Raw genomic sequence first — 72,089 nt, 5'->3', positions numbered from 1 at the left:
GGGAACTTACCTGAACATAATAAAGGCCATATATGAGAAACCCACAGCCAACATCGTTCTCAATGGTGAAAAACTGAAACCATTTCATCTAAGATCAGGAACAAGACAAGGATGTCCACTCTCACCACTGTTATTCACATAGTTTTGGAAGTTTTAGCTACAGCAATCAGAGAAGCAAAAGAAAGAAAGGAATCCATATCAGAAAAGAAGAAGTAAAGCTGTCACTGTTTGCAGATGACATGATACTATACATAGAGAATCCTAAAGATATTACCAGAAAACTACTAGAGCTAATGAATGAATTTGGTAAAGTAGCAGGATACAAAATTAATGCACAGAAATCTCTTGCATTCCTATATACTAATGATGAAAAATCTGAAAGAGAAATTAAGGAAACACTCCCATTTACCATTGCAACAAAAAGAATAAAATACCTAGGAATGAACCTACCTACGGAGACAAAAGACCTGTATGCAGAAATCTATAAGACACTGATGAAAGCAATCAAAATTGATACAAACAGATGGAGAGCTATACCATGTTCTTGGATTGGAAGAATCAACATTGTGAAAATGACTATACTACACAAAGCAATCTACAGATTTAATGCAATCCCTATCAAATTAACAATGGCATTTTTCACAGAACTAGAACAAAAAATTTCACAATTTTTATGGAAACACAAAAGACCCCGAATAGCCAAAGCAATCTTGAGAAAGAAAACCGGAGCTGGAGGAATAAGGCTCCCTGACTTCGGACTATACTACAAAGCTACCATAATCAAGACAGTATGGTACTGGCACAAAAACAGAAATATAGATCAGTGGAACAGGATAGAAAGCCAAGAGATAAACCCATGCACATATGGTCACCTTATCTTTGATAAAGGAAGCAAGAATATACAATGGAGAAAAGGCAGTCTCTTCAATAAGAGGTGCTGGGAAAATTGGACAGGTACATGTAAAAGAATGAAATTAGAACACTCCCTAACACCATACACAAAAATAAACTCAAAATGGATTAAAGACCTAAATATAAGGCCAGACACTATAAAACTCTTAGAGGAAAACATAGGCCGAACACTGTATGACATAAATCACAGCAAGATCGTTTTTGACCCACATCCTAGAGAAATGGAAATAAAAACAAAACTAAACAAATGGAACCTAATGAAACTTAAAAGCTTTTGCACAGCAAAGGAAAACATAAGAGAAGACAACCCTCAGAATGGGAGAAATTATTTGCTAAAAAAGCAACTGACAAAGGATTAATCTCCACAATTTACAAACAGCTCATGTAGCTCAATATCAAAAAACAAACAGCCCAATCCATAAATGGGCAGGAGACCTAAATAGACATTTCTCCAAAGAAGATATACAGATTGCTAACAAACACATGAAACGATGCTCAACATCACTAATCATTAGAGAAATGCAAATCAAAGCTACAATGAAGTATCACCTCACACCAGCCAGAATGGCCACCATTAAAAAATTTACAAACAGTAAATGCTGGAAGGGGTGTGGAGAAAAGGGAACCCTCTTGCACTGTTGGTGGGAATGTAAATTGATGCAGCCACTATGGAGAATAGTATGGAGGTTCCTGAAAAAACTAAAAATAGAACTACCATACGACCCAGCAATCCCACTACTGGGCATATACCCTGAGAAAACCATAATTCCAAAAGAGTCATGTACCACAATGTTCATTGCAGCTCTATTTACAATAACCAGGACATGGAAGCAACCTAAGTGTTCATCAACAGATGAATGGATAAAGAAGATGTGGCACATATATACAATGGAATATTACTCAGCCATGAAAAGAAACAAAATTGAGTTATTTGTAGTGAGGTGGATGGACCTAGAGTCTGTCATACAGAGTGAAGTAAGTCAGAAAGAGAAAAACAAATACTGTATGCTAACACATACATATGGAGTGTAAAAAACAAAAAAGTTTATGAAGAACCTAGAGGCAGGACAGGAATAAAGATGCAGACATAGAGAATGGACTTGAGGACACGGGGAGGGGTACGGGTAAGCTGGCACGAAGTGAGAGAGTGGCATGGACTTATATATACTACCAAATGTAAAATAGATAGCTAGTGGGAAGCAGCCTTATAACACAGGGAGATCAGCTCAGTGCTTTGTGACCACCTAGAGGGGTGAGATGGGAGGGTGGGAGGGAGACGCAAGAGGGAGGAGATATGGGGATGTTTGTATATGTATAGCTGATTCACTTTGTTATAAAGCAGAAACTAACACACCATTGTAAAGCAATTATACTCCAATAAAGATGGTAAAAAAAAAAAAAGGAAAGAAAGCACATAAAACGGGTGTCTCTGCTGTCCTTTTAGCCCCAGAAAGACTATGGGAGCACAAAGCTACAGTGATAGCTCTGCCAGGCAGGATGCTGGAGAGAGGGTCAGGAGAGCTGCCTGGGTCCCAGGACTGGAAGCATCACTGATGAGAGGACCTTGGCTGAGTCACTTCCCCTTTGCCAGCCTAGACTGATTACTAGATACTGGTGATTAGACAAGATACCAGTAGATACTGATCACCAGAATAAAATTGAGGAACCTACCCAGACATTCTGGAGTGTTGTGGAAACCTATGAGTCCTAAGCTGGGCAAGCACTCTGGGTTCTCAGCTGGGAAAATCTGTTAAGGCCAAGGAATTATTTTAACAGAAAGTAATTTGCAGTAATAACAGAACAGAACACATTAGTTGCTCAAATGGCAGTTATTTATGAAATGTCAACAAACACTTGTAAAACACAAATGACACCTGGATGGACATGGATACTGCCCTCTACAAAACTAGGGAAACTCAATGTGAATTGTGCCTGCTAGTGTGCTATGAGCTTTCCATGCACTGCCTCCTTTAATACTTAAAGTAAGCCTATGAGGCAGCATTTAGTATTTCAGTTTTTCAGATGAGTATTTTTACATTTCATTAATTCAATCTTAACTATGTAAATAGCAGAGCCCAGAATTCACATCTGGCCTTTCTATTTCCCCAGTCTGTGCTCTTTCCTCTCCAGTACATTGGTATGGGGCGAATCAAGTTCCTGGTATGTCCAGTCCTAGGCCTTTTATCCCAATGACAAGCATGGCATGTCTGTTACCAACACCACCAAGCAATCAAGAATATGACTGAGTGCGTGCTTGTGGTATATGACACAGCATGCAGATGGAACAACGTGAGCAAAAACATGGAATTCAAGGGACTGTTTGGTTTGAGAATTGGAACTGGACTGGACACTGCAGAAAGGAGTTCTTCAGACTAGAATGGTCTCATCAGTCAGAAACCCAACTGTATATTTCAGGCAACAGTATAGCACAACTGGAAGCCAAATGAGTTATAAAAATTATGTGAGACTTAATGTTCTTCACTATCAGTTTCACATTCATAAATTAGTTCAAATTTTAAAACCAAATTTTAACAGAACTGGAACGAAGTATTGAGGTCCTTATATCTGCCTAGAGCAGATGGGCAAAATTTGGAGGAAATAGCATTCTCTTTGTTGTTACCTCTAGCTCAAATTGCAGGTTGAATTTTGTCATCAGAATTGTGGACCATGTCCTCCTTGTTCCTCATCAACCTCCCCTGGGTTAATAATGGACTGGGAGATGAAAGCCTCATCCGTGGTAGGGTGCGGGGTGTGCTTGTTTCTGCAGCTGTCCAAAGTAAGTCCTGCTGTTATTTCTCTGTGTGTGTGTGAATGTGTCTACGTTTGTGTGCTTCTGCCTAGAGCAGTACTGTGTCTTTTTCTTTGTTGTTGCCAGTTTCTCAAAGTTCCTCCTTTGTTCTCTAATTCAGGTCTTTGCCAAAGATGTTAATTCAAAATTTAAGTGAGTAGAGATATAATACTTGGCCTGGCTTCCTTGGCAGTTCTGTGTAATATGTCCTTGATGTCAATCTTTGCTGACTGAGGAGTGGACCCACAAAATGTTGATAGACCTTATAGTGACAAGCTAGGGCATCTGCCAGATGACACGTAACATTCTAGAGATATAAGTCCAAGAATAAAAGGGAGCTTTATGGTCAAGAGAGTGGAGTTTCCAGACAGCCAATATTTGAATTCTGACTCTTTATTTAAGAAAAATGGAGCATTTGTTTGTTTGTTTTTCCTAATGCAGAGTATCCTCCATTATTCATTCATTTATTTCTTTATTCATTCTTATATTATTCCCAACTCTGAGAGTATCTAGTGTTCAGTACTTTTCACTGGAGGTTCTGCTGACATTTTGCTGATGTGTTTAAGTTGCTACAACAGCCCTTCTATATTGGTATCATTTTTCTTTAATAAATGCAAGGAAAGAGTCCAAAATATAAAATGGTCAGTGAGAGAAAGAGACCTTTTCATTTCCTCATTTCTTTTCCGAACTCATTCCTACAAACAAACAATGTCTCAGAACGATCCTGGCAGTCAGAGACATCGTTTGCAGACATTAAGCTCCAGACCCACCACCTGTCCCTGCTGTGACTCATAATATAAACATAGACCCTCTGTATAGCGTGTTTCCTAGAACTTTAACATATAACTCACAGCTGGTGTCTCCCCTTATGAGAGGCCCCTGTGTATGAGAGGCCCTTTCATGGAGTGGGCCAGAGAGTTCATGGTCCAGCAAAGTCTTGCATGAATTTCCAATCTTAAGAGACTTCACAAACTTATGCTTTTCTCCAAGTGCATTAGTACAATCTGAAGCACCATCACTCCCAGATCCCTACAATGTCCTATAGGACATCCCCATCATCCATTTCAAGCTTCTGCCACAAAGATCCCACCCCTTCTCCTCACCTACATCCAGAAGAAGTCATGCTTTCTTTTCTCTTAGACTTGTGTATTCTGTTGAGGAGTCCTCAGGCCTCAGTCATCCATATCTGTGAATTTGATGCCACTTGACACAATGACAGAATGGTCAAATTCAATTGCCTCTCATCCAGGTTTGATAGTGTGTATTTTTGTTTACTTTTAAAATAGTCTTTAGACAGAAATAAAAGTTATATAAATTTCTTAATCATATTGTCCCTAGGAAGACTGTAGCTCATTGAGAATGAAGATACTGTAACCTAGGGTAGTCATCAGTTACATCCATTAAACTATAACTTGCTTAATAAATAATGAACTGCAACCTGCCTTCTTCACTGATCAAGCTGCCTTTAATTGTTTTTACAAAAACTTGCATGTCCGCCAAGCGTCACATAGCCTAAACAATAAAATATTTGCCCAAGTTGTTTTTCAGGAACTTGAAGTCAGCTGTGTCCAGTTCGAGCTCGGGTCAGTTAAGACTGGTTGGGACTACCAACCCTCCAACTGGCCATGCGCGAATGTCCATTCAGTGACCTCTTGACATCAGAAGGCCAAAAACTCCACCCTCAGAACATGCTAATGCCACAATTTTCTGAAAATGTGTCCCATGAAGAAGCCTGTAGCTTAGTTGTGCCTGTGCAGAAGGACGATTACCTCACCTTTTTCTTATCTTCAGTCTCATTTCCCCATACTCCCCCAGCTTTACCCCATAAACATCCCAAGCCCCTCACCTTTGGGGAGTGGATTTGAGATTTGTTCTCCTGTCTCCTCTCTTGGCTGCCTCATCAATAAACTTTTTTGCTGCAGACCTCAGTGTCTCAGCCTTTGGCTTGCTGCACAACAGGCAAAGGAACCTGGTTTGGTAACAAGATGAGTCCCCAGGTTTGTGAATTCTAGAAATATAGAGAATGGGCAACAAGAACAGAAGACCCAATACAGAATTTGGCAGGCTGACCATGAGATGGACCTGCTGAAAGAATTATATTTGTTATTCTGTATCTGTGTTGACCATCTAGCCCAGGGATTGGCAAGTTTTTTTTTTTCAGTAAAGGACCACATAGTAAATATTTTGGCCTTTGGGGCCAAATGCAGTGCTAATGCATTGTGGGTGTGTTCCAGTAAAACTTTATTTGATTTGGCCCACAGGCCACAGTTTACAAACCCCTTATCTAGCAGATGGTATAGTCCGTACCTGCTTGTACCTGAATATCCAAGAAATCAATATGCAAATCATAAGTGTTGGTTAAGAGGTAGTGCTTCTATTCTTCAATTCAGTGCCTATCAGCTCACTGATTCATGTTATAAATGGATGCTTACCATTGGTAAACATTTCTATTGGAGTTGATGCTGAGCTCCATGGGTACTTGTAAATCGCTACAATATCCCATGGAAGCTGGAATCATTACCTCTTCACATGTGGAGAGAAAGGGTTCAGGATACTAAAAGGTAGCAGGGAAAAAAGAGTTTTTATTTCCTAACACTTGACACCAGTCTTATAAATAAATCTTCAGTGTAGTAACAACACTCAGAAGTAATATTCCAGACCAGCCACCTGTTTCTGCTGCTACTGCAAAATGCAAACATAAATAACCTTTAGATTCATTTTCTAGTTGGCAGTACTCTTGTCTCCTTTTAAACTATAAGTATGAGTAATATTATGGTAATGTTAGAATAGAACCTCAAATTTTGAATGTCGAATGAAGACTAAAATAAAATTAAGAGATAATAATGAGGAGTGTAATATAGAACATGATAAAGATAACTAACACTGCTGTATGTTATAACTGGAAGTTGTTGAGAGAGTAAATCCTAAGAGTTCTCAACACAAAGATAAAATAATTTTTCTATTTCTTTAATGTAGTATCTATATGAAATGACAGATGTTTACTAAACCTATTGTGGTAATCATTTCATGATGTATGTAAATCAAATCGTTATGTTGCACACCTTAAGCTTATACAGTGCTGTATGTCAATTACATCTGGAAAAAAAAAATTTTTTTTAATCTAAAAAAGGAGATAATAATGATAATTTTTTTCTTTTTTGTTCCTTCCATTTATTCCAAGATTTACCTAATCATGCTGCTATAATTTTTGCTCTTGAGTTAGGGAATCCTACCTTTGACATTTAAACCCACTGGCCACTTTATATATATATACTGTGTGGTTTTTGCTTGCCTTTCAGAGATTGATTTTACTTCTAAGTTAGAGGGAAGGGATATGCTTTAACATTCACTCAGAGAGATGTTATCCCCCTTTATTTTCTTAAGCAGATCTTATTTCGGTCTTCAGTATCCATTGATTAACTTTCAGTTTGATCGTGTTCCCCATATTGGGCCAGATGGGTACAAAGTTCTCTTACATCACTTTGTCTTAATTTTCCAGAGCTGGGCCTAAATTCTGTAGTGTGGAGTCTTATATAGTATGAGAATATTGTTAGGGGGAACCTTCTGGTCTCTGAAGCTCTTGTCCAAGAAGGTATCTGCTGAGATGTCTCTATCCTATCTGTTGCTTGGTTATCTGTTTATACCAGTGACCCCATAGATATTAGAATCAATCATCTGAAATATAATACATAGTTCTTTGCAACAAAGTTCAGCCTACTGTCTCTGTACCAGGCTTCCTCTGATTACCCTGTGGTCTTTCTCACTATAGTCCTGCATTTATCCACAAAGATGTTATATAGGCTGGCGGTTCACTATGGCCATCTTCCCTTGCAGACACCCTTTCCTTAAAGGCCAGAGATCCAGCATATCTTAGATATGTTTGGGTCATTTTACATCTCCTTTTCCTCTTCTTGAATCCTTCTTATGTTCTGCCATATCATGAGTTATACTTATGCCATCCATTCCTTGGTTTTCTTTAAAAAATATCTTTCTACATTTTCCCTAGGACTGCTGATGTCTGTTTTTTATCCCAAGCCTCCTAATGTGTCTCCTGGACACAGCTTAAATTTTGCTCAATAAATGTAAGTTCATTTCAGCTCTGCCACCATAGGATTACTGCCATTTCTCCTTGGTTGGAGGAGTAGTACACAAATTCTTCAGTAATACATGTAGTGTTTATCTCCATCTTTAGTCTCAGAGCTGGATAACAACCAACACTGCCAGTAGATTATTATTCTTAAACTCTCAGGTTGTATGCTTTTTTTCCAAGTTATCTTGGGATTTGGGTAAGTACCTCAATGTAGCTCTCATGTATTTATATTAATCTCTTTATTTTGGGTCTTCTTTTAAAAAAGAGATAATTGGGCTTCCTTGGTGGCGCAGTGGTTGGGAGTCTGCCTGCCGGTGCAGGGGACACGGGTTCGAGCCCTGGTCTGGGAGGATCCCACATGCCGCGGAGCAACTAGGCCCGTGAGCCACAACTACTGAGCCTGCGCGTCTGGAGCCTGTGCCCCGCAACAAGAGAGGCCGCGATAGTGAGAGGCCCGCGCGCCGCGATGAAGAGTGGCCCCTGCTCGCCGCAACTAGAGAAAGCCCTCACACAGAAACGAAGACCCAACACAGCCAAATAAATAAATAAATAAAATAAATTTAAAAAAGAGATAATCGATGACAAGTATATGACCAGTTCCATCAAACTGGTTGAAGAAATGGTCACATTTTTCCAGTCACTAGAGGCAGAGTTTGGGCAAGTATTATTCTAACAACCTGGTAGGTTTTCTTATTACAGGTCTCTGTTCAATCCCAAGTATCTCAGAGCATGCTCATTGCCATTGTTCATGCCAGTTTCCCTTTCAGAGACCCTTTCTCTCAGACAAAAGCAGGACATTTTGACAAGGCTTATTTAATGCAGCTGTTTTGCCAGAGTTGCTTCAAAATGTCAGTGCTGAATATCAAAGACTGTTTTTGATTAACAAGCTATGTACATAACAGCCATCCCTGACCCTCACCCTATCCGTGACCTTTTCTTCCAGAGAACAGACTGGCTTTTCTCTTAACATTTTCCACTTTCAACATCTATGGTCAGTAAGTCTCTGTGGGATCTGGGGCTATTTTTCAAACACTCTTTATCCAGTCAGCTTCTCAGTGGAAAGTCTTACATGATATTTCCCCCATCATTTGCATCTTGATGAGACCACTGGCATTTCTCCTGCATCTGATTTACATAGTCTAGGAGATTCACACTTTTCTCTTTTTTTGGACACATTATTATTATTCCTTAGATTTTACCTAATGTTTCTCTGTTCCAGGATTCCATCCATGATACCACATTACATTCAGATGACATAATTTCTTAGGCTTCTCTACACTGCAACAATGTCTCAAACTTTCCCTGTTTTTGATGACTTTAAGAGTTTTGAGGACTTCTAGAGAGACGTTTTGTAGAATATTTATGAATTGGGATTTCTTTTTTCCTTATGATTAAACTGCAGTTATGGGTTTTTGAGAAAAAGGTCACAAAGGTAAGGGGCCATTCTCATCAGAAAGCAAGAATTCATGCTACCAACATGACGTCAATGTGGCTATAAACCATGATCACCTGACTGAGGTAGTGTTTCTCAGATTTCTCTAATCTAAACTTACTCTTTTTCCTTCTTTCCATAAAGTACTCTTGGAAGGAAGTCACACTTAAGGGATGGAGAGTTATGCCCACTCCCCTTACCTTGAAAAGGAAGTAACTATATAAATTATTTGCAATTCTTCTGCAGAGGAAACATGGTTATTCTTCTCTATTTATTTATTTATTGAAGAAGTTATTTATATAAGTATGGGCTTATGATATAATTTTTATACTTTGTTATAATGCAACACTATGTTATTTATTTTATTCCTCAAATTGTTTTAGCCTTGGCCGTTGGGAGCTCTTTCAGTTGGCTTATGTGCCCTTTGGCATATTACCATAATTGTGTATGGCATTTTGTTTTATTCTGTTTAGTTTCATATTTTTATATAGACTTCTAGTTGTTCTAGCACCATTGATTGGAAAGACTATCCTTTCTCCATTTTAAAAATTAAATGTATTTAAACTAAAAAAAAAAAAAACAGAAACAGTTCACCCATTTCTCCTACCCCCACCCCTTGCCTCTGGAAATCACCAATCTGTTCTCTGTATCTGTGAGCGTGGAGACATATATATATAAAATAGTCCACATATAAGAGAGATTATATGGTATTTGTCTTTCTCTGTCTGACCTATTTCATTTAGCATAATGCCATCGAGGTCCATCCATGTTGTCAAAAATGGCAAAATTTCATTTTTTCATGGCTGAATAATATTTCATTGTATATATGTACATATATACTGTAATTTCCTTATCCATTCATCCACTGATGGACACTTATGTTGTTTCCATGTCTTGGCTATTGTAAATAATGCTGCAGTGAGCATGGGGATGCATATATAACTTTTCAAATTAGTGTTTTTGTTTTCTTTGGAAAAATATGCAGAAGTGGAATTGCTGGATCATACGGTAGTTCTGTTTTTAATTTTTGAGGAATCACCATACTGTTTTCCATAGCAGCTGAACCAATTTACATTCCCACCAACACTGTACAAGGGCTCCCTTTTCTCCACATCCTCACTAGCATTTACTAACTCTTGTCTTTTTGATGGTAGCCATTCTAACAGGTATGAGGTGATAATTCATTGTGGTTTTGATTTGTATTTTCCTAATTATTATTGATGTGGAGTACCTTTTTATGTGTCTGTTGACCATCTATGTCTTCTTTGAAAAAGTGTTTATTCAGATCTTCTGTCCATTATTTAATTGGATTGTTTGTCTTTTTGCTATTGAGTTGTGTTAGTTCTTTGTATATTTTGGTTATTAGCCTCTTATCTGTTATATGATTTGCAAATATTTTCTCCCATTTAGTAAGTTGCCTTTTCATTTTGTTGATGGTTTCCTTTGCTGTGCAGAAACATTTTAGTTTGGTGTAGTTCCACTTGTTTTTTGCTTCTGTTGCTTTTGCTTTTGATGAGAGATTCCAAATATCATTGACAAAACCTACGTCAAGAATCTTACCATCGATGTTTTCTTTTAAGAGCTTTATGATTTTGGGTCTTACGTTCAAGTCTTTAATCTATTTTGAGTTGATTTTTGTATATGGTGTAAGATAGAGGTCCAGTTTTATTCTTTTGCATGTGGCTGTCCAATTTTCCCAGCACCATTTATTGAAGAGACTGCACTTTCCTCATTGTATATTCTTGGCTCCTTTGTCATAAATTAGTTGGCATATATGTGTGGGTTTATTTCTGGGCTCTCTGTTCTGTTCCACTGATATGTGTGTCTGTTTTTATGCCAAACTTATACGGTGTAATTACTACAGCTTTGTAATATAGCTTGAAATCAGGGAGCATGATGCCTCTAGCTTTGCTCTTCTTTCTCCAGATGTTTTTGGCTGTTTGGGAATTTACACTTTCTTACTTATCTTCTGTCTTTTATTTTCTGAAGTAGTGTCAATTCCTGAAAATGGCTTTGAATACACTTTACATTGTCACCAAGGTGTGGCCTCACTCTTTTAACATTTCACATATAATTTCTCTGAAATTATACCCTCATCTATTGATATATTGCATAGAGCCAAAAAAAGAATTTAGAGCAAGTTAAATTTAATGGACATTATATAGCCTAGGCTTCCATTAATAAACCCTAATAATTTCTGATGAAAGTATATTTTCATTCTTTAATTTTTTATTACACAAAGTATACATTTTCATTATAGAAAATTTAGAAATACATAAAAGCAAAAAGGGAAAAATCACTTTTTGCCACTTCCTGATTTAAAACATTATTAACATTTTATGTATATGTTTCATTAATTTGAGGGTGTATGTATGCATTTACACATTTTTTTTTTACAAAAGAATTACAATTTTGTTGCAAGATATTTTCCCACTTTATCTTGGATATGTTATTTTCAATAAAAATAAAGCCTCTTTATTTTCTTTATATCTGGAATATTTTATTGTTTGAAGATAATAAACTCAAATATAATTATCCTTTCTCCCATTTGTAGAAATTTAGTCATTTCCAGTTTTTCACTGTGTTTTCCTCGTGTTTTACTCTTCTAATTTTTCAATATTATAAATATTGCTGCAATTAATTTTTGTACATACATGTTTGTATATTTAAAAGAGGACTTTTGTAAGCTAAATTCCTAAAAGTGGAATTTCTGAATATTGTAGTAGATAGTGCCAAATTATCTTATGAAAAAAATGCAGTAATTTGCACACCTTCCACACAGTATAAAAATGCCTCTTTTGCCACTTCTTACATAGTGCTGGCTGTTATTTACATTTTTCATCTTTGCCAGCGTGATAGGCACAAATGGTAATTTTATTTTCCTTTACAATTTTTGAGTTATTAATGTTATTGAGCATCTCTTTAAATTGATTTTTTTCTTGAAATCTCTTGTTCATTTCCTTTGAATAGCTCTCTGTTGGAAGATGTAAGAGATACTTATATATTAAATATATTAGCCCTCTGCCTGCAATATGTAATGCAAATGGTTTATTACTGTTTTTCATATACATTTCAATAGTGGTTTAGGCAATACAAAAAGCATTTATTTATTGACTATAAAACACATCTCATTGTAAAATATTTAACAGTATATTGACATACATTCAAAAGAAGTGTTACCAATCTATAGATTTTGTAGTGCCTTGACAATCCCTATATAAAAGTGAGACTAGATCCAAAACTGGAGGTGACCAGGATGAGGACTGCACTAAACTTCTGACAGTCTGTGGGTGAATATCAGCCCATTGAGCTTCAGAACCATATTTGATATTAATTCCCTGTTCAGTCACTTTCAAGCTGCGTGGTCTAAATCAAGGTACTTAACTTTTTAAGGCCTTAATGTCTTCACCTTCATAATGGAGATAATAACACATACCACAAAAATCGCTGTGAGAAGAAGTAAAATTTAGATGCGTCATACATGTTAGTTTCCTTTCCTCTGTGCCATCTTCTCTCCTTCCTAAGGCCATTTACCTGTCTGATGACCATGCTGACTAGAGACCATCCAATCTGTGTGGCTCACAGGATCAGGTTTCTTAGTCCAAGGGGCAGAGTTGCAAATCCACCTTTGATATCAAGAGATTCATTCATTCGACAAATATTTATTGAGCACCTACTATGTGCCAAGCATCATTCTAAGTGCAGGAGTCACAGCAGTGAATAAAATGGCAAAGCATCTGCCCTCTCAGAGCTATATTCTAACTGGGAAAAACATACAATAAACAAATACCTATTTAATAATATGTTAGAAAGTAAAGCACTTTAATGTAGTAGTTAAGAGAGCAAATTATGGTTTGTGGGTTCAAATTTTTCAGAGGGTTAAGCATAGCCCAAAAAAACATGACTCAATAAGCAAACAGAGTTGTTTGGGAAGTGTCTGGACAGCTGAAACTATTAAAGAATATCTATATACTTCTCTTATTTTTACACTTTCTATGAGTATTCATCCATTCATGCATTCAAAAATATCTATTTAGTGCATACCATGTAGTAGGCACTGTTTTAAGCACAGAAGATATACAGAAGGGATCAAGATATACATAGCCCTTACCCTTCTGTATGTTATTGTCTAGCTTTTGGGTTAGGGACATAAAGGAAAACAAGTTTAAATAGATAGAAAGCAGTAAGTTCTATGAAGAATATGAAACAGGAATACTATAAAACTCCTAGAAAAAAAAAATAGGCAGAACAATTTTTAACATAAATCACAGCAATATTTTTTTGGATCCATCTCCTAATGTAATGGAAACAAAAGCAAAACTAAACAGAAGAGACCTAATTTAGCTTAAAAGCTTTTGCACAGCAAAGGAAACCATAAACAAAAAAACAACCTACAGAATGGGAGAAAATATTTGCAAACTATGAAACCGACAGGGGACTAATTTCCAAAATATACAAACAGCCCATACAGCTCAATATCAAACAAACAAACAACCCACCCAATAAATAATTGGCTGAAGACCTAAATAGACATTTCTCCAAATAAGACATACAGATGGCCAAGAGGCACATGAAAAGATGCTCAACATCGCTAATTATTAGAGAAATGCAAATCAAATCTACAATAAGGTTTCAGCTCACACTGGTCAGAATGGCCATCATCAAAAAGTCTACAAATAATAAATGCTGGAGAGGGTGGGGAGAAAAAGGAACCCTCCTACAGTGTTGGTGGGAATGTAAATTGGTGCAGCCACTATGGAAAACAGTATGGAGGTTCCTTAAAAACTAAAAATAGAGTTAGCATATGATCCAGCAATCCCACTCCTGGACATATATCCGGAAAAGAAAAAATCTCTAATTCAAAAAGACACATGCACCCCAATGTTCATAGAAGCACTACTTACAATAGCCAAGACATGGAAGCAACCTAAATGTCCATGGACAGATGAATGGATAAAGAAGATGTGATATGTGCGTGTATATATGTATATAATGGAATATTACTCAGAGATAAAAAAGAGAGATACAAAGAATAAAATAATGCCATTTGCAGCAACATGGATGGACCTAGAGATTATCATACTACGTGAAGTAGGTCAAACAGAGAAAAACAAATATAATATGATATCACTTATATGTGGATTCTAAAAAAAAAAGATACAAAGGAACTTATTTACAAAACAGAAATAGACCCACAGACAGAGCAAACAAACTTATGGTTGCCAAAGGGGAAAGTGGGGGAGGGATAAATTAGGGATTTGGGATTAATAGATACACATTGCTATATATAAAATAAACAACAACTGTATAGCACAGGGAACTATATTCAATATCTTGTGATAACCTATAATGGAAAAGAATCTGAAATATATATATATATATATATATATATATCTGAATCACTTTGCTGTACACCTGAAACACTGTAAATCAACTATACTTAAAATTAAAAAAATTAAAAGAAGAATACAGAACAAGGCAAGGAGTAGAAAGTGACTTTAGATTCATTTAGATTAGATGGTCAGGAAAGCATTCTCTGAGAGGGTGACATTTAAACTAAGCCCTGAATGACAAGGAATCAGCCACGTAAAGATCTGGAAGAAGAGAGAAAACAAAAGGAACGAATATGCAAAAGTCACAAGACAGGAAAGGAAAGGCCTGTGTTTATAGAAAATAAAGGAAGGAAATATACCAAAATAGTAGTTTTTAGTGGGTGATAGGATGATTTTTTATGTATATTTTTTGGTCTAAACTTGAGAATGGTTTCTATAGTTTCACAGATGAGAGTAAATTACTTTCATAAGCTTCATAATCATTAAAATCCATAAAAATATTAATAGTAAGAAGACATGGAAAAAGTAATCTAGAAGAAAATACAAAGGCTTTGAAGGGAGACCTGGGTTGGAAACTCAACCATGTCAGTTACTTATTGTTGACCCAGGGCAAGATGCCTAAACTTTCTCTAAGCCTCAGTTTTCCAATCTAGAGAATGGAGATAATAGTTCCATGTATTGCACATGTAGGGACACTAGCACAGTGCTTTGACCAGAATCTTATTACTCACTAGTTGTGTGACCATCAATAAGTTTTCTCATCCCCTCCAAGACTTAGTTTCTTCATCTATAAAATTAGATATAATAATGTTGACCCTTCAGGACTGTCATAGGGGTTAAATGAGCTAATGTATACAAAATGACAGCATAATACCAGTGTAGACACACACTAAATGGTAGATAAAATTGATCGTCCATGAATAGGAGATAGTAATACTTTTTATTTTCTTTAAAACTTGATAGACTGCCTAAACTTTTAAAATAACCTCATATTTGTAATAAGATAAAAATTATCCTCTTGCATCATTAACACAGTTTCATTTTAGCTCTACACTTTTGTCCCACAGAAACACATAATTTACAAGAATGTTTATTACAGCATTGTGTGTAATTGCAAACTTTTATAAACAAACACCCATCAATATAGTAGAGTTCCATAAATTAAGTAAATGCTTGCCATGGAAACATGATGAATCAATTAAAAGGAGTGAGGTAGAACTATAATATGGACTAATATTGAAAATGGTCCAAGATACAAGTTAAAAAATGAGATTGCAAAACAACTGTGAGTAATATAAGCTCTTTTTTACCAAAGATAATTATTACATACAGTATATTAATTTTGGTACAGAAAAAATGTCTGGAAGAATAAACACTGATCTAACAGTCCTGATTGTTGCAGGATGGGATTACAGGGCTCTTTATATTTTTTTTATTGTATATTTCTAAAATGTCTAGATTTTTTAAAAGGCATTATAAAGTTGTCTTGTATATAGAAAAACAAAAGTAATTTAGAAAAAGAGCTGGTGACCAAAAGCTAGCAAGGGATCATTTGTATGTAAAGACTGAGAGTTACCCATTTGATTCTGCAACAATGAAGTCATTTATGAAGAGCAATTTCATAGGAAAGATAGTGCTACAAACCAGACTAGAAAAAGTGGAAGGGGAGAAAATGGAAATGGAGAACGTATACAATTCTTTGTAGTACTTTTTCTGGGAAGGGCAGGAAAGAGAGAGAGGGCGATAGCTAGAGCGGGGTGTAGGGGCAAAGCAGGGCTTTGTTTGGTTGATTTGTTTGTCTTTTTTCTGGGAACAATTTGAGTATATTTAAAATTTATTGGGAAAGGAGCTGGGTGAAAGGTTGAAACTACAGAAGAAATTGAGAATAATTGATGGAGTAAGTTCACAGAGGAAGCAGATCCAAAACAAAAGTGAAGGGCTTAGCACTAAACAAGAAAAGGATGAGATAGTGGGGAAGGTTTAGAGGTTTAAGAAGAGTGGAAAAAGTATTGACACTGTGAAAATGAATGAGAGACAAAAACAATGAAACACTGAAGAAACCCTGGGCATACCCGGACTTTGAGACCAAATCTTGATGTTACATAATTTTTCCCAGCAGCATTCAGAAACAATATTAAGAACAAAAGGATGGAAACTGGATTGTTCATCCATGGATGGGGGTTTTCCAGGTGGTTTCAACTTAGCACAAAGAGGCAAGGGAGTTAAAGAAATTTATTTGTCCAAAGAAAGGGGTAGCATGTGTATAGGGCTTGTGGCAGGATAGAACATGGTGCCTTTTAGATCCTTTAATGGTTTATGTGGCTAGTGTGCAGAGAGTAAAAAGTGTAATATGAGATAAGATTGGAGAAGGAGAGCATGAAGGGCCAAGAAAAATAATTTGGGTATTCTAAGTATGACAAGAATACACTGGAGTTTTTAAATGATTGCTCTATATGCAGAATGAATCAGGAGCAAGATTAGATGGAGACACTAAAATCAAGAACAAAGCAAGGATCCTCATTTTGCCACTTCTATTCAGCAGTGTACTGGATGTTCTTGCCAGGGAAATTAGGAAGAAAAAAAAAGTTGTCCAAATAAGAAAAGAAGTAAAACGATCTCTATTTCCAGATGACATGATCTTGTACATAGAAAATCCTCAGGAATCCACAAATAAACTATTAGAATTAGTAAACGAGTTCAGAAAGGTTTCCAGGCTAAAAGATCAATATGCAAAAATCATTTGTATTTTAATACACCAGCAATGAACAATCCAAAAATGAAATCAAGAAAACAATTTTATTTAAAATAGCATCAAAAAGAATACAATTCTTAGGAATAAATTTAATCAAGGAAAGGCAAGAATTATACACTGAAAACTACAAAACATTTTTGCAGGTAGATTTTTAAAGACCTAGACCTACCTAAATGGAAAGGCAGTTATGGTAATAGATTGGAAGATTTAATATTGTTAAGATAGCAGTACTTCTCAAACTGGTCAACACATTCAACACAATCCCTATCAATATCCAAGCTGGCTTCTTTTTTGCAGAAATACACAAGCTGAAACTAAAATTAATATCAAAATATAAGAGACAGAGAATAGCTAAAACAACCTTGAAAAAGAACAAAGTTGGAGGACTCACACAACCAAATTTCAAAACTTACTACAAAGCTACTGTAACTAAGACTGTGTAATACTGATATATAAGGACAGTCATAAATAAACTCATATATTGACATCAATTGACTGTCAACAAGGATACCAAGACCAATCAGTGGGAAGAGAATAGTCTTTTCAACAAACGGTTCTAGGACAAGTGCATAAACTCACGCCAAAGAATTAATTTGAACCCCTGCTTCACACCATATACGAAAGTTAACTCCAAATGGGTCAAACACCTAAATGTAAGAACTAAAACTACAAAACTCTTAGAAGAAAACATAGGGAGAAATCTTTGTGAACTTGAATTAGGCAATGGTTTCTTAGATATAACACCAAAACCACAAGCAAAAAAAGAGAAAATAGATAAATTTGACTTTATCAAGTTTAAAACTTTTAGTGCTTCAAGGGATTACCATCAAGAAAATGAAAAGACAGTCTATAGAATGGGAGAAAATATTTGCAAGTCACATAGCTGAAAAGAGTTTAATATCCAGAATGTATAAAGAATTCTTACAACTGGGGGTTTCCCTGGTGGCGCAGTGGTTGAGAATCTGCCTGCCAGTGCAGGGGACATGGGTTCGAGCCCTGGTCTGGGAAGATCCCACATGCCGCGGAGCAACTGGGCCCGTGAGCCACGACTACTGAGCCTGCGCGTCTGGAGCCTGTGCTCTGCAACAAGAGACGCCGCGATAGTGAGAGGCCCGCGCATCGCGATGAAGAGTGGCCCCCGCTTGCCACAACTAGAGAAAACCCTCGCACAGAAATGAAGACCCAACACAGCCATAAATTAATTAATTAATTAATTATTTTAAAAAAAGAATTCTTACAACTGAACAAGAAAAAACTCAATTTAAAATAGGTGAAGGCTGACATGCTCACTGACCATAATAATGCCCTGCTCAAATGGTTCATCTCTCCAATTAGAAGGCATTCCTAAGGGAGAAGCTATGAATGGCTTGACCCCACCTGCTACTCTGAAATTCCTCTGAACATGAGCTGTCTCCTAAAAGAACTATTGTATTTGTGTTAATAGCCTCTATTAGGCCTATGTTATTGCACCTTGAATAGATGCTGTACTCAATATGTACAGAAAAGTACTTTATATAAGTAAATTCAATTGAACACACAAGGTATTATTTATTGCTGAAATTCAGTGAGTTAAATATCAGGAAATCTGTGGAATAATGAGACACAGCAATAGATTAAAGGCAAAAGATATGGTCATCTCAACAGACTCAAAAAAGAGAAGAGACAAAATTTCAATAATAATCTTGATTATTTATTAATAGTAAACTAAAACACCCAATACTACTGATATAATACTATGATTTGTAATACTAATAAAACCTGACAGAATTTCAATTTTTAAAAGATGAGAAAAGGATTTGAATAGATATTTCCTCAAAGAAGATATACTAACAGCCAATAAGCATACGAAAAGATACTCAAAATCATTAGTCATTAGGAAAATGCGTATCAAAACCACAATGAGATACTACTCAGCACCCACTAGACTAGCTATAATCAAGCAATCCCACTATTGGGCATATACCCTGAGAAACCATAATTCAGAAAGAGTCATGTACCACAATGTTCATTGCAGCTCTATTTACAATAGCCAGGACATGGAAGCAACCTAAGTGTCCATCGACAGATGAATGGATAAAGAAGATGTGGCACATGTATACAGTGGAATATTACTCAGCCATTTAAAAAAAATGAAATTGAGTTATTTGTAGTGAGGTGGATGGACCTAGAGTCTGTCATACAGAGTGAAGTAAGTCAGAAAGAGAAAAACAAATACCGTATGCTAACACATATATATGGAATCTTAAAAAAAAATGGTCATGAAGAACCTAGGGGCAGGACAGGAATAAAGACGCAGACCTACTAGAGAATGGACTTGAGGACATGGGGAGGGGGAAGGGTAAGCTGGGACAAAGTGAGAGAGTGGCATGGACATATATACACTACCAAATGTAAAACCGATAGCTAGTGGGAAGCAGCCGCGTAGCACAGGGAGATCAGCTCGGTGCTGTGTGACCACCTAGAGGGGTGGGATAGAGAGGGTGAGAGGGAGGGAGACGCAAGAGGGAAGAGATATGGGGATATATGTATATGTATAGCTGATTTACTTTGTTATAAAGCAGAAACTAACACACCATTGTAAAGCAATTATACTCCAATAAAGATGTTAAAAAAAAAACTCGATTGTGCAATTTAAAATTTATTTTATGATGTGTGAATTATATCTCAGTAAAAAGGAGGGAAGGGAAGGAGGGAGGGTGGGAGTGAGGGAGGAAAGAAAAAAGAAGTGAATTTGGTTAGAACTAAGGATAGAGAAAAGTGAGCGTTTGTTCTCTGCGATTTCTCAGCTAATTGAAAAATTCCAGCTATGTACATTTTCCCCATTCATTTTAGACATCTTAGAACGGGAAATTACTGCTTGTTTGTTTCTAAAACCAGAAAAAGAAACATTAAATTTGCATTCTTAATTCTAAACTCTTCTCCATGTCCATTGTGTTATCAAAATAGTTAAGATTTGCATGTGACCACGTGTCTACTAGTATTTCCAAAACCTAAAAAGAATTTCTAAATTGTTTTATCAATTATTTTGGAAAAAACATATTTTTTTTCAAAAATTTTATTACAACATTTGCTCTTTTTTTCTCCGTTTACTCTGAGACTTTCCTTATTAATGGCATCAGTTTTCAAAAAATGAAAGTCAGTGTCTTTTGCTTATTTAATATGCAGAAAGTAAAGGCTAAATGTTAAGAATTGTATGAAATAGATAAATTCAGTGTTTCTATGTGGATGGTAACATAATTTGGCTGTGTTTCATATTCCTGGAAGTTCATGTAATAAATGGCATTTACTCTGAAATATATGGATAAAGAAAGTAATTTAGGAGGCCTTATAGTAGTTTAGCTAAGAAGAGATGTTAGTTTGGACTAGTGCGCTAGCAGTGGAGTTGGAGGGAGACAGAGATCTTGAAAATACATTTAGGAGATAGAATCAACAGGACTTGGGAGAAACTGGGGGTGAACGTGACAAAGAGATAGGAGTCACAGTTTCTGGTTTGTAAAAACGGGTGATGTTACCTACCATTCACTGAGATAAAGAAAGGTAAGGGAGGACCGTGTTGGAGGATGAGAGAGAGCAGAAATGATTAGATTAATCTTGGACATCGTGAGTTTGAGATGTTAAGGTGAGAAGCAGGTTGCTTAATACAGGTCTGAAACTCAGAGGAGATTTTGGACAAGAGATAAACTTGGGAATTATAAGCATATAAATAAAGCCTTTGGCTTTATAATATATGTATCCTTTCATCCAGCAATCCCACTTCCAGGAGTTCAACCTAAGAAAATAGTTCAGGATATGCATAAGGATAAAGCTCAGGAATGTTCATCTCTGTAAATCCCTAGTTTCAGTATTTGGGCAAGGACAAGAATTTAGAGAAGGAGTAATTGCCACACAGGAAGAGTGTCAAAGAAGGTTCAAAAGGAAAAAGAGTTTTAGGCAGTTGCAAACATTAGCAGAAACACAAACACATCATTACTATCAGCAACACCACCAATACCACCGACAACAGCAATGGTCAGATTCTCTTCTCCAAATCCTAGGATTTACATGTGTGATTTTGCTGGAGGGGCAAACATATTTTAGAATATCATTATGATACATGGTGTTCCAGAGGGTGTGTAAAAATTGTCATTCTCATACACCCTTGGTGTGACTATAAATTGCTTCAGACTTTTGAAGGCAAATTTCAAATGTGCTTGTTCTTTGAGACAGTAATTTCACTCTTAAGAATTTATAACACAAAGATAATGGGTGCACTTGGAATTCCCTGGCGGTCCAGTGGTTGGGACACTGTGCTTCCACTGCTGGGGGCCCGGGTTCGATCCCTGGTCTGGGAACTAGGATCCCACAAGCCTCGAGGTACAGCCAAAAAAAAAATGGGTGCACTTAAGTGACAACCATAAATCTGTTCTCTCTCTCTCTCTCTCTCTCTCTCTCTCTATATATATATATATATATATATATATATATGAGAAAAGTCCACTTCAGCGTGATTTGTAATAGTGAACCTAAAGGGCATTTATAGCTTATGGGTTAAATTAAAAATTGTACATTCTTACAATGGAGTCCTCTGCCTGGCTTAAAGGAAATTAGGTGGAGCTATATCAAATGTAATGGAAAGATGTCAAATATATATATATTTAAGTAAAAAGAACCCAACAAGTTGTTACACAATATACTCAATATGATCTCATTTTGTGCAAAAGAATGTGTGTGTGTGTGTGTGTGTGTGTGTGTGTGTGTGTGTGACAGAGAGAAAGACAGGGAGGGAGGGAGGGAGAGAGAGAGAGACTGGCATTTTGCAAAGAAATAACTGGAAGAATAGATACCAATAGCTACCTTGACAGAGGAAAGGAGATATACAGGGAAATTTCATTTCCTAATTTATGCAATTTGTATCCTTTGAATTTTTTTTTTTTTTTTGGCTGTGTTGGGTCTTCGTTTCTGTGTGAGGGCTTTCTCCAGTTGCAGCGAGTGGGGGCCACTCTTCATCGCGGTGCGCGGGCCTCTCACTATCGCCGCCTCTCTTGTTGCGGAGCACAGGCTCCAGACGCTCAGGCTCAGTAGTTGTGGCTCACGGGCCCAGTTGCTCAGCGGCATGTGGGATCCTCCCAGACCAGGGCTCGAACCCGTGTCCCCTGCATTGGCAGGCAGATTCTCAACCACTGCGCCACAAGGGAAGCCCCTATCCTTTGAATTTTTGCTGCAAGCATATATAATTTGTAATGAGAAAAAAAATCCTAAAATTAGAAGCTATCTTATTGAATAATGAGTGATTCACAAAATGATGTAGAAATAGGCACTTCCCTGGTGTCACAGTGGTTAAGAATCTGCCTGCCAATGCAGGGGACACAGGTTCTATCCCTGGTCTGGGAAGATCCCACATGCCACGGAGCAACTAAGCCCCTGCGCCACAACTACTGAGCCTGCGCTCTAGAGCACACAAGCCACAACTACTAAAGCCCGCACACCTAGAGCCCGTGCTCCGCAACAAGAGAAGCCACTGCAATGAGAAGCCCACGCGCCGCAACAAAGAGTAGCCCCCGCTTGCCACAACTAGAGAAAGCCCGCGCACAGCAATGAAGACGCAATGCAGCCAAAAATAAATTAATTCATTCATTTAAAAAATTATGTAGAAATATATTTATTGACCTGAAATATATTGAGTTTATTGCTAAGTGAAAAGTGCAGCCTGCAAACATTGTAAGCATGTGATAGATTTAGAAAAATACATGCAGAATAATAACTATGTTTTTAGTATTGTCTCACTTTTGCAATGAAATATATTTGTGTATCCCCAAAGAAAATTCTCTGAAGGAATGTTCTCAAAGCTATAAATAGAGAATATTTCCACAGATTTGACGGGTGAAGGAGATGTGAGACAATTTCATTATCTCTGTTATACATTTGTATTTTATTTGATCTTTATAAGGATATTTTACTTTTGAAATTGGAAGAATAGAGATTAAAGTTTAAAACTTGAAAAGTTTTATTTTAAAGTGATTTATAAAATAAAGTACAAATCTATTTATTGACACTGAAAGATATTCACAACACATGGTTAAATTTAAAATGGTGGTTACAAATTGTATGTACATATATATTTGTGCATAGAAAAATTCTAAACTCTACAAACGTACAAAACCACAAGTGAACACCTGAATTTAGGAGTCTAGGTAATATATATTTTCTTCTTTACGCTTTTCTGAATTCTACAGATTTTTCTTTACGGGCAAGTATAACTTTCATAATCAGAAAAAAGCTGCAAACGAGATCCTATTTTTATTTTAAATCCATGCATGTGTGTGTGTGTGCGTGAACACACACACACACACACACACAGCTTCTCTTCAGCTGAGAGTGGAAGATTCCATAGGACTGAGATGGCTTCCTGCCTGCTCTGAACAGGCCTTGGCTTTTGTTCCCCCCCTGATTTGTGTATGTTGTAGGAGGAGGAGGCTGATGAGGAAGAGAGGGGAGAAGGAAGAGGAGGGGGAGGAGAAGGAGGGGAAGGAAGGAGAGGAGGGGGAGAGAGAGGAGGAGAGAAAAGAGGAGGAAGGGAAGGAGGGGAGGAGGAGAAGCGCAAAGCACAGTAGGGGCCTTGCTGACTTGCTTGGAGAAAATCTCAGCAGAGACTGCCTGTTCCTGATGTGTTTCCTATGCCACGCAGACTTCTGGAAAGCTCTGTCTGGACGTTAGAGCAGTAGTCCCTCCTCCCTTTACTCCCTCCTTCCTACCTTGCCTCCCAGCATTCCTGCTCTGTGATGTTCAAGCTGCAGTTCTGACTTTGAACTCCAAGTGGCACTCAATTGTATTTTCTAAATATTTCCCAATTCACATGTATCATTAGTACAAGGGAAAAAAAGCAATGAAAGTCATTTTCTAAGCAGACTATGAGCCAATATGTACAGAAATTATCCATTTTTCTGTAAATAGATATAGTTAGAAAAAACTGGAAAGATAAACATTGCTCAGTTGATTGATAGGAGTTGAAAAGAAAAAAAAAACCAATGATACAGTGTCTAGCAGATATTCAGCACTTGGCTAAGGGTAATACCCTTCGCTATTGTTCTGAGTTCTTCCCATCCAAAGCAGCCAATCTGTTAATCAACAAAGCTTACTATGTCATGGTAAGCCTTCAAAAGGTAACAGCAAAAAAAAAGGTACAGCAAAAAGGAAAAGACCCACTATCATCTAGATTATGTAAAAATGTCAGTGTTATTTCTATAATTTAGGGTGTTGTCTAATGGAGTAGACTGGGCGAAAGTCCTTACCTCTTTCCTATTGAGTCAGGGTGACTTTTTGTTCCCTTTAGGAAATACACATGAACTGGATGTCAGTGTTGTCATTGAACCCTAGAATATTAAGACACTATAGGGCCGCAAAGCACAATCACGATCTGATGCACAGGATATTGGCATGAGACTCAGAGGATATAGCTAGGTGTGTGAGTCCTTGCGAACGTCACTACTACCTTACTACTAAAATTATTTCATGTTGAAATTTTTTCCTATAATTCATTCTACTACCCTCTCTTTACACAGCATCTTTTTGCAATTAAAAGGCATACTTCTGGTGCTTGAAAGAATAAAGTGACTTACACCACATTACAGAAAATCAATTGAGTCTACAAAGCAGCCGACTTGACAAGGATTCCCAACACCCAGGCAATAGCCTGCTTCTCAAGCATTATTTGTTAGCCATGTTAATGACTAGGTAACCATGACAACCATCAGGACTCTGACACCAAACCCACACTCTTCACCGTTAGTTTATGCTGCATCTTAATGTACTTGTCTAGGAAGTCCCCACCAGCAGGCTCTGGCAGACAGAACTGCACAAACAGCCTGGAAGAGGAGGGGAAAAAGGAAACTGCCTCCTCAAAAGAGGAGGAACAGCAAGAGCCCTCAAATACAGCCCAAAGAATACAAGCAGAGGAAAAGGATGACACACCCTTCCCCAGGCCACCCCACCTCCAGATACACAGATACACATGAAACGGCGTTGACTCACAGTCAAAATAGAAACGTGTGTGTATTTTCCTTCTTCTCTCCACATGCTCTCCAGATCATGCTGCCCCTCAAATATATTCACATCTGTAGTTCACACTCTCTTGCCCCCTCCACTACTAGTAGGGTAAAGCTCCACCAGATTTCTGACTCTCAGCAGATCTGTCCTCAAAAATTGTGAGTCCCTCTTCCTTTTTCCTTTGAATGTATGGCTCGGCTTCTGTCTTCACAGGCCCATTGAGGCTGGAAGGGAATGGGACCAAGGCCCTAAGTCAGACAGTGACTGTACCGTCCTCACATTCCCAGGGTGCTGGATGCCTCCTGATGAGCATCTTTCTGATCCCGGTGGATCACTCCAGGAGAGCAGGGAGGTGGCGGGATCCTCCCTTGGAAGAAGGCTGTTTCTAGGCAAGAATTAGAACTCAGAGGTTGTATTCAGTTCCAGCAGTTTTAGACATGGAGAGAGTCACAGAGTAAGGTTGTGGTAGATTCTTTTAAAGGAATTAATTTAGGCCTCCTGGCAAGGTGAAGGGAGCTGCCTCTGATGAGAGCCAGGCAAAGAGCTTCTGAGAAATGACCTCCTCTCCCTGAGACTAACTGGGGAGGAGGGTGGATGAGGTCTTTCCTTGAGGGCCCTGGGGGACAAAGAACCCCATGTCTAGCATAATCCACCCAAAACAAGAGTAAGGATTTATAGTGAAGCCCAGAAGGAGATAACTACATGTGACAAAGCAGTGGCTGGACACTTTTGATGAGTGCTACAACATTTCTTTTCCCACCCCATATACTGGCAGAAAAGAATCACGAGTCATTTTTTCAGTACAAAATGGGAAACACCAAATAAATTAGTCGTGAATAAAGTTTCTAGGAAAACTAGCAGTAGCTCCTCCACCCAAGGCTGAACTGGCAACCAAGACTCTGATAAGCAGCTCTGCATGCTAGGGTAATAATGGAAGTTTTAGAGGAGAAAAAAAAGAGATAGGTAATAATGGAGGCAGGTAATAATGGAGCCACCCCGTTGCCAGGTCAACAGACACTGAAGTTCTCTGGTCAGCCTCCCTTTAAGCCTCTTGCCCAAATCACCCATCGCTGTGAACTTAGACTGAGTGAAAGAGGAGACGACAACCCAGAGAGTTTGTGACTGTAGGACAGCTCCTCTTCCAACACTTTAAAATTATGGACTCCTTGCTGTTGGCAGAGTGAAGAGAGGGCCTTCTCTGAGTGAAAATCTGTCCATCACAATGGGCGGTTGGTCAGACATGATTCCCTATGACTTTTTCGTGTTGCAGCTGATTCTCTCTCTTCTGCTCATCACGTTAGCGTCCTGCACGGCCTTTCAAATCTGGAAACAACTTTGGACAACTTAACTCCAGCAGATGCAGCCTCTCTAAGATGAAAGACAAAGTCTGTTGGTGTCTGCAGCTCTCAGAAAAAAAGAACAAAGAACAGGCTGAAAGAGAAGATCATGTAGCCCATTACCATCACCTTTTGGTATTGAATAGCTGGCTCTGGCTTTGCTCAAAGAACCATGGATCTCCACGCCATGTGACATAAGAGCAGAAAACATAAAGATCAGCAAATTTCCTTGTCTCTGCCTCTGCATATTTTTGTCATTATCTCCTGAAGTTTCTCATTTTGTACAGGTTTTGTAAGTAACCTTTACTGTAAATACCCTATACTATGTGACAGGGATTGTGTTAAGTGCTCTACTTGCGTCATCTAATCCTCAGCACAAGTCTCTGAGATAGGTGCCACTTTTATACCTGTTTTACCGAAGAGAAAGTAGAGGCTGAAGGGGTTTGTCTGCGGAACCAGCTAATTATAAGTGGCAAGGCTGGGACTCAAACCCACACCATATGATCCCCAGACACTCACTCTCAACCACTGTTATGTTCCCTGGTGGGCAGAGTGTGTGACAGTCTTCTGTGGTCCTGGGTGTACAACTTTGTGAGATGGGATGATTTCTCCTGGTTACTCCAAATTTCCCCTAGCTTAACATGAACCCTTTATAGCCTGGTGGAGAGCCAAGACAACCAAGCCTCATAATATTTCATAAGTAGCCTGATGACATACTTGCATAGAGTAGAGGAATCCTTTACACATCAGAAAATAATGGTCTTCTTTTATTTTGTTTAGGATATTTTTCTTTGAAATACACTTCTTAGCAATTTCATGTAAGGGTGAAAGATAATAAAATGTGGTTTCCTTGGAATTTACTATGTAGGCAATCATGTCTTCTGCAAATAGCAAGTTTTCTTTCTTTCTGATCAGTATGCCTTTATTTCCTTTTCTTGCCTTATCACAATTATTAGACCTTCCAGCACTGTGTTGTATAAGAGTGGCAAGAGCAGAAATCTTTCCTTGCTCCTGATCTTAGGGGAAAAAGCATTCATTCATTCACGATTAAATACAGTGTTAGCTGTAATCCTTTGTAGATATTCTGTATCAAACCAAGGAATTTCCCTCTCTATTCCTAACTTGTTGAGAGTTTTTGTTATGAATAGGTGTTGAATTTTGTCAAATTCTTGATCTCTGTCTACTGATCTATTATTTTTCTCCTTTAGACTCTCCATATGGTGGATTATATTGGTTGGTTTTTGAATGTTGAACCAGACTTGCATCCCTGAAATAAACCACACTTGATCATGGTGTATATTTATTTTTATATATTGCTGGATTCTATTTGTTAATATTTTGGTAAAGGTTTTTGTCCTTATATTCATGAAGGATATTGGTCTCTTGGTTTTTTTCTCTTTGTACTGTCTTTGTACTGGTTCTGGTATCGGGATAACACTAGCTTCATGAAATGGATGTACTCCTTCCTCTTCTATTTTCCGGAATCAGTGTTAATTCTTCTTTAAACACTTGGCAGAATTCTTTTATGAAGCCATCTGGGAAATTAGTGTGATTCAGCCCAGTTTTGTTTTTAATGATTTTTGTTTCAGTATCCATCGCTGAGGTCCCTTCTTCCATTTTTTTCATCCTTCAAATGGGTGTTTTATTGTAATTTTACATTCACTCCAAAGCTTAAGGTGTTTCAATTAGTGGGACTGTACATCTGGTCCTTTCCTCTTCAGAACTACTGGGAGGTACATCCATAACCCCATGCCCTCCTAGAGGACCCACAGCAAGAGAAAGAGCTGGGAGTCTCTCTGAGATGCTGTAAGGGCTCAAGTCTTGTCTTGGCCCCTCTCTCATGCCTGCCTGGAGGGCGCTGGGCTTTGTACTCCCTGTCGCAGGCTAGTCCACACAGCGAAACAGACACTACAGAAAAGGCAATCAGTCTGAAACTTAGAAACGTGAGACTTGGGTGAAGAGGTGGTGCAGGGAACCAAACTCAGGAATGTAAAATTGCCATGGGACAACTTCCTCCTGCCCTTACTAAGCTGTATTCAGAATATAAAACATAGTGTTTGGTTGGGTATTGGTATTATAGTTGGAAAAAGTCAGGGGAAAAATCCAAGAGAAACTTAATTTATACTGGCAATCTTTATTGTTTTTTAAAAAATTATCCCTTTAAAAAAGAACATTGATTATCAATTTTTTCCTTTGTTATTGTTTCAAATCCCAAAAGTAATCATTGTGGTAAAAATTCAACAGTGTAAAAGCACTGAATGTAGTGGTGCTTAATGTAAAAGGTGAATTTCTCCCCTCTCCTTTTTGCTGCCCTTTCTCTTCTATTTTTCCAACCCTTCTCAGATTTCAACTTCGTGCTGAGCTTGCCCACATTCCCATTTCCTTGCTCTTCTTCCCCATCCCTTTGCATAAGAGTTCTAAACAATTTTCAAAGTAAGCCAAGGTTTTCAAAAAGCCAAGGCTACTTGTGTTTGCATAAAGCACTGACTAGCAACCTTTTATTACACACACTGCCTTGATGTATTACCCACCCTCTTCCCGTGCAAATGTCCCTCCCAGCAACAGCTGTACAGGCACCTACTTCCAGGATCTGGCTGAGCCACGCCATTTTCACGTTAACCTAACCACATAGAACTATTTCTGGTGAAATCTCTAATATCTTGATTAAAAAATATATATTCTTAGCACTTGTTGAGTTATGATTTGAGATGGACTATTGCTGTTTGGAAGACTGCTAATAATATGGTTTTGGCAGTGAACTCTGAGGAAGAAAACTTTTCTGACTTTACTCCCTCCCCATTAGCTGGTACTTAAAGCAGGATAGCTCTGGATGGTCAGTCATCTGAGGAAGGCATTCCTTTGTTCTTTTACTTCCTGGTTAAAGGAGTTGGAATATTTCTGTTAAGCAAACATGCCTCAGGCTTTGGAGTTGGTTACAGCCCTCCTGTTAGTCAAGTACACTAAGTAGCAAAGGTGAAGTGGTTCCACTTGTGGATTCTGGAGCCATACTTCCTGCCTGCCTGCCAGTCTGCCTGCCTAGCTTTTAAATCCCAGAACTACCATTTACTACCTGTGTGGTGTTGGATAAGGTAGCTAACCTCAGTGTGCATCAACTTGCTCATCAGTGAAATGGTGACGATTATGGCAGTATATACTTCCGCAGGGGTGTTGTAAGGATTACATGAGTTAATATATGGAAAGGACTTAGAACAGGGCCTGGCACACAGTAAGTCCCATACAAGTATTAGCTCTTAGAGTGATTACACAGAAAATATCTGGTAACTTATATTTGGCAGAAGGACCAAAGAATCTGTGTGGTCATGGCTTATATGGAATATAAAAGTGTGAGACAGTCATTCACTGAGCAAGAAAAAAATCAGAGACCATCATCCCCATACACTCAGGAAAAAGGGTAAAGGTTGTAGCAATTACTAATTTCTTTGGTGTCTCCTGATAATATTTCATTAACTCTTCCCACCCTTATTCCACTTGATCGTTTGCATGGCTATAGTGAAGACAGAATTCCTGGCAGTGGAAGTGATAAAAACAGGCCTAACAGAATATTTATGGTAACTTCTCTCTGAAGCCACTTGGGTTGGGAGTAGACTTCACTTCTATAGCCTGGAAGGATGCTATATTGAGAGTAAATAGGATTTGCTTGCCAACAGTGTCTCTCTTTCTTAATTTATATTACCCAAAGGCCCTAGAAGCCACAGATACCCTTTAAGGAAGAATCTTACAACCCATCTCCAACGCTTTCTCTTCAGTATGTTTTCCCATTAATTCAACATGCCTGCAGGTACTTCCTATCTTGCTTTAATCTTGATTCAGTGAGAATTCACAGGTAATTTTCCTCCCAATAGTACCGTCAATTCTCTGAGCTCATAACCATTTTAATCCACATTCCTCCGCCACTCACTAGCCCTGAATCAGTTTTCTCTGCTGCTGCTCCAAGGGGCTCCCAGACTCCACTACTGCTGCAGTTGCTGCCACTGGAGAAAATCCTGACGACAAGGTGCTCAGGGACTTCAGTTACACATTCATGAGCCCAACGTTCAGCTGGGCTCTCTGTCCCATCCTACAGCCATTTTAATTAGTCCTAGTCATTTCTCCATGCTGTGGTCTATGGAAGAACAGAGCACTTGGGGTTTTACAAATGAAAAACCTCTCCCTCTTATGACTGCATCGTGATGATTTGCATAAGTTGATCCAAGTGCTGTGCTACTGAATCAGATGCCCCCTCACTGATGTTAACAACATGCATTATTTTGCATGCATTCCTCTACCTTAGCTGTGTGGGAAATAATATTTTTGAGACATTAACCTATATTCTTGTGGCTCCTCTGGGCATTTCACTCTTTTGCCTTCCTGTCATTCATGCAGATATCCGTGAAAGTTTGTAGCAGGGTTTCCTGGTTTTTGTGTTTCTATAAAAACCTGAGCCCATTATTCTAGGAGCCTCTGAAGCAAAAAACAAGAATAATAGGGAGGAGGATTTTTCCCAGATTAGAGAAAGGGCCCTCCCCCAACCCAGTGGAGAGGAGAGAGAAGGAAAGGAAGTGATAAGAGCAGAGATTCCAGGAAGGAAATGAATGCAAGTTGTGTAGAGGTGCATGAGGCCCTGGGCAAACTTACAGAGTTCCTGTGCCTTGGTATGGAGAGGAAGCATCTGACAGAGGTTTTAGAGTTGAAGGGGCCATCAGACAGGAATGAGGGACTTTCAGCAGCAATCTCCAAGGATCGATGACCCAGACCTGTGTGACGTATGACTCAGGACCAGATGTCCACCTCCAACCAATATCTTTGCTCCCATCTCCTTTTTGCACTGGAATTTAAACACAACCCTGCAAAAAGGGAAGAATTCAAACTACATGGGAAATTAAATTTCTGCCATCCCATGGGAGTGATAGGCTCAAAATAGAAATTAGGTTGAATCAGTTTTTAAAAGTTTTGTTTCTTGCTAATTAAATTAGATTCTTAAAAAATAATGTTTGCAGACCTGAGTGTGCGAAAGGCTTGCACACCCAAGTTTGTGAACACTGCTTTTTCATAGAGCTTTCTCTCCGCTGCTAGTATTTTTAATATAATACTGGCAGCCATGTAAAATAGTGGCTTTCCAACTGTGTTCTACAGAGCTCTGGGTTTCAGGCAAGTTTCTTATGGACCTGGGTAGAGACTGAGGGGATAGCAAGTTGGCAGGAGTCTGGTCATCCCCCAGCACAGCATATTCCAGATTACTTTCCCTATTATCTATTTAGTATGAAGCTTATTATAACATTCCCTTTAAATAGAAGATTCAGCAGCTCAGAAAGTTGGAAAGTCACTTATGGAAAGTATAAAATAACTCATAGTTATACTATGAAATATATCTATACAGGCATAACAATGGTTTTTGTTTTCGTTTTGACTTGTTTTGTTTTGCCTGTATAACTTTGGAACCAGTTCTGAAAGCAATTCCCAATGTATTTTAAGCAAAGACAACAGAGGCATATGGCTTCTTTCAAAGGTAACTATTTTGAAGGTCAGTACTTGTTTGCATTTTAAGTTCTCATGTTTGTTAAAGAAGAAAGTCAGTCTCTTGGCCAGCGTCATATGCCACCTTTTCACTGTCAGTACAGTTCTGGTAAAACAGGATTAATATTTCTGTTCCTTAAAATGCAGGGGCAGAGCTATGAATAAGTTATGTTTTAGTAGGAGCTACTGGATGGAATATTCTTTGGCAGTTGAGTTTATTAGTTCCACTGCAATAATCTTTCCCATTTCACAATCAAATGACCATCCTGTAACAATATAGGAAATGGTTTTCTCTTTCCAAGTTTCAAGGAAGAATACTTGGAAATGAGTAATATTTTTCTCCATCACCTCTTACTCCCTTAATCCAATGCTAACATACTGGGTATTTCTTCCTTCCTAAGACTATGCAGAACTTTTCGGAGGGAAACTCCTTGGGCTCTGGGCTGTAGCAGGAGCCCTCCAGCAGAGGAATAACTGCCGGAGAAGAAACAATCTCTGTCTAGATCATTGGTCTGTACTCAGCTTTCTCTTGGACACCACAGTCTGAGAGCATCTGGTTTTGGTTTGCTGTTAAGGAGTTCAGCTCACACAACAGGTAGCTGCTGCAGGTTGGAAGATTCAAAAGTCTTATTTTACTTCATAAAACCCTTGGTACTGACTAGGCTGGTAAAGAGTAGAAGCAGAAAGCCTCTAGGAGAGAGGAGGGGGCATTCCATTCAGAATGCCCTGCTGACACTTAGTGGATAGAACAAATCAGAACTGATCATAGGACACTAGGGATAATATACGAGGGCGGTTAGTCACTCTTAGGTAGAGCAAGATGGATGTGTTTTAACGAAGAGTAGTGCCATCTCTGGTCTCTGTTTCTCTCTCTCTCCTTTCTCAGCAAGTCAGGTCTCTAAACATCTATTTATCATGTGGGATTTTATTTCCCAAATGGTTTTGAATTTAATTGATTTACAAATTAAATGCAGAGAAGCATTCCTCTTAGTCTTCTCTGAATGAAACCTGAGACGATAATAAAAGGTACATGGAAATGGTTTGAGCTCACTGGTTTCAGTGAGTCAATGAAGTATAAAATCTCAAAAGGACTAAATATTCAACATCCTTAGCCTGAATATTAGAAACTTACTGCAGTCTCTGTAAACCTACATTTCTATCTTGGACAGGAATAGCAAAGAAGTTACAAATAAACAAAAGATCACTTAGCATGAAAAAGTTAATTGTGTCACATTGGATTTAAGTGATAAATCTCTCATAAATGAATAATAAAATTTTAAATTGAGAAGATAGTTTTACTGAATGAAACTGTTCAGTGTATTTAGCTTAAAATTTTTGAATGTTTGAATTTCTTTTCCTTGTAATCTTTGAATAAAATAACGTTAAGAAGTCAGAAAAAGAGATATGGGAGCATATGTGTATGTATAACTGATTCACTTTGTTATAAAGCAGAAACTAACACACCATTGTAGAGCAATTATACTTCAATAAAGATGTTTAAAAAAAAAAAGAAGTCAGAAAAAAAACAAAAGATAAATTAGAAGTTGTGAGTAAATACCTCCAACTCTGCAATGAGATGCAGCTACTAATAAGTATTAAACTATTTCTTTTACAAAGACCCATAATTTTTATTTCAGAAAATTACAGTTATACTTGCAGAGTATTTTGCATTTTTTCCTTTAAACTTAAAATAAATTATTTTAAAGTTAATCAATATTGTGAAAATAATTTGTGGCTCAAAACTCACCTTTAATATTTGAAAAAAATCCTATGGCTCTAATCAAGAATTATACACTCAAGATTTTCATCATTCTTCAAAAAGTCACAAAATTAGAACAAATGACTTAAGCATTTTAGTATCAAAATCTCCTATAAAGAAACCCTTCCTTTGTGTAACCCAAATTACTCAGAAAAAATATTTCAACTTTTTAAAATCATGTTCATTTGTTCTACTTTCTAACCATCCTTTCATTACCTCAGTGGAGCAGGAAAGGAAAAAAGGAAGGTGAATTTTTTCTTAAATAAACTCAGTGGTGTCATAAAAAGTCTTACCATTGTCCCTGTTCTAAAAGAAAACAGACTTAAACTTCTAACCTCATAAAACAAATCATGTGTGAACTCTAAAGGTTGTTCTTTCCACCGCTGCTCTTTTCTCATTATTCAAAATGGTAATTTTTTTTCAGTTACACAATTACTGGAATTGCTCAAGAGAAAGGGAATTTACCTTTCAAAATGTGCATTAGATCACACAATCTTCCCACTCTGTCACTCAATATTTGGCATCCTGTATTTTATTTGGCAACACTAACAGTTACCAAATTCTCTCTCTCCTTTTATTGAAATGTCTTTTACTTCCATAACAGTGCCTCCAATTCCAGCATTCTCACCTCTTCCTCTTGTAACAGGCCTTCTTCATCTCATACTTCTCATACTGTACCATTACAATGACTTCCAGACTGTTTTCCTGTCTCCAGTCTCTCTCCTCTGCACATCGCTGCCAGGATAGTTTTTCACTAAGCCACTTCCCAGATTAGAACTTCAACGGTTCTTTAAGAAGCAGATAATTCCCATGTTATTTAAACTATTCGAAGCATGAAGAAAATTTTAAAACTTTCATTTTCTTTTTTATAATGCTAGCAATAATTATAGAAGTTATAAATATATTTTCCCAATACATCTTCCAAAATCGAACACTTGGACTCTTTAGGAATAACAATGCAAAAATCCTGTATATAAAATAGAGAAACAACAAGGACTTACTGTATAGCACAGGGAACTACATTCAATATCTTATAATAACCTATAATGGAAAAGAATCTGAAAGAGAATATATACATATTTATAACTGAATCACTTTGCTGTACACTTGAAACTAACACAGCATTGTAAATTAATTATACTTCAATAAAAAAATTAAAAATGCAAAAATCTCAAATAAAATATTAGCAAATAGTATCCGACATTACATTAAAAATAATACTCTTTGTTAAGTTTCATCTCAGTAGGGTAAACTTGTGACAATATTAAGAAACCTAGGGGCTTCCTTCGTGGCGCAGTGGTTGAGAATCTGCCTGCCAATGCAGGGGACACCGGTTCGAGCCCTGGTCTGGGAAGATCCCACATGCCGCGGAGCAACTGGACCCATGAGCCACAACTACTGAGCCTGTGCGTCTGGAGCCTGTGCTCGGCAACAGGAGAGGCCGCGACAGTGAGAGGCCCGCGCACCGCGATGAAGAGTGGCCCCCACTTGCCGCAACTAGAACAAAGCTCTCGCACAAAAACGAAGACCCAACACAGCCAAAAATAATAAATAAATAAATAAATAAATAAGAATTTTTAAAAAATTTATTGCTATCATTAATTAAAATAATAGTTATAGGAGGAAAACCATATGATCATTCTTAAAGATGCAGAAAAGGAATGTGCCAATATTTATCACCTAATCCTGGCTTTTAAAAAGACTTTATAAAATTGATAAATATATTTTCAGTCAAAGCCACAGCCATTAATGAGGGAACACCACAGAAGCATTTTCAGCAAAATCAAAAACAAGGTAACAATGCTTTCATCATTATATTTTAACATGGTTCTGGAAGTACCAGCCCAGTGCAATCAGAAAAAAAAAAGGATATATAAATACTGGAAAGGAGGAAGCAAATTTTATCTTTATTTATAGATGATATGATTTAATACCTGGAAAAATCCAAGAAAAAAACTGGAAAGCCATTAGAAGCAATGAGCCAGTTCAGTAAGTGACCATTTACAAGATTAATACATAAAAATTAATAGCTTTCCTGTGACTAAATAAAAACCAGCTAGAAAAAAAGGAAAAGGAAGTTTTTATTATTGCAGTTCCTAAGAAACCCACTAAGTCTCTGTTGCTGGAATATGTGAAAATCAGTAATTTTCTTGGGGATTAAGAAGGAATAATGTAACCTGATGTGATGAACTGGCATCCAGCTGAGGCTCAATAAAGGCTATTTCCTTCCTTCTAGAAGCTCTGACTTCAACCTCCACACATCCAAATTGGAACTTAACCCTGAACTAAAGCCCCAGTAAGATCTGCAGTAGATCTCTTATGGAATGGGTGTTTTCCTTGGTGCCTATGGATGAATGAACTGTTAAGGACATGGCTGGGGTGGGGACTCTTTATATCTGCACCTCCTTAGCAACTCACCGACAGCAGTGCTTAAAAGTAGAGTAGCTGTCTCCATGTCCAGATCAGAAGCAGGGAAAAGATCAGCCCAGAACACTGATCTCAAAACTCATAGTTCCTGGTTCTGGGTAGTGGTCTTCAAACATTTATCACCTCACCATTACCCCTCTTATAACTTGCCTTCCTACACACACACACACACACACACACACACACACACACACACACTGATAAAGTTATAAATGACTACAAGTGTAATGTCTGGTCTCTGCTCTACCCAACCAGAAGCCCAGGAAGTTTCCAGTTAAAGAGAAACTAAGACTGTTTATACAGAATGTTTTCAACTACATTAAAAAGTCTCTAGATTGTAGCAGAGTAACATGGAATTAATTTCTTCTTCTTTATACTCAGTTATACTTCCTAAACTGCCTTAGTATCCTATTGCCTTTTCACTGGGTTGAGTCATTGAGGTTGGTCTCTAAGCAAATGGGAACCAGAATATATCTAAATATTCAAGTTCAAAGCTGTAGGTAAAAAGAAAAACAAAAGCAAGTCCAGGAGAATATCAGTAAGATTTTCCTTGAGGCAGGATGGCAGAGTATGGGAGCCTCAGATAGAGAAGCAAACCTAGTATTCCTGAATGGAGAGAAAGCTGTGGAAGACACAGCTGGATTGTTATCTGGGGTGTGAACCAGGAGTCTTCTTGAAGGTTATAAAGATTTTCAGTGTCCTAATAGGACAGGACTTAGCAGTAGACCTGGCACCCAGACAAAACCCAATTTGCCTGTACTCCCTTTCCCTTGAATCTCTGTCCTCATCCCTTGCCTCCAAATCCTATGCCCTGGATTAGGATTCAATCTTAATTTAGTGCTCTGGTTGAGACTTGCAGTCAGCTAGAGTCATGGTTCTATTTTTTTATGTGCAAGGTGATGTTCCAAACACTCGTTGAAGCTATGCAGAGATGTCCAGACTATTCTTCATCTACAGTTGCATAGAGAGCAGGAGACATTGGAGACTGCTTTGTGGACTGACCATCATTGGCCATCAGTGCCAGTACCTGTTATTTCTGATGCAGGGCCCTGGTTTTCTACTATTTCCTACTTTGTGGGCTTGCTCTTAGGCAATTCCATGACACCTGTTTCTAGCTACATTTTCCCTCTCTCCACAGATCAACATGTGGACAGAAAGTGTAATCATACAAGGAGATAGAAAAAGGAGGATTGAGAGAGGCTGAAGCAGCCCCTCCCCTGAAAGAAAACTAGACAAATATTGAGCATTAAATGTTTGAGGGAAGGACAACTACTTGCAGTTCTTTATTCATGGCCATGCTTGTCAAGCTGTTCCCACTTGGAAGTCTATTCATTTTGTGGCTCCCCTACCACTCTCTCCCTTCATACATCTCACTGACCAGAAGCACACCCCCCCCCCCAGCGCAATACAATCAGGGGTGTGTGGAGGGAGACTGATTGAAAATAGGAAAGTAATCAAAGAGTGGGAGACAAAATTGGGAATCCAGACTTTGAGCTGGTCCTTACTCCCTGGGCAGACAAACAAACAGAAAGTAGGGCAGCAGAGATCGCAGAGGTATTCAGAAGAGATAAATAGGCAGCACAGAGTGCAAGAGGTCATGGCTGCCCCAGGATCCCAGCTGGCCTCAGTCATTCCCACTCCGAAGACAAACAAAAGTGGAGAATTGAGTACTCAATGAGTATCCAAGTACTCAGTCAGCCCCAGGACACGAGTCTTAATATCAATCTTTGCTGATTGAAACATCCCACTTCAAGATCTATCCACTGTGTCCCCAAATCCCACTCCAGGCTCCTCTGTTACCAGCCACTTCCCTAGGAAGTCTTTAAATATTTAAATTCATAATTTTAAAGGTAATCACGGTATTTTAACTAGGTATTGACAAGGCACAGGCCCAAATTTTAGGATAAAGTAAAGTATACAGCATGAACTTAACTATAGTTTCTCTCTCTCTCTCTCCTCTCTCTCTCTCTCTCTCATTCTCATTCTCTCTTCCACTCTTTTTCTTTTCCTCTCTTAATATCGAGTTTTTTCTTGATAAATATGGCCTTGAGCCATCCATAAATCTGAAAGAGGCAGTATGATTGATGAACTAAGGTACATCCTGAAGACAGGGTTTCCTGGTTGCCAGAGAATCCTGACATTGTGATACACTGAAGCACAGGATAAGGGAAGTAGTTTAAATGTCCGTGCTTCCAACACCTCATCCTGTGGCCCACCTTCATTCACCCCCTCCTGTGAGCTGGCTGCCCAGAGAAGCTTTTTAATGATGTGATTATTCTAACTCAATTAGCAGGGAATGAAAGGAACAAAGGAAACCTATTGTGCAGCTGGCTGGTCATTCAAAAGCATCCTAACTTAAAATGTCAGCTAATTAGGACATGGTAGGAGGGAGAGATTTTGCTTGAGTACTTAGACCTTATTAACAGACCTCACTGTGATTATTAATATTATACTTCAATAAAATAAACCAAAAACATATTACATATCCAATTTTATTTGAAGGGTGAATTTCTATTGCTCTCACCCCAGACAGACATTAGATTCATAATGTCCCAAATCATAGGAACAATTAATTCCCAAATTAGTGTTTTCTCCATTAAGCACTGGCCAGTTCTTTTTAATTCCTTTTTGGTCTTTGAAGCTGTAATAATCTTTGGATGTATTTAACTCTCAATTTATAAATGGGAGAGAAGCCAAGAGAGTAAGGTATGTTTGAAAAAATACAATTGGAATAGACCTAATGGCTACAGACTCTAAAATGCAGAGATAGTAACTGTTCTGTTCTCTGAGAAGAAAAGGCATATGCAAGAGAAAACAGCATTGAGGATGACAATTTTAGTTAAATTTACTGAGCACTTACTATGTACCAGGCTCTGCTCTAAACATTCTACACTCAATTATACCCTGTGAGAAAGGATGTTTGTTACCCTAATTTTTCACATAAGGAAAAAACACAAAGAAGTTAAATGACTTGTTCAAAGTCATACATATAGCAATAAAAAAAAGATTTGTACCTAGGCAGTCTGACTGGAGAGTCCAAATTCATAACTATTATGCAATTCTGATAAAAAATATAAAACCACAGATATTATTGGGCATCAATAAAGATGAATAATGAGAAAGTATGCTAGAGGATTAAAGGAATGCATGACTAGAGACAAAGGGCTAAACTCAGTCTCTAGCAATAAATTATTAAATCATCCTATAACCAAGGTTTTTTTTTTTTTTTAAGGAGGGAAATATAGACACACACACATACATACACACATTGAAGTGCTTAGAAATGAGGTTTCCATCTGAAAGCTAAACAAGTAAACCCAGCCACAGTGGATTTGAAGAGTAGACTGTGAGACACAATCAAAGGACTGCCTGCCCAGGTACAACAGCAGAACATGCACACACCCAACATGCCAGTCAAGGTTAAGTGGGGACCATCCAGATGAAAGTGAAGAAAGAGCGTGTTCCAGGCAAAAGGGACAACATGTGCCAAAGCTAGGAGATGAGAGACAGCATGGTGCATTCAGAGAACATGAAAAGGTTCAGTATGGCCAAAGCAGTGAAGAAGGAAGAGTAGGCAGGGGCAGGGCTATGGAAAGCTTAGCTGTTTGGAACTTATCCCCAGTGCAGTGGGAAGCCAGCCATTGAGGTGTTTGAAGTGAGACATGGAGGAACACAGATTGGAGGGAGATCTCTGGCTGCAGAGTATATTGGAGCTCTCCCCACCCCACCCCATAGCAGAGGCGGGTAGACCAGTTAGGAGCTGCTGCAGTCACCCAGGAGAGAGATGGCCAGGCAAGGTTGGCAGAAGTGGTGACTGGGAGGAGGGGAAATATTTCAGAAGTAGATAGATGGGGTGTGGGGGTGAGGCAGAGGAGAGGGTCTGGTTTGGGCAGCAGAATGTGTTGTTGGTGCCCTTCACTGAGAATGAGACCTTTCAGAGGAGGAGGAGGGGGAGGGAGAAGGGCAGGGCGGCGGGGAGGAGGAAGAACAGTTTGAGGAGGAAGTGGAGGAGCTCAGGTTGAGAAAAGTTGAGTTTTAGGAGTTGGTGAGTTGTCTAAATGGAGCTCTTCAGTGACCAGTTGATGATATGGGTCTGGAGTTGGGCTGTGATGTCTGCCCTGGAGATAAAGATGTGGGTATCATCAGCCTCAGACTCTGTGAGTGGATCAGCTGGCTAGAGGAAGGAGAAGGGAAATGGGAACCAGGAGAAAACTGGAGGCTCAGACAGCACAAGCCAAATGGACATCACATGGTGTGGAAAAGAAGGACTTTTGTACTATCCCAAAGTCAGTATCATTTCTTTCCTCACTACTTTGTTTTCCTATTTACTGTGTATCTGTGTATTTGGAGGTGGGGTGGCCTGCGGAAGGGTGTGTCATCCTTTTCCTCTCTTTGAATTCTTTGGGCTGTATTTGAGGGCTCTTGGTGTTCCTCCTCTTTTGAGGAAGGCAGTTTCTTTTTTCTTTCTTCCCCTCCTCTTCCAGGCTGTTTGTGTAGTTCTGTCTGTCAGAGCCTGCTGGCAGGGACTTCCTGGACATGTACATTAAGATGCAGCATAAACTAGTAGTGAAGGGCGTGGGTTTCGGAGACAGTTCAGACTCTAACTCCACTAATTTCTAGCTTTGTGTACATTATCAAAGTTGATTAACTTCTCTGAGTCTTTATTTCCTCATCTGTAAACTAATACCTATCCACAATGAGATTTTATAAAAATTGAAATAGATAACACATAGAAAGCTTTCATTACATTTATCTTTATTATTATTATTATTATTATTACTATTTCTACTTTTATTATTCTTGCTCCAGGACAATCTGGAGTCTGCCATCCTAGGGCTTTTATGCCAGGCATCAGGAAGAAAGAGTGCCTGAGAAGCATATTGTATTCATGAACTATAATAAACTTTGTACTTTCTAGATGAAGAGAAAGCCACAGGGCTAGTTAGAGCCTGATGAGCAGTTCTGGGTGTTGATTCTGAAAGCCAAAGGTAAGGGTTCCCTTTCCCAAAATACCATCTCATCTACTACAATATATGATATGGGAAGTTCTCATATTCCAGCAGATTGTGTTGGAGTCCCAGCATCTTTCTTAATGAGATTTTGATTGGATGGTCAACCAGTAAACCAGTTCTACACTCACTCTTCAAAATAAAACTAAAATAGGTGAAACATGTTTTTCTGGATTTCTGATCCCTGGGGGGCCCTAGATGGAGATAACAGAAAGGCTCTTCTCCACTTAGTAGTCAGGATTGTCATGGTTACCAAATTGTTCACAAGACTCACAAGTACACCCTGCTCTCCTATGAAGCGGTATTTGCATTTCAAAGGAACCAACAGTTTCAAAATTCCCCTCTAAAAAACATTTGTTTCAGTGGGGAAAATGGAATTAAGTCTAGAAAACTTGATACTTGCAATAGCAAATTTATATTTGCTGCAGGAATTTCAATAATAAAGGTTTTATTAAAGCTATACGTGTATAGCTATAAAACACAGACTTCCGATGACAAATTCAGGTTTTGATTACATGGAGCATTTGTTCAGGAGTAATGGCTTTTCTTTTCCTTATCACCAAAAGTTCTATCATTAGCACAAACCTTTTTACACATTCTTATCAATTTTTGTCACTTTTATCACCCACTGTTAGGATAAACAAAATTTAAAGGCATCTCAATCAAGTTGGTATGTTCTTTAAAAAAAATACAAGTGATAGTGGCTCCTGATTTTGATGGCATTAATACCAACCACTCTTTACATAATGTAAGTTAGGTTTCCTAATTAATCAAAGACCTTATATCCGATTTGAATTACGAAAACATGGTTGTGAGAGAAATGCGCACACTGAATAAAAATAGGCCATTAGCTGGGACTTGGGAATCCTTGTCATGTAGACATTGTAAACAGACTCTTACATAATATCCTACAGTGTGCTGTAATATTTAATTATCTCACAACATTAAAAGCTATGACTTTTAATTATAAGTGAAACTGGTTAGGGATAGGAGAGGGAAGTAAATTGAATTATAGTGCAGTTTCTCAATATTTAATTATTTTAACGAGATACATGTTTTTAAAATGAGAAAGAACTTATCCAATGACCCATCAGTATCTATAAGGTCTTGCTTAATTTACTTACCCCCTCTTGACCTCATCTGTCAAGTTGAGCAAGATAACTTATGGTTTAAAGAGACAGGAATTTCTCCCTAGTCACAAAAAAAAAAAAAAATTCCTCTGTTCTGGGAAAAGGTTAGTGCAAATGAAGAAATGAGGGACTCCTAAACAAGGAGATACCTGTGCCCTGCCCCAAGAGTGCCTCAGTGATGTGGCAAATCTCAGATAGCCACAGTAAGCCCTAGGATGGCAGGCTCCAGATTGTCCTGGAGCAAGATGAGGGCTCAAAGTTTAAATTCCTCCAAGGTACCTTCTATCCCCAGGAACCCACGGCCATCACATGGATGTTAAATTAATGGGCAACCCATTAATTAAATTAAATTAATGGGCAACCCATTTGTCAGGCTAACAAGGTCCCTTTGCCTTGACACCCTCCCACCTCTGCTTGGGTCATCTGGTCTAGGTGAATAGCACCTGCCCTTCCTCTAGTAACTTCTCTGCTGGTTTCAAGAGTTTGGAAGAGAGTTGTATGGCAGTCAATTTAACACCTGCCAAAGCCTGTTCTAAATGGGCCAGAGCCATACATCCTATATCTGAACATCCCTCAACCTTTGTACTAGCCTACAATCTCATAGGCAGAACACATTTTTGCAAGGTGCTAAACTACGTGCTACACGGCGCCCCTCCAAAATCTGTACACTGAAGGAGGAGATTTGATTCTTACTCAGGTTGTAGAGAGAAAATTAGCCTCTGAGGGAGAGTGTTTCTGAGACAACCACTAGAAGACTAGAGAAGTACGAGCACTCTCCTCTTTTTGTTTTGTTTATGGAGAAGCTGGGCATTTCCTGATAGACCGCACCCATGAAATAACTCCACAGCTAGTGATGCTGAAGTTAAGGCTTCCTGATGGGAAGATCACATGGATAGGAAGCACATTTTCATCACAAGAATGCAGATTGGTTGAATTGGGCGATTGAGATTGACATGTATACACTGATGTGTATAAAATTGATGACTAATAAGAACCTGCTGTATAAAAAATTAAATAAAATAAAATTCAAAAATTTTTAAAAAAATTAAGGGAAAAAAAGAATATTATACAATAACAATGATAGGTTTATATAAAAAAAAAAAGAATGCAGATTGGCTAGTTATAGTAGAAGTAGTAGACACTATTGATGCCCTGTCCAGATTCCACTTACTGGGCTAGTACATCCATCCCCCCTAAGCTGCTATGAACATTGGTTGCTAAAGACTCACAGTCACACCCTTGTCAGAGGATACCTCGGAGCTAAAACCCCTTTTCTCTCACTCCAACTCACCCATACAGCAAGGCTTTCAGTCAGTGGATACAAAAGCCTGGCTCCTTTGTCTCACAATGGATCAGTTCTGTGGCGCCCTTCACATCCCAGATCTGCCCTGGGCTCAAGCTGAAGTTACACTTCAGCTGAACTACAGCTATACCTAGTTTCTTCCCCTATCCTATCCTGCTCCTATCCTGCTCCCCTCATCTCCATACACGTTTCATCTGAGAACACTCCCTCAATAAACTACTTTCAGAAGAATCCCCATGTCAGGCTCTGCTTCTAGGGAACCCCACTTAAGACACAAGGCTATTAATTTATGTTTCATCTCTATGGCTGTCTGTGTTCTCTGCTTTCCCTTTCTCAGTCCAGCCAGTTCTGTACTTCCTTGCCTCAGAGAAAGTTTGTGGCAGGACTTCCCAGATTTTATTTCCTCCAAACCCCAAATCCATTGTGAAAAATGAAGTTCAGGGAGTGAAGAATTTCCCTCACACTAAAAAGAAATCCCTTCCCTCACTCAATGGAAAAAGGGAGAGGTCTCTGAGTCCCTTGAATAGATGAGACCACTGGCCTGCTCCCTGACAGCCCAAAGAAAAGAGGAGGAACTCAAAGCTGCTGGCCATATGATGCCCCTGGAAGTCTGGATCCTACCCAGGGCTCCCAGGCTCACCAAATTCCTATGCCCTCTATGCCAAGCATGGCACAGAAGCTGCCTAACTGGTCATTCTGGAATCTGGGATGATGGATATCACAGCTATAACTAGTGTGGAAAGACATCCTCTCGTAAGTCTATGTAGATTTTCTCTATATACGGTTATTTTTTAGTAAATTAAGATATCTAATTTCTTTCCCATCTGAAAGGCTGGCAAAAGGAGAAGATTATGATTATGCTGTTATTATGAAACAATCTGTTAAAAGACTTTATGAAGCATTTTCATTAACTAATAAAAGGCATACCCTGCAATGTAACCTGAAAAAAATAATTCCAGGATATCATACACAGTGTAATTGCAATAATGTTAAACACATCCACATTCTTACACAGATAGAAAGACAAGGAATAGTAATTGGTGGCTTATTTTTATTTTCTTCCTTACAGTTTTCTGTATTTTCTAAACTTTTTGTAGGCAGGATTAATGTCTTTCGCATCAGCTGGCCTCTTCTTATTCTGCTCTCCCAACGTCAGTCGGTATATGTAGTACCAGGAGCCAGCCCCGACCACCAGGCCTGTTGCCATCAAGCCCAAATTCTGAGCGCGGCCCATGCTGCAGCTGGAGCGAGGATCTCAGGGGACTCTCTCTCAGGCTAGTGAGAGCCGCTGGGACGCAGGAGTCTGAAACTGCAGTCAAGGGGGCGGGGGTGTTCGGGGCGGAGGAAGGAAGAAGGAAATGAGGCGTTGAGCTTCTTTTTCTTTTGCATCATCAACCCACTGATAGATGGACCGGCAGACAGGGACAGACCAAAGCCAGAACCAGACAGGAACAAACAGGAGACAATGAGGACTCAGTGCTCTGGTGAATGCGGTGAACGAACCAACACCCGAACGTGGGTTCAATCCCGGACCTTTCCCTCTCCGTCCAGGTGGTCAGGCCTGTCTCTCACCTCACAGTCCCCCATCGCTCCACTCCCCGATAACCGCCTCCTCCCCTCCCTTCCGCCCGCTCGAGTCACCCACGCCAACCATTTCAGCTGCCTTTTACAAGGCACAACAGGAAAAAGAGTCTGGGTTCGGGTGTCTCCGCGGGGAAATAGGGAAGCGCCTCCAAACTCGAAAATCGTGCTGCTACCCTCCACCCTCACTCCAGGAGTCTCCAATCAATACCCACCCTCACCGTGACCGGCAGGAATCAGGACGGGTTTCCTCTTGTCCTCCTCCTTCCTTGCCCACAGCCACACCACCTCAAAAGAAATTGGGAGCCGGTTACCTGAGCAAGAACCGCTATCTGGACAGACCAGCACACAGGCTCCTGGTCACGTGAAGTTACGTCACTGGTGAGTTCGGGGTCCCAAATTTCCCCTCCTATTATTGGCAAAGCAGAGGGTGACCCTCCCCCTCCCAACCCCCCCCCCCCACCAGCACCACACAGGACACTGTCGCTCTTTCTAGTCTTTGCCCATCCAACAAACGTGTTGTCTTTGATTATTGGAAGGGGCAATGTTTTCTCCTGGGCTACTGGCCAATTCTACTGCTTCTCTGGGGAATGGCCCCGTCCTTTTCCGTGCTCCCTCCACCTTTTTTCTTTGGAATCCTTAATGTTCATCTCTGCAGTCCTGAAAATACCTGTAAATGGGGATGGTGGAAGGGGTGTCAGGAAAAGAAACAGAGAGTAGGAATGGATTTGTTATTTTCTTGTTAGCATTATTCTGTTTCTTTTTTTTTTGCCCAAATTTTATTATGGCAAAATAATGATAGAACTATTTTCATTTAAGAAAAAAAGATTATTTTTTTAAAAGGCATGTTTCATAAACAATCATTCTCACTGCATAATGAGTTTTATACATGCCACTCAAAGCAATCTTAATGTCTTCCACATCTTGTCACATGACAAGACCCTGATTTAGCTAATCATTTATTTGAGAGTTAATAAATCTGCTAATGCAGCATAACCAACTGGCTTTATTTCTGGACTGCAAGAGAGTCGTTGTAAGTGCAATGTTGGAAAGCCATTCCTTTATTTATTCATTTGTTCAACGTATTTACCGAGCACCTACTACATACCATGGATTGTTCTCCATGCGGTGGTTACAAGGGTGAATAAAACAGACCTAAATCTCTAAATCATGTGGCCCTTACATTGTAGTGAGAGAGACAAGCAATAAACAAGTAAATAAACTATATATATACTATACTGTTAGTGATACATACTAAAAAATTTTAAAGCAAGAAAAGGAGATATGAAAAGTCGAGACGGGTTAAACTTTCAGATAGGGTGGCCAGAGAAGGCATCACTAGAAAGGTGACCTTTCAGTAAAGATCTGAAGTCAGTGAAGGATCTAAGTGTGGTGATATCTGGGGGAAGAATATCCCAGGCAGGAGGACAAGCAAATGCACAGGCTCTGTGAAGGTAACAAGCCCAGTATGTTCCAGGAACATCAAGGAAGCCAGGATCACTGAGCTAGAGAGAGAGCAGTAGAGGATGAGGCAGAAAGGTAATAAGGTTGAAGAGAGTAGGGCCTTGTCAGTTGTAGTGAGGACATTTGCATTTACTCTAAACAAGGGGAAGTGGGTGGGGAGTTTGAACTTGGGGGAGGTATTGAGAATAAACTATAAGGAGACTAGAGTGAAAAGGAGACTGGTTTATCTACATCATTCATTGCAACAGCAAACTGAAGGAGAAAATAAATCTTACAATTAAAGCATTTGATAAACTGAGTCAGCCAGTCCTAAATTTTAAAAAAACTATTAGTAAAATAGGAATAGTGGAAACTTTGCCTGTGCAGTAAAGAATTATATATTTATAATTTAATGAATTATTCTTGGTTAAATTAAATTAAGTATAAAAGAAAATAGCCTTAGTCTGATGAAGGCTATATCAGAGGCTCTTTTGACCTAACAGATTCCTCACTCCTTGTGGGCTACCAAGACCACAGAACTTGTGACTTACCTCTACTCGCTGATATTATTTCCTTCTACTACTTTTTGTGCAGTACTGGTAAACATAAATAAACGTAACCTTGAAAAACAGATAAAATATATCAGAAACAGCAAAAGTTACACTAAATGATGAAACTTCATAAGAGGTATTCCCATTTTCTTCAAAAACAAGATCAAGAGGTTCTCAAGCACCACCATTGCTCAACATAGTTCTGGTCAATATAACACATGCAGAAAAAAAAGGGAAAAAAGTTATAAATATTGGAAAGGAAGAAATGTAAAAAATCATCATTTGAAGATGGTTATGTATACATACCTGGAAAAACCAAAAGTATCACTTGAAAACAATTGAAATTAATCAGACAGATCACAGAAATTGGCAGATACAAAATAAATATATAATAGTAGAACACTTTCCTTAAGCAGAAAATCACCTATAAGAAATTACAATTGGAGAAAGGAATAGCATTTCAGCAACATAAACTACTAATACCTAGGGAAAACCTAACAAGTAATAGGAATTACTTAGCTGAAGAAACTTACAAAATTTGATTAACAAACATAAAAATAGATCTGAGCAAAATGGAAATATATCATATTCCTGGAGGGGAAGCCTCAATTTTAAGATGCTAATGTTCCTCAAATTAATCTGCAGATTTATCGCAATTACAATACAAATTCTAAATGCTTATTATTTGTTTATTGTTGTTCAATTCAGAACTTGATTAATAACCACAAATGCACTTACTAATATGTGCATAAAAAGAAAGTTGGAAATCTTTAGCAGTGACTAGCAATGGAAAAGATATCATGGAGCTCTTTCCCTGCATACTTTATACATTTCCTTATTGTTTTGAATATTTTTAACCACTAATATATATATTACTTTCATTACCAGAAAAAAAAAACAAGATATTTCTAATCTGGACTATTTTATATAACACAGACTCTCTAGGCCATTGTATTGGTGCTTAATATCTAGGGCAGGGATCCTAGACCCCTTGAGAAACTGATGAGGTCAATGACCTTTATTCCCCTTTCCCCCCAAAAATGCACTTAATCACACATACACTCAAAAACAAAACCTTGCATACAATTTCACGTAGAGCACAGAGGTAGCCAGTTGAGAACGCCTACTCTAGGTTAATCAGTATGGTCAGTGGGGAGAGACCCTGGGGCCCAGGTATACATTTGGCTGAGGAAGTATCAAAGTGGGTGTGGGCTTCGGGCAGTGACCCTGCAGCAAGGCTGGGTTCTCCCTGGGTGCCCTGAGATGAGGAGGCCAGAGGTGAGAGGTCAACAGGCTGCAGGCCAGGTGGTAGCAGCAGACAGCATCAGGAACAAGGTTAACTCGGCCACACCATGAATAAGGGCAGAGCAGGGCAGGCAGGCCTGGGTGCTTCTCCCAGCAATCTTTGTGGAAACCTGCAGCTGCAGGGGTAGGTGGGAACTGCAATCCCTTCTCTGCATCCCTAAGTTACCACTGTGGGAATTTGAGGGAGGGAGTGAGGGAAGAAGCCAAAGGCATTTACTCAAATTGGTCATCTGAGTAAAGATGGCATTTACCACCCTGGTCACCTGTCCATGTATACTTTTAGGATGAACAACAGAGTCAGGTGCCAGAACGCAGGGGATGAGAGGCTCTGGAATATAGGAGAGGTGGGAGGGCAAGCACCTTCCTCCCTCCCCTCTTGACAGGACTGGAAGGATTTGACCATCTCTGCATCCCTCATATCCATCATTTCCTTCGTCTAATAGTTCTTCCTTTTGCCCAGAGCTGAATCACAAAACTGGAACCTAATCCAGGGACAGGTGTTCAAAACTGTCATGGTTACAGCCATCAAATTACAAGAGGTTCACACAGCAGTCAGCAATGGTTTGGGAACATTAAATAAATGCTTTTCTCTAACAGAACAAGACAGGATCGTTTATTTACCCAACTTAAAAGCTGTCCCAGAAGGAGAAAAAGTAGGATATTATTTGTCCAAAATAAATAAGATCAGACAACTGAACATCTCTCCATGGATCAATTTACAGATCGTATGGAAACATGCTTATCTTGTTGAGAAAAAGTCCATTTTTAGATATTCAAATACCTTAGCATGTTTTGAAAACTATTTCCTATGTGGCCAATAGAATTTTCTATGTGGTAAAAATTAACTAAAATTAATGGTGTCTTCCAATATTAGTGGGAAATCTTTTTTCTAAAACATGCCTACTCTTTTTCTTTTGTTGCTGCTTCCCACACTGAACTCTTGTTTTGTTGTATTTTCTTACTATAATAATAAAGAGTGGTGATAGCTTTAAAAACAAAACAGAGACGTATTACAGAAGTAAAGACCCCACTACCATTCTTACCCCTTACCTATACTGGAGCAGGGGCCCAACTGCAAGGTAAATGGTGGGCACTAGTGGATGGGGGACTGGGGGTGGAGCGAGGGGAGAGTATCCAGTTGCCCAAGAAAGGATGAGACGATTCCCCAACAAGAAAAGCAAAACTTGTCAATAGCCCTCCAAGAAGGTGCATCCCCTCCCCGGTAACCAGAGAAAGGCAAGTTCTAACAGAAGGAGAAGGGGCTACTTGTGGCCTCTGGGACTACAAAGACAAAAAAATGAGTGACAGGACCTGATGTGGTGGGGTGAGGTGCTAGTGGGGGTAAAGGAGGGGGCTCCTGCTCTTGGTGGGAGTGGAAATTGGGGACCCAAGCTTACTGGCGATGCAGCCCTCACGTGACCAGGAGCTGACGTTGGCAAAGGTACTTAAAGCCCTGACCGCCGTCCTCCGTCCTCCTCTGGGTACCAACTCTATTGCGCTGCGCACTGCCGTGCGTTTAACCCAGGCGAGGAGGAGGAGGAGAAAATTCCCCCAGATCGGGCAGGTGGGTGTGAGAGTGGGCATGGCCTGGCACCCCCGAATAGGGGTAGCCCAGAGATGAGGGAGTCTGAGGCCGCGGGTGTCTCCGCCTCGCCCGCCCCTGGCCGGCTCTCCAGACCCCCGCGCTTAGTCGCAGCTCATTTTGGTGGGCGGCGGGAAGAGGGGGAGGGGGGAACGTAAAGACGCTGATATACTTGCGGAGAATCCGCTTACTTCCCCTCCCAGCCAGTGTTTTTTTGGTTTTGTTTTTGACACTCAGGCCCCGCACCCCACATCCCGTCCTGTTTTGAAAGGAGGAGGGAAGATAAATAAACGTGGCAGCGCATATAAGGCCAGTGGGGAGGTTGGGGAAAGGGTGATCGGAGGGGCACGCAATTAGTAAACAATCCGGCTTATTCACTCCCACTCTCACTTTGCAGATACCTCTCCCGACCACCGCCCCCGCACCCTCCCCTCTCCCCCGGCCGACCCCACGTCTTCTGGGGGTGCTGGAAAATGGGTGTGACAGCCTTTGTAGGGGAGGTGGCGGTCTGGCTCTGGGCTTTACAAGAGGCGAGGCCCTGAGAGAATCTGGTATTAAACCGCCGTGCTAAGTCCTAGGCTGCTTTCCAGACACCTCCGGCGCATACAGCCCTTCACCCCCGTTTCTTCAGTCCTGAAAAAGGAGTTCGGGTACCCTGGCGGGAGAAATGGCGGTTAACAGGAGACTGCGATGGGGTGTGGGAGGTGGAATCCAGAGCGGAGAAACAGTGGAAAATCATGACCCTCAAACCGAAAGGGCAGACCCTGGGGACCCGTTGTGCAGGCTGATGCTAGGCCTGGGGGCTGGGGACTGAAGGACTGGTGGTCATAGGAAGGAGACGCTAGATTGTCTGGCCGTAATCCCCAGTCCCGCGTCCCGTCCAGCCTTCTGTGCACCCTCGCTCCGCCCCCTCCCGCTTCGGTGCAGGAGAAGGGGTGTGGCCGTCTGTCCGGGAGAAATGGCGGACGGGGGGGCGGGGCAAAGGGAAGGAGAGGTTGACTGCCTGGGGAGTCTGCGCAGGGGCGGGGGTTGGGGTGCGAGGGGAGGGGTGAGAAGAGTTGAAGGAATTGAGAGGTGGAACCGTTTGTCATTCTGGTATGTGAATGCTGAAAGGCAGTTGGGGGCTTTGGTCTTCAGTCCGTTCCATCCGCCAGGCTCTCAGTCTCCAACGTCTTGCTATCTGTATTTCTGCCCTTCAGTCTGTCCTTAGGATGGAGCTCTAACTGAACTGAAGAAAGGAGAAACAGCCCTGAATCACTGGAGGTCAGTGTGGGGGCTGGGAACTGTCTGGGAACCCCTGGTATGGTGCGGCAGAAACCAGAGCAGAAATTGGAGGCAGGGGCTCCTCTTCCCCCATCTTCTTCCTCTTTACAAGAAACCCTTGCCCCGGGCCTGTCCTTTTTGGTGCAGCGAAAGGGGTGTGGCATTTGCCTTCTTAAATAAGGGTTTGAGGAGGAAGTGATATGGAGGGAGTGAGGAGCCCTGAGAGGGGGAAACTTGCCCACAAGGGTTCAAATCAAGAAAAGAAGAGAATCCATCTACCAAAGGCCCCTGAAACCCCCTTTCTGGGATCTCTCCACAGGTCTGTCTGCCTTTTGGGCCCTGCACAACTGCAAGCCTGGTGGAAAAGAGCAAATTGCTTCTGCTCCCAGCAAGTTGGTACGTGTATAAGAATCATCTGGGGCCCTTTGGGGTGGGGGTGAGGGAATCAGAGAAGAATCTGGGGTTCTTTCTGGCTCTCCACCAGCTTTCCTGAAGTCTGTATGGCCTCTCATCCCCCATTTAGGTGCTGGGAAATTAGATGTGTTTACATTGGGCAGTGAGGGCTAGGGATAAAGATGTAGAAAACATCAGACAACCAGGGTCCTGAATCAGCACACAGAGGCCTGGACACTTGTATCTGTGTACTAGTCCACCCACCAAGCATTATGTCCCCAAACTCTCCTTTAATTAGGCCTGGTTAAGCATGAAGTGAGCCAGAGCCCTAAGCCTCATTTGTATCCTTTACCCCAGGTCCTGCTTGGCTTGCAACCTCAGCAGAACTTTCGAGCCTGAACTGAAGCACCTTACCTTGTCGTGCACGCACCCCACTTGGGCACACCAGCTCCACACCCTGGATCAGGGAATCACTCCAGCTGCATCATGAGCCGTGTTCGGGATGCTGGCTGTGTAGCCGCTGGGATAGTGATCGGGGCCAGTGCCTGGTACTGTGTCTACAAATATGCCAGGGGAAGAAACCAGATGAAGAAGAGACTGGCCAAGCCCAAGACCAGGGCTGTGGCCGGGACTGGAGCCCGGGCTAGAGCTGGACTAAGGGCTGGATTCACAATTGACCTTGGGCCAGGATTTGGTCCTCCAACCCCAGTCCGCACTGGGGCAGAGGTCAGGGTCCAGGATGAAACCTCTGCTCTGGACATGGCTGGAGCTGAAGCAGTGGCCCCAGCTGCATCTAGTGCCGAGGCTCAGAGTGGGGCAGGAAGTCAGGCCCAGGAGGCAGAAGGGGCCAGGGTTGGGCCTAAAGCTGAATCAGAAGCCACAGTGGCTTCTGCAGTGGCACCGCCTCCCTGGGAGGCAGAGGCTCCCGTGGCTGCAGAGACCTCCACAATGACAGGGGCTCCTAAATTAGCAGAAGCCCCTGGCACAGCAGAGTCTCCTGGGGCACCAGCTCCTACTGAGGCAGCACCACCTACCGAGGCGGTGGAGGCTCCCATACCAGCAACGCCTACTGAGGTAGCAGCACTTTCTGGGGCAACAGCATCTTCTGGGGCAGCAGCCCCTACTGGGGCTGCAGAGGCTCCTGGGACTTCAGGATCCTCTAGAACAGCAGCAGCCGCCAAGAAAACAACCCCTGGGGCTCATACTGGGGCTATACCTAAGGCCGGGTCAGCTACTGGAGCTGTACCCAAAGGTGGAGCTAAGGGTGGAGCCAAGTCCCGGACTGGAGGCAAGGGCAAAGGCAAGAAAAATAAGGTTGAAGTAGACGAATTGGGGCTGGGCTTCCGCCCTGGAGATGGGGCTGCGGCAGCTGCCGCAGCCTCCGCTAATGGAGGACAGGCTTTCCTGGCAGAGGTTCCTGATTCTGAAGAAGGGGAGTCTGGGTGGACAGACACAGAATCGGAGTCAGACTCTGAGCCTGAGACCCAGCAGAGAGGGAGAGGGAGGAGACCCGTTCCCATGCAGAAGCGCCCCTTTCCTTATGAAATTGATGAGATTCTGGGTGTCCGAGATCTCAGGAAAGTCCTTGCTTTGCTTCAGAAATCGGATGATCCTTTCATCCAACAGGTAGCTTTGCTCACTCTGAGCAACAATGCCAATTATTCATGCAACCAAGACACAATTCGCAAATTGGGAGGCCTCCCAATTATTGCAAACATGATCAACAAAACTGATCCCCACATTAAGGAAAAAGCCTTAATGGCCATGAACAACCTGAGTGAGAATTATGAAAATCAGGGCCGGCTTCAGGTATACATGAATAAAGTGATGGATGACATCATGGCCTCTAACCTGAACTCAGCAGTACAGGTAGTTGGACTAAAATTTTTAACAAACATGACTATTACAAATGACTACCAGCACCTGCTTGTCAATTCCATTGCAAACTTTTTCCGTTTGTTATCTCAGGGAGGTGGAAAAATCAAGGTTGAGATTTTGAAAATACTTTCGAATTTTGCTGAAAATCCAGATATGTTAAAAAAACTGCTCAGTACCCAAGTGCCATCATCATTTAGTTCCCTCTACAATTCTTATGTGGAATCAGAAATTCTTATTAATGCCTTGACTCTATTTGAGATCATCTATGACAATCTCAGAGCAGAAGTATTCAACTACAGAGAGTTCAACAAAGGCTCCCTTTTTTACTTATGCACTACATCTGGAGTGTGCGTTAAGAAAATTCGAGCCTTAGCAGATCACCATGACCTCTTGGTGAAAGTGAAAGTTATAAAACTAGTGGACAAATTCTGATTGGCTATGTGTCTCAGAGACTTGAAGAAATGTCTAGTTTTGCAGTCTGGAAGCAATGAAAATTGAAAGTTACTGCTCTTCCACTTGCTTATATAGTAAAGGGATCCTTTCAGCTGCCAGTTTTGAATAATGTATCATCCAGAGTGATGTTATCTGTGACAGTCTCCAGCTTTAAGCTGAACAATTTTATGAATACCAAATAAATAGTCCTCTTGTACTGAAAACACATTTGTGACTTTAATCGTGCTGCTTGAATGGAAATATTTTTACTGGTTCCTCTATGTGAATTGACAGTGAACCTGTCCATCATGAATAGCCTACACTTCTATCATCTGTTTTGACTTGAATTTATTCACCAAAGACTTCATTTGTGTATCATTAATAAAGTTGTATGTTTCAACTGACAAAAAAAATTGTTCTCTTGCTTGAATTTAAAATCTAGCTGGAGAGATAAGGTACATAAATAGAAAAAGATTACAGTACCTGAGCATATGCTCATTGTCAAATATATGCTATCTGTTTAAATGAAGCAGAAGTGGCTAGAATGCTTCAAGGAGGAAGGGCACACTTAAGGTGGGCCCTGAAGGACAGCATGAGAAAACACAGAAGGGCATTCCAGGAGAGGAAATGGCTTGAAGAAAGACGCGGAGGTAGGAAATCTGTTCCAGTGACAGGAAGGTAACCAGTTTGCCTGGAATGGAAAGTATGGGAAGAGAAGTGATGGGATATAAGGGTGGAAATCTAGGGCGAAAAAAGTTTGGGAAGACCCTGAACCCCAAGCTGAAGATTGAAATATGATCCTGTCATTTTCTGGGAGTTACTGGGCATTTTTGGCAAAAGGAAAAATAATCTGGTGGCAATGTGCAAAATGGATTGGAGCTGGGATGGGGTTAGGTGTAGAGACATTTGTTAGGAAATTATAAACCAAGCATGAGATGAGGAAGAGTGAAATAGGGCGATGGCTATAGGAAATGTTAGGGAATGATGATAAGAGATGCTTACCAAAAAAAGTACCAAAATCTGCTATCTTGGCTATAGGTCAACAGAGAGGAAGGATTGTACGATCTTCTGCAGGTTCTGACAGAGAAAGCCCTCTTTCTTGGGCAGTTCTGGCAACCAAGCAATGCCAAAGCGAGTTACCATTTTTTTCTTTCCATTTTTTTTTCTTTTTTTTGAGTCACCATTTATAATGACGAGAAAGAGCAGTGCTACAAAAAGAATGACTCTTGGTGCAAAGTGATTTTTTCCCCCCTCAGGCTAGAGGTCTAGGTCCTCCTTTGTTTAGAAGAGGGGCAGTGGTGAGGCCTTTATGGGAACCCCACCCCCACCTCTGAGTTCACTTAAGAGCAGGAAAATCTTCCTTCCTCTGCTCCCTGGCCCAGTGAAGCAATGAAAGAAGAAAATGGGAGAAGTTGCAAAGATTTTCCAAACCCAGCCTGCTCTCCTGACACCTCTCATGAAATCTTCATTTTGGTGCAAGTGTATGGTAGGCTGTGGCAGAAATAGAGGCAGGGACTCCTGGGAGGGGGGCACATAGAGAACGGACACTTTGGCCTAATATACTGGCACAACTTATCTGGAAGGCAATTTGGCAATCTATATAAGAAGCTTTAAAGGTGCACCTGCCTTTCAGCCAAGCATTGCACTTGTAGGATATTTTTCCCTACGGAAATAATCAAATAATTGTATACAGAGGAATATCAAAGGTATTCAATTGAGCAGTGTTTCTAAGAGAGAAAAAGAAGCAACTTAAATATCTAACGCTATGGAATTGGCTAAATAATAGGTGGTATGTCCACACGGTAAAATAGTATGCAACTGTTAAAAACTGTGATGTGCTTTTATATTATTGGCATGAAAAGACATTCACCATATGTAAGAGTCTGTGGCATCAGTCAAAAAAAGGCTCCTGCAATTGAAAGTCAGTGAAAATTCTTTCAGATGTTTATTATGTCATCTCAGTGTATTTTTACACAGAATTGGAATCATATTGTACATCAGTGGTTCTCAATGTGTAGTTCACAGACCACTACAGGTCCCTGAAACTGTAAGGTCAAAATTATTTTCAAAATAAAGCAATGGTTGGTAAAACTGCTGGTGCTTCAGCATAGATCAAGGCAGTGTCCCCAAACTGTACTAGTAGTGATTGAATTCTTTACAGCCACACACTCAACAAATTTTTGTAATCCAGTTTCATTTCTAAATGTCTTTAATGGAGTCCTTATTTATAATAAAATTATATTTGTATTAAATCTTGATGATTGAGCGCATATCTTTTTAAAATTCTGTGTAACACGAAGTGTGCACAAAGCACTTCTCCTGCATAGCTTAATACAGTGGTTGTCTCGAAGGAAAATGTTTGCACAATCATTTGAGTTGTGCACTGCATTAGCTGCTTTTGACATGGAACACAATTTTTACTTGAAAGAATGACTGGCAGAAAGACTGTGGTTTTTCAGACTTGAGTATTGGGCAGACATTTTCTTGAAAATTAATGAGGTGAACCTTCAAGAAAAACAACTGACTGTATTTGCCACCAACAATAAAATTTGAGCTTTCAAGCAAAATTAGAATTTTGGAAAGCTTGTATCCACAGCCATAGGCTTGACAGCTCGTAATATTTAAGGATTTTCTGAAGAGATCAGTGGTGATAATAATGAAGGTGAAAGCCTTTTTTCTGTTTCTCCTTTTAGGAGAGAAATGATGGAGGACTCTGGGGCCTAATGTTGATCTTACTCAGTTTTACTGTGACCATTGTAACCCATATGACATCAAACCCATGGTCATTTAATAAAGAATATCATTGCTCTGGTAACGAGGTGACCCTGGGTGAGGCTAGACCCAAGATTGTTTGAACCCTTAATAAGGAGAATCTGAAAAGATGCCAATCCTGGAACAGCAATGTCTTCTTCTGGATGAAGTAGAGATGGTATCTGAGCTCATATACTGAAGATGGATGCATTAATGTCTCTTGGCTTGATCCCAGATATGAAGGTAATCCAACCAGCTTCCTTTGCTCTGATTAGCAGTGGAAATTTCCATCGCCTTCAGATGGAACCTATTCCCATGCAGAGACATGTAGTCTGGTCTTATGAATGAGCTAAGAATCACACAATAGGCAAACATTTCATTTCCTAAATTCTAGGTTTTTGCGTCTTAAATCACATCGCATGAGAACGATCAACAGCATAGTGCAGGTGGTGCTGAGATTTAAAAAGGTAGTTCTTTGGAAAGATTTAACCTAGTAAAATTATGACACTAGGCACCAGGAATTGAGCACCAGCTATATAGTGTTCTATTATTACTTAAGCATGATTGTTGAAACATTCCTTAGACATTCTGTAGTACTATAGTTTTTACCTTCTACATTGTGTGTTCAGGGCATGGTTGAAGTGGGGGCAATTCTCACAACCATGTTTGCACTGAATAGTCCTGCCTTCCTTGCTTTAATTTATTGGTCTGGGTAAACAACTGGATTGAAAGTTATCACGGTTTTTAAAATTATTTTTAAAGAATATCAACTGATAAATGCAAGAATTGAGAATACAGGGCTGTCATTTTAGTGGTAGAGCACAAGGATGAAGTGATACAAACTCCTGCTCTTGGAGTCCCTGAGCTGCACTTGTTTCCATCCTTTATCAGGCCAGATATTCAACTTTTCCATTACTTGTAAGATCTATCACAACATCTTTCCTTAAATTCCCTTGTTGTGCTTAAACAAAAGTCTACAGACTAAGAGTAAGACCAGAAGTGGGTAGTAAGCAATAGAGTCTCAAGAAAACGTGAGGTATTTGGGTTGAGGTGGGCAAAATGCAAATAAGAATTTTTTCCACAGTCTGGGTTTGAAAACTAATAGCCTACAATTAACTGAGTGTCCTTTCCCACTGACAATGGGTTCTAGGTGACAAGGTTGGTCCTCCCATAGAATGATTTCATGGAGAAGAGGATTTGGGTGAGATCAGATGTTTGTTTCTAAAATCATTGAGCAAATTCCAGTGAAAACAATGAGTAGACTAAATTATGAAATACCTGATTCAATGTAAAAGATAAAATAAAGCAATTACGAAATCCTACTGCATGAATCTTTCCCCACTTAAAGCTGTCAGAGACAACTTGAAGAATGAGTTTAGAAACTGGCCTTTTCCATTACTTAATTGTTATATCAGTTGAATGCACCATTTTATCAGATTTCTTTAGTAAAATGGGAACACTGGTAACTCAAGAAGGTGATCTGGGAAATTCTGAGCCTTTCTAGGCCTTTTTAAAATAGTTACCACTGTGCCCTGCTTATAAGGAAAATAAATAGCAATTTGCCTCCTGCCTTAACTGAGATTCATACTTTCAAATGTGAAAACACCTTAGGTCTGAGGGTGATATTGCATTATCAGAACAAAAAAGAAAAGAATTATAGATTTTGAGTATGCCTAAGAACATAAGTTTATATCAGTCCAAATTAATCACAATTGGGACTCTCATCTATTCTTAATATAATTGATTAACTCTAGAGTTAAGTTAGATATGAATGATAAAATTGCAAGAGTGACCACTAAAATAATAGAGAGTGTAAAATGTCCAATGCATTAAAGGGAAAAATGCACTAAGAAGAATAATTTAATCCAAAAGAAGGTGAGAAATGAGAAAAGTGAAACCTTAAGAGAGCAAGAAAAAGAGAAAGCACAGAACTCACATGTATTAGTAATCATAAGAAAAAATGGGCTAAACTTACTAGTTAAAAGATTTTGTCAGATTTAAAAAATCAAGCTACATGATAAAGAATAAGCATGCAGAAACTTTGAAAGTAAAAGTCAGAAAAATATACCATGTAAACACTAACCAAAAGGAAGTTGGAAGAGCCAAATTAATGAGACAAAAATAGGTTTTAAGACAGAAGGCATTATTAAAGATAAAAAATATGTGAATGGTTAAACAAACCATGGTATATCCATACCATGGAATATTACTTGGCTATAAAAAGGAATGAACTATTATTGATACACAAAACAACTTGAGTGGATCTCAAGGGCATTGTACTGAGTGGGGGGAAAAAAGCCAATCTCAAAAAAAAAAAAAAAACACATACTCTATGATTCAATTTATATAACATTCTTAAAATGAAAAAAAGTATAGAAATGAAGAATAGGGAGTTAGGGATGGTGAGGGGGAGAGTGTGTGTGACTAGAAAGAGATAACACAAAGGAGATCTTTGCGTTGTTGGAAGAGTTTAGAATCTTGGTTGCCATGGTGAAAGAAAATGGCATAGAGCTAGACACACATATTGTACCAATGTCAGTTTCCTAATTTTAATATCACTCTATAGTTATGTAAGATGTAACCATTGGGGAAAACTGTGTGAAAGGTACAGAAAAATTCTCTGCATTATCCTTGCAACTTCCTGTAAATCTATAATTATTTCAAAGTAAGATTTTTTAACTGATGATAAATAGTTCAATTCACCAAAATAAATAACAATTCTAAGTGTGTGGGCATTTAATAAAGTAACCTCAAAATATGTAAAGAAAAAAAGAAATGAAAACATCAACGATCACATGGGATAATTCAACACACTTTTCTAAAATATTTAAAGGACAAGTATTTGCTAAAAATGGTAAAGTTATAGGATAGGGAACAATACAATCAACAAGCTGATTTAATGAAAATAAACAGAATCCTGCACCCAATAATAGGAGAATACATTTTCTTCTCAAGCATACACAGGACTTTTACAATAATTGATCACATAGTTGGCCATAAATCAAATCTCAACAAATTTCTGAGAATCAGTTTCATAAAGTTCACCTTATCTGACCAAAATGCAATTCGAATAGAAATCAATAATAAAAAGACAACATTTTAAAAATCCACGTGCTTGGAAATTTTAAAACATATTTCTAAATAATCAATGGGTTAAAAAGGAAGCATAGTGGAAATTTTAAAATACTGAGAACTGAATAATAATAAGAATGCTAAAGATCAAAATTTGTGGGATTCAGTAAAAACGGTATTTCAAGGGAAATTTATGGCCTTAAATCTTTATGTTATACGATACGTCCAGAATAGGTGAATCTATAGAGACAAAAAGTAGAATCATGGTGGACAAGTGCTGGAGGGGCAGTGGAGGAGAGATGAAGAGTGACAGCTAAAGGGTACAGGGTTTCCTTTTGGAGTGATAAAAATGTTTTAAAATTGATTGTGGTGATGGTTGTACAACTCTGTGAATATACTTAAAACACATTGAATTGTACACTTTAAATAGGTGAATTTAGTATGTGAATTATCTCTCAATAAAGTTATTTTTTTAAATCTTATGTTAGACTAGAAAAAAAGGCTAAACATTGATAAGCTAAGCATCCAAATTAAGAAGTTAGAAAAAGACCAACAGAATAAAGACAGAAGAATGAAAAAGACAAGAGCAGCAATAGATGAAATAGAAAGTAAAAATACATTAGACAATATCAACAAAGCCAAAACCTGGTCCTGTGAATGGTATAAGAAAAAAAAGCAAACCTTTGGTGAGACTAATCAAGGAAAAAAAGGTGTTGAGAAAGAATATTAGCAATGAACAAGAGGACATAATAATGAGTAAGCAAATATTTTTAAAGATAAAAGAATATTATGATTAACTTTATGCAATGAATTTGAAAATGTGGATGAAATGTTTGAATCCCTTGAAGAATAGAACTTACCAAAACTGACTCAAAAGGATACAGAAACTCTAAAGTGTCCTATAATCACTGAGGAAATTAAATCAGTAGTTTAAAAGTCCCTCTGCTCCCCAAAATAGGCCCAGATGGAATTGATAATTCCAATCTCGTACAAACTCTTCCAGAGAACAGAAATAAGTAATACTATCCAATGCATTTTATGAGACTAGTACTAACCTGTATATCAAAACCAAAGTTAGTATGAAAAAGGAAAACTATACATGTCTTACCTATAAACATAAATGTAAAATTTTTAAACAAAATACCAGCAAGTGGAATCCAGTTATGTATAAAAAATTTTTTCACGATCAACTTGGAATGCAAAATTGGCTTAACATGAAAAATAGCTATCAAAGCTTGATTGACACATTCTAACATATATATATATGAAGTATTAAGACTCTAAAAGAGCTATGCCAATTTTGAAAAATACGGATAAGGAGGGGAGACTGATTCTACCAAATAGTAAGATATACTACAAAATTATATCATTAGTCAAGATAACAATAGGCTATGCTGCAGTAACAAATGAACCCCCAAATCTCAGTGAATACACAAAGGTTTATTTCTTGTTTACATAAAATTTAATGCCGGTTGGGCAGCTCTCAGTCTTCCACGCTGTTACTCTTCCATCTTGTGGTTTCTTCTATCTCGTGGCTCCTCCATCTCAAATGTGGCCTCTTATACAGGATTTTAAACTACCTTGGGCCAGAAGTAATTCACATTACTTTTGCTTATAGTACCTTGTCCAGATCTAGTCATATGGCCTCAATTATTATAAATGCAAGGCAGGCAGGAGAGTAGGAAAAAACAAAGATCATTTGGTGAGTACTAGCTGTCCCTGCCATATCATAGTAATAAAAGAAATATGTAAGGGATAAACAGATAAATGTAAAAGCTTAGAGGCAGACTTAAGTAAATATAAAAACTTAATATACTATAAAATTGGCACTACAAATCAATGGAAAAGGATGGACTGTTTAGTATATGGTATTGGGAAGACTGGCTCTTGATTTGGAGAAAAATAAAACTGGACCCCTGCCTAACACCAAATATAAATCTGGACTCTGGAGGATGAAAGACCTAAATATGAAAGTTAAAATTATGAAGTTAATAGAAGATAATATAGGAGAATATCTTTGTGGCCTAGAATTGGACAAAAATTTCTTAAACAAAACCTCAGAAATACATAGCATATGGCAAAAAAGATTAATAGATTTTGTTATATAAAAATCAGAATTTCTATTCAATAAAAGACGCCATGAACAAAGTTAATAGATGACAGACAGAAAAAAAGATATTTGCAATATTTTAAACTAACAAAGGATTAATATCTAGCATATGCACAGTACTCTTCAAATCCAAGAGAAAAAGACAGAGACACACCACCCTAAATTGGCAAAATATATGAAAAGTACACCTAGAGAAGAGGAAAACCAAAATGCTTAAAAATACATGGAGAGGGCTTCCCTGGTGGTGCAGCGGTTGAGAATCTGCCTGCCAATGCAGGGGACACGGGTTCGAGTCCTGGTCTGGGAAGATCCCGCATGCCGCGGAGCAACTAGGCCCGTGAGCCACAACTGCTGAGCCTGCGCGTCTGGAGCTTGTGCTCCACAACAAGAGAGGCCGCGACAGTGAGAGGCCCGCGCACCGCGATGAAGAGTGGCCCCCGCTTGCCGCAACTAGAGAAAGCCCTCGCACAGAAAAGAAGACCCAACACAGCCAAAAATAAAAAAATATATAAATTAAAAAAAAAATACATGGAGATGTTCAAACTCATTATTAATCAGATAATTGCTAATTAAAATATAATTATAAATACAGGTTTCCCCCACTGGCCAAAAGTAGAGTGTTTCATAAGCAGAAATGGTCTAAAGTGAAGAAACAATTACCTTAGGACACACCTTGCTAACGGATGCACAAAATAAATCAAGATAAAACACAGATGCTCACAGACACAGTTCAAAGCTATGGTAGCTTGATACTGAGTGTAGTTCCGGGAGAAGGAGCTTGATGGTGCTACTCCTGCTGCTCTGGGTGCACGCTGCCTCTATAATGGCTTGCTGCAAAACAAACCCTGAACTGCTATTTTCACTTTTCTCCATTTTTCATAAGAGCAAAATCCTCTTCAGATTTCTTTCTGTTAGCAGAAAGAGCTACTAAGGTTAACTCTTTCGTAAAAGTGAACTTTCAAAAAGCGGAGGATACCTGTACACTTACAACCTATTTGGCCAGCAATTCAAAAGATGGGAAATGCCAAGTGTTAGTAAGGGTGCAAGGATATAGGAACTCTTACACATACAGGCAGCTAATTAGATTTTAGACTGTCGCTGCTATTCCAAAAAGCAATCTGACAGTATTTAATCACATTAATTATATATGTACCCTATGACCTAACAATTCCATTTTTATATTCCAGAACACTTCTCACACAGGTCCATAAGGGGACATATATGAGGACATTCATCTCAGTGTTTGGGGTAGTAAGGAGTTGGAAGCAGTCTAGATTCTATTCCTAGGAAAATGAAGAAGTAAATTAGAGTGGATGAACACTTTGGTACATCATGCAAAAGCTGGAAACTACAGATTAGATGTACCCAGAGTAACATGTAACATAAAAAAAAAAATACTGCTGAGTGGGAAAAGAAAAACAAAATAAGAACCACAGCAACATACCACTATCTAAATTAAAAATTCATGCATACTAAATAACGTAAGTTCTAAAAGAACTCAGACAAACAAGAATATACACATCAAATATATTAGAACGGTTGCCTGTTGGGAGGAAGATGGAAGTGAGGAATAGAGATGAAAGAAACAAAGTAGTAAATGAATGAATAAAGAAAAGGGTTTTTAAAAACTTATTTATATACTTATTAAAATAAGCAGAATAGATCTTGTGCCAAAAAGCCTTTCAAAGAGGAAAAGGTTTTGATTAGACCTATGCAAATGGTATGATATGAAGGAAGGAATCTGATTAGTGTAATCATCATCTGAGGTCCAAAAAAAAAAAAAGGAAGGAAAGAAAGCCATCAATGTCATAGTAGCATAAAAGGGTAAAACTGTTACAACAAAAGACTTAAAAAAGTATGATTTTAAAAGCAAAAATAATTTTTTTCCCACAAAAGAGTCTCAAGTTAATGTTTCAGTTCAGCAGGGAGGTTCTGCTGTCCATCCATTCAGCTGGTGGATGGGAAAAGAGAGAGCACAGGTCAAGCATGGATAGGTTTTACGTGGAAAAATCCGGAGGTGACTTACATCACTTCTGCCACAATTCTTTGGCCCAGAGTCAGACTTATGGCTGCACTCAATCAAAAGGGACACTTACCATTGTCATCTAGCTGGATACCCAGGAGGAAGCGGACAACATGAATATTGGGGAGCATTAACAGCCTCTGCCACAATAGGCAAGAGCTTTGTGGAAGGAATTATAAAATGTTATTAAAAGACATTAATCATCCAGGATGCTGGTCTCAGTAGCTGCTTTTTCTGACTCTGGGTAACAGTTTTCAAATGTTTTCAGCCCCACCGATATCTTTCACAAGACTAGCCTGATCCTCAGGCCCCCTCCCTCCACCTTCAATCCCCTGGGGCAGTAACATCTTCCATCTCCCCTGCAACCATATCCATATACCAAAATGGAGCAGGGGATTGGGGTTAGAGAGTGGGCAGGAAGTCAGTAGCAGAGACAGAGAGTAAACATGAGATTTGTACTTACTTCCTCGTATTTTCTAGTACTATTGCAGCCCTTAAAAATAAGCATCAGCATGCAATCATTTTTTACCATCAGAAAAAAAGGCGATGAAATTACTTTCACTGAAAAAGTAACAAGGAATCAATTCGAGGAAAAATATATCGTAAAAAATATTTCCAACTTAAGAAGGAAGCTTTGCTTCATGCAAGTGCCTTAGTCCAATTAAGTTTTACGATTGTACTGTTTTTCTACATATGAAGTGTTATAAACATGCTTAAAATATGTTTTTCTAAGATTTTTTTAATGTTGACCATTTTTAAGGTCTTTATTGAATTTGTTACAATATTGCTTTCATTCTACGTTTTGGTTTTTTGGCCACAAGGCATGTGGGATCTTAGCTCCCCAACCAGGGATTGAACCCGCACCCCCTGCATTGGAAGGCGAAGTCTTTAACCACTGGACCACCAGGGAAGTCCCCCACATGCTTAAAGTATTTGATAAGTTTTTAGACTGAATCCTTCTGAACAGTGAGATTCAACAGAACGAAGGGAAGAGCTGTGAGGCCGAGGCAGCTGAGAGTGTAAGGGTTGCAAAGGTGGTCTGATTCTCCCTGTCCTGTCAAGATGGGCATAAGGTGCTGTCTCCCAACCCCTTCCCATATTCCACAGCCTCTCATTCTTTGCACCTGACTCTGTTGCTCACTTCAAAAATATATACTAACAGGTGACCAAGGTGGTAACCTGGGTAAATGCCTTTGGCCCCTTCCATCCCTCTCCCAAATTCCCATAAAGATAACTCAGCCTCAACGTAGATGGGAGCACTGTTCCCACCAATGGAAAACAGAATGGGATCGCTCTCTCCTAGACCCCTGCACCTGAGGGTTTCCATGTAGCCTAGAGAAGTGATTGCTGTGGGGAGAGCCCCCCAGACACACTTGTTCTCTCCCTGAGTAGAAGCCTCCCTGGACCGTGTCTACTACCTCCCACCTAGCCTGAGGAGTGCAGTCTGGTAGGCCTCTCATTCCCAAACTCCAGGGAACCCAGGAGGAGCCTAGCCTTGTAGCAGGGTTGCTGCCTGCCATTCCACATCCTCCCTGGTGGCCCCTCAGCCAGGCTTAGGCCAGTGTCCAAGGAACTCTTACCCACTGACCATACTGCTAAACCTAGACCAGGTGTCCTCTGGCCAAGTCTAGAAATACCTAAAATATATGTAAAGTTGTGTGTTAGGAATGAAAGGAGGGTGTATGTGGATTTTTCAGGAGAGAGAAGCTATAATTACCAACACATTCTTATTAGGAAGTGTGACCCTCAAATAATCACCGGCCCAGAAGATCTATGTTTATATTTGTTCTAAATAGGATAATCTTTATTTTCTTTTAATAATGAAATTAATACAATCATTGTAAAATATTCAAACAATGTAGAAATGTATTCATTTATCCATTTAGTAAGTCTTTATTGAGTGCCTATGCAAGGTACTGAGAATACAATGGTGAGAAAAACAAACTAAGTCTTTGCATTCATGAAGCTCACAGACTAGTGGGGGATATACATTAATCAAATAATCACACAAGTGCATGTATAATTATAATTCCATATAAGTACAAAGAAACAATGGGACACCGGTATATAAGAATGTACATCAAAGCTCTCTGAAGGGGGTAGAAAAGGGACAGAAAAAATTCCCCAAGGAGTAAAATTTGAGCTAAAATAAGGAAAAGTGTAGTTAACTAGGCAAAGAAGAAAATGTAAATTAAATGTCTTGTAATCTTACTGCTACAGAATGCCATTCTAATACACTGTGGTATATCCTTCCAGCTTGTTTACTATCCATATACAAATATGCCTGTGTGTATATATGTATGTATTTATATGTAACTGGAATAAATCTCAGTCCACAAATTCAAGTGTGTAAGACATCCAACTTTTATTTTCCATAGCAATACTCACAATTTTCATTTTGTCTTCTCATTCCATGGGGGTGACTGAAACAGTATCAGTTCAAGATCTACTGTTTTCTCCATGCTGTGTCTAAGTTCAAGGATGCTTATGGAGTGCCTTAGAGTTCTTAGAAGGAAGGAGTCCATGTGGTTCTAGTATTATTCTACATAATTTACCACTTCCATTCCCTCCTTGTGGCCCCTTCAGACAAGATGGCTCTCTATTTGCTTCTGTGTCTTCCTTGAATGATCAAGACTTTCTCTGCTGCTTCCCTGCCATTGCCATTCTGGGATACAGAAAGCTTGGTAAGACCCTATACTGTTTGGCTGGAAGAAATATAAAACAGCATTCCCCCAAGATATCTCTTAAGAGGCATCACATAAGTCACCTACACAATCCAATCCAACAAACCTATATGAGGAACTTCCAGTCAATAGCATGCTGAACTGACTCGGAACTGACCCCTTCCACTTAAAACTCACAGAAATTATAGAATATGAACCCCCTCTAAAAGTAGTAATATAGTCAAGCTCATAATCATGAAATGGAAATCCCCAAGGAACAAAGAAGGAACTTACAGCAGTGAGCAAGAGATAAAGACGAACAGATGGATATTGGCTTTAAGGGCTGGGGAACAGGGTTTTAATCCCACATGGCCACAGGAGGCAATGCCTCTAGTCAGTGGAAGATGGGAGGCTGGTACTGAGCTCCTGTCTAAATCCAGATCTCACAGAAGCACAACCAGTACCTAAAATGATGACTAGAAAACCTTTTCTCACAGCAAAGATATATAACAAGAAAGCTTGTCTTTTATGTGAGGTTATGGGTGGATAAAGAGATCCCTGAGAGCAATCAGAACCCAGGCCAGCTCCACCCATAGGTGTAGGGTTGAGTTCACAGTTCCTACATGTTAGTGAACACAAACTACATAAAAATTAATCTGGAACTGGTTAAAGTTGTATGACTCTAGCAGAGGTAAACTCAAACCCAAGGAGATAATTAAGACCTTTAAAGATATATCTCAAAAAATAATCACCCAGAATGCAGCATAAAAAGATAAAGTGGTGCAAAATATGCATGAGAAGCTAGAAGACATGGCAGAAAGAATGAAAAATATCAAAATATGCTTGGAAGAAGTTCCATAAAAAAAGACTAGAGAGAATAAGCAAAAGGTAATATTTGAAGAGATTGTGGCACAGAATTTTCAACAACTGAAGCAAGACATGAATCCTTATATGGAACACACTGACTCTTGAGCAGGTTGAATACAAATAAAACCATAACTAGACACATCTTAGCGTAGAGCATCAACTATACCTAGCATACTTTCATGTGTTTGGGCTTTGGGAAATGACAAAGCCCTTCCATAAACCTTTCCTGAAGAAAGGAATGGGGAAAATGGAAAAGTAAGAAATACTGTGGGAGAGAAAAACAAGAATATAAGTTTATATCTAAAACATAATATTATATCATATATGCATACACATAAATATTTGAGAGAGTACATGGAAATGTTCATGTAGTTTTTGGTGTCTGTCACCCCATCCCTTAGTAAATTACTGTATATTTTTTTCTTTCTGACTATTCAGAGGTTTCCCTCAGAGACATAAGTAGGATGAGCCCATTGGGAAATGGTATCAGCTGTTGGTCAAGCCACAGTCTCTACACAGCTTATTTGCCTGCACCCTGTTTTCTCCTGGACACTAAATTCTGAGCATAGCTTTTTAAAGCTACAACTAAGGTAATCAACGTACAATACAATAATGATAGCTGGAGCACTGTGTTAATCAGATACATTGCAAATCTGGAAGAGGTAAGAGAGACAGAATGAGAAAACAAATGAATTATGGGTAAGAGTCTAAAGATACTTTCTAAAAAATCGTTAATCTACCACTTAGGTAGGCATCACTAGGTATGTCTAAGAAACAATGTTTGAAGAAAATGCACATATAGTGAAGAATAAATGCAGAATCATAAAATTATTTCAATCAAATCCCAGTCCTGCCTCCAAGGGATATCTCCCAGAAGACCTTCCTTGGAGTTTCTATTCTCCAAATTTCTCCAGTCCCTTGTATTACTTCCACAGATGACTATTCATATTCACGTCTGTGCACTTCAAAACTTATATTATCTCCCACTGAAATAGAACTACTTAAGGAGTCAGATATAATATTTAGCAAAATAAGTAATAAGAGCACTGAAAGGAATACAACTAAAGCAGAAAAAAATAATTTCTGGGATTGAAAAACATGATTTTCAAATTTAAAAACTCAGATTAAATATAATAGAAAATACATTCTAAAAAGGAGAGAATTTATAGGCACATCCTCTTACCTTAACAAAATAAAATTAGAAATAAATAATAAAAGATCACCATTAAACGTAACTGCCTGACAATATAGCACTGTTCTCCATAATAACCCCTGGGTCAAAGAGGAAATTAAAAGTAAAATTGCAAGCTATAAGGAAAGCAAAGAAAAAGAGAATACATCATATCAAAGCTTATGGGGCATGGCTAAAGCTGTATTCAGAGAAAAATAAATAATCTTAATTACCATTATTATTCAAGAAGGCCATAAATAAAAGAAATAAGCCCTATTCTTGAAGCATTAGAAAGGCACAATAGAACAAATCCAAAGATAGAAGAAATTAGTAAAGTTAAAGTTAAAAATAATGACCAGAAAAAACATTGTAGAAATGATAAATAAAAGCCTGGTTCTTTGAAAAGACCAATAAAATAAACACACTCTTCATAAGTAAAACTAAGTAATAATGGAAGAAAAGCAAAAGTATACAAATTATGAATAATAAAGGATTTCACTACAAAAATAGATGTGATTAAAAGTTATAATTTTACATATACATCTTTGACATCAAATTTAAAGATCTAAAGGTAATGGATGATTTCCCAGTAGAATAGAAGTTACCAACATTAACCCAAGAAATAGAAAATTTGAGTAGACAAATTACAAGAGATAAGATTGGAAATGTGACTGTAGACCTACCACTAAAAAAGGAATCAGGATCAAATGGTTTTGCAGTTCAGTTCTATCTAACATTTAAAGAGGAGATAATACCAATATTATTTACACTCTACCAGAAAAGAGGAAAAAAATTGAAAGTTCACTAATGAATTTTATAAAGCTAGCAAACCTAAGACCAAAACCTGCTAAAGGTAGTACATAAAAGGTAACTATAAACAAATATTAATAATAAATATAAAAATCAGAATAAAACATTAACAAACTATAAAACTTATAAACAAACAGAACTCAGAAGTTTGGCAATAAAAAGCTCTACTATGACCTAGTGGGATTAGAAAAAAATCATCAGCTACTTCTAATGGGTACCAACAAGAATAGAAGGGAATAACTTAAATATTGAAAGTGCTTTTTACCAACAGTCAACAGCAATCCTCATTCTAACCATGAAATGCCAAAGTCATTTCCACTAAAACCAGGAACAAGTCAAGGTCATCCACAATCTCCATTTTTATTCAGTAGTATTTTGGGTGATTCTAGTTATTGCAACAAGATAAGAAAATAAATAATTAGTGTAAAACTGGGAAAAGTTAAAAGCAATTTCTATTTACAATTGATATGACTGTATTTGTCTAAAACACAGAGGACTATTTAAAAATCACAAAGTCAATAAGCAAAATAGAAGAGGTGGTGAGGCAAAGATAAACACAAAAAAATCAATAGCTTTCCTCTATTCTAGCAAGTTTTTAGGAAGTATTGCACTCTAGAGACCATGTGCTAACATTATTTTCTTATTTCTTTTGCTTAAAAGGATATATATTACTAATGAAAGGAGTATCCTCTATCAAACTCATCCACAGAATGTTTTAATCAATTGCTACTTCAACCAATTGTTTCAGTGTCAATGTGTCACTGATGTTTATTTCAGTTTTTTCATTATATTATTTTCTCTATTTGTACACAAGTGTCTTTTATAAATTTAAATCTGTATCTCTTCCAGTTTTTTTATAAGAATATTACTTTATCTTGTAAGTGTCCACCAAAATGTCTTAATTCATAGTGCTCAAGCCTTCTAGATCTAACAGTTCATTCCATGTTTCAAAAAGATCGGTTTCTTATCTTCGGTTCCAAGGCACATGTGACAATATGTAACAACTCTCCTGCTTGGAAGACTGAGTTAGCTAGCGGATTTTCAAACTCTCAAATACACCGATTAGCTTGTTCATTGTCAATGCTTTGAGTGAAGTGTTGTCACACTCGTGTAAGTCACTTGCTAGACTACTTTTTACAAATTGTGGCATTTTCATAGCCCATAGTGCACTGTATATACCCTTTGGTGTTTCAAATTTCTTCATAATAGACCCATAAACAATTAATTACTAGTGTCACAACCCAATACTATTCATTCCAACTTTAATAAAACAGGTTCTGTGATATAGGACTTCACCAACAGTCTTCAGTGCATCATGCCTCAAAGATAGCAAAAAGAGCAATAATGTTTCCATTTATAGAGAAGAATAACATGTGGTAAATAACCTATAACTAATAATCTCTAAAAAGTTCTGTCAAAAAGTGGTGAAAAGGATGGCATATTCAATGTCTGGGTATGGGAAAAAGAAATGAAAGATGAAAAAAATTACATCTCTACTTCATACCACATACAAAATTATATACCAGAAGGATTAAACACACCCACATACAAATAGCTATTTTTAAAAGCTTGAAGAAAATATTAAAAATTACTGTAAACTCTTGGGGTAGGAAAAGCTTGCCTCAGCATGTCCAGAATCCTAGAAGCCATAAAGGGAAAGGCTGAATTATATGACTACCTAAATATGTAGCTCTTCTACAGAAAAAGACACCATGAACAAAGTTAAATGAGGTAGGATATGCATGGAAATATACACATGATGTATTTTAAGTGAAATAAAAGTTGCAGAACAGAACAATATATGGACTGTGATTTCATTTTCCGATAAAAATATGAATATGTGTATCATTTATGTTTAAATACACATAAAACACATTCATAGTAGGTAACTGTAAAAATGGGTGAGAAAAGGGCAGTTTTATGTTTTAATTTATATTTTATCTGTTTTAGTTTTTAATAGAACTGCTATGGTTTAAGAAAATACAATAAAGAAGATTAAAATAGAGTTCATTATGAAAAATAATCTCTCAGAGTGGTGTTAATTCCCAAATCTGTCTCAGAGTGGTAGTCAAATGCCCAGGTGGATGCATAATCCTGTCCACCAGTGCAGAAGCTATAATATGGCCTTCTTCCCCAGATACTAATTTTTCCCCTTTCTAAGTTAAAACAAATATATCTGGGACTTCTATTGATAGTTTTAAAATAGCTGAAAAACAATTCCAGAGTGTTACTAACATCTTAATATTTCCCCAATTATAGTCATTTCCACCTAAACACGTGTGATGATATATGCATGACATATATTTATAGACATTCACAAGTTATGACATTCATAACATAAAGATTTAACTTTTATATCGGAAGAAAATCAACCAGAATTTAATGG

The 72,089-nt window shown here is 38.9% G+C and overlaps 1 protein-coding gene and 1 long non-coding RNA gene across 3 annotated transcripts; one reads left to right on the top strand and one right to left on the bottom strand.

Annotated features, from left to right (window-relative positions):
* Positions 1 to 44,841: 44,841 nt before the first annotated feature.
* On the bottom strand, positions 44,842 to 45,725 carry LOC137757224 (uncharacterized). The gene is made up of 2 exons (XR_011072312.1): positions 45,605 to 45,725; positions 44,842 to 45,117 (listed from the first exon to the last, which is right to left on the bottom strand). It is a non-coding gene; the product is annotated as an uncharacterized lncRNA (long non-coding RNA).
* ARMCX2 (armadillo repeat containing X-linked 2) lies at positions 45,515 to 54,603 on the top strand. Of its 2 annotated transcripts, none has more exons than XM_068533893.1 (4): positions 45,515 to 45,770; positions 51,470 to 51,533; positions 51,853 to 51,929; positions 52,284 to 54,603. In XM_068533893.1, exon 4 carries the CDS (start codon positions 52,413 to 52,415, stop codon positions 54,234 to 54,236), a length of 1,824 nt encoding a protein of 607 aa, XP_068389994.1. In that variant the 5' UTR covers positions 45,515 to 45,770; positions 51,470 to 51,533; positions 51,853 to 51,929; positions 52,284 to 52,412; the 3' UTR covers positions 54,237 to 54,603. The 2 variants fall into 2 exon arrangements, with proteins under 2 accessions (XP_068389994.1, XP_068389992.1); XM_068533891.1 differs by lacking the exon at positions 45,515 to 45,770 and adding an exon at positions 50,171 to 50,252.
* The last annotated feature ends 17,486 nt before the right edge of the window (positions 54,604 to 72,089 follow it).

Source organism: Eschrichtius robustus, chromosome X (assembly GCF_028021215.1).
Source record: "Eschrichtius robustus isolate mEscRob2 chromosome X, mEscRob2.pri, whole genome shotgun sequence".
In the NCBI taxonomy this organism is placed as follows: domain Eukaryota; kingdom Metazoa; phylum Chordata; class Mammalia; order Artiodactyla; family Eschrichtiidae; genus Eschrichtius; species Eschrichtius robustus.
The sequence above is the reverse complement of the archived record's forward strand: the minus strand, read 5'-3'. Positions and strand labels throughout refer to the sequence as shown.

Coding starts and splice junctions, on each gene's coding strand:
- ARMCX2 (XM_068533893.1), top strand. CDS start 52,413: ATGAGCCGTGTTCGGGATGCTGGCTGTGTAGCCGCTGGGATAGTGATC.